The following is a 72,089-nucleotide window of genomic DNA, read 5'->3' as shown; positions in this document are numbered from 1 at the left end:
TCCTCTCCGACATCTGTTATTATTTGTACTTTTGATTATAGCTATTCTAACAGGTGTGAGAAAATATCTCATTGTGATTTTGATTTCCATTTCTCTAATAGCTAGCGATATTGAGCATCTTTTCATATATTTGTTGGCCATTTGTATGTCCTCTAGGGACAAGGGTCTGTTCAGGTCCTCTGCCCATTTTTTGATTGGATCATTTGTTTTTTGTTGTTACTGAGTCGTATGAGTTCTTCGTATATTTTGGATATTAGGCCCTTATCGAAGGCATTGCTTGCAGATGTATTTTCCCATTCAGATGGTTCTCTCTTTACCTTGTTGACGATTTCTTTTGTGGAGCAGAATTTTTTCAGTTTGATGTAGTCCAATTCATTTATTTTAACTTTACTTCCCTTGCTTCTGAGGCCAAATTTATAAAATCCTCTTTAACTCCAAGGTCTTGTAGTTTAGTTCCTATGTTTTCTTCTATGCATTTTATTGTTTCAGGTCTTAAATTTAGGTCTTTAATTGATTTTGAGTTAATTTTGGTGTGTGGTGATAGATAACAGTCTAGTTACATTCTTTTGCAGGCCTTTTAATTTTCCCAGTACCAATATTGAAGAGGATTTTCTTTCTCCACTGAATGTTTTGGGCTTTTTTAAACCAAGTTTTAGTATCAGGATAATATTTGCCTTATAAAATGAATTGGGAACTATTGCCTCCTCTTCAATTTTTTGGAAGAGTTTGAGGAGAATAGGCATTATATCTTCTTTGAATGTTTGGTAGAATTCACTGGTGAAGCCATCTGGTTTAGGACTTTTACTTTTTGATAGATTTTTGATGATTGTTTGATTTCCATACTGGTAACCAGTCTATTTAGATTTTCCAGATCTTGATTCAGTCTAAGAAGGCTGTATTTTTCTAAGTACTGATCCATTTCTTCTAAGTTATTAAATTTGATGTCATATACTTTTTCATAGTATTCTTATATGATACTTTGTATTTCTGTGATGTCAGTCATAATTTCCCCTCTTTCATTCCTGATTTTGTTTGTGTCCTTTCTATTTTTTCTTTAGTGAGTCTAGCCAGGGTTTTGTCAATTTTATTAACCTCCTCAAAGTACCATCTCTTTGTTGCATTTATTTTTTTCTATGGTTTGTTTGTTTTCATTTTCTTTTATTTCTGCTCTAATTTTGATTATTTCTTTCCTTCTGCTGACTTTAGGCCTCATTTGTTTTTCCTTTTCTAGTTTTTTAAGATGAAACATTAGGTTGTTTATTTGGGCTCGTTCTCATTTTTGGAGGTATGCCTGTAATGATATGAACTTTTCTCTTTTGACTGCTTTTGCCATGTCCCAAAAGTTTTGATATGTTGTGCTATCATTATCATTCATTTCTAGATATCTCTTGATCTCTCTTTTTATTTCTTCTGTAGCACAGTTATTCTTCAGTAGTATGTTGTTTAATCTCCGTGTATTTGGGATTTTTCCTGCTTTCTTTTTACAGCTGATCTCTAGTTTCAAAGCATTATGATCAGAGAGTATGGCTGGTATGATTTCAACCCTCTTACATTTGTTGAGGCTATCTCTGTGTTTAGTATGTAGTCGATTCATGAGAATGTTCCATATGCACTGGAGAAGAATGTATAAGCAGCTGTTTTGGGATAGATGGCTCTGTAAATTTCAATTATGTCCAGTTGGTCTAATGTTCCATTTAAGTATGCTATTTCTCTATTGATTTTCTGTTTGAATAATCTGTCCATATCCGACAGAGGTGTATTTAGGTCCCCTACTATGATAGTGATTAGGTCTGTTCCTCCCTTTAGTTCTGCTAGTAATCACTTTACATATTTTGGGGCTCCCTGATTGGGAACATAGATATTAATAAGTATTATGTCTTCTTGGTGCATGATTCCCTTTATCATTATGAAGTGTCCCTCTGTATCTTTCTTCATCTTTTTTTTTTTTTTTGAAGTCTGTTTCATCCTATATTAGTACTGCTACTCCTGCTTTTCTCTGAATGCCAATAGCTTAAAATACCATTTTCCACCCTTTCACTTTGAATCTATATTTGTCTTTGGAGCTGAGATGTGTATCCTGGAGGCAGTATATGGTTGGGTTTTGTTTTTTGATTCACTCTGCAAATCTGTGCCTTTTTATTGATGAGTTCATTCCATTTACATTTAGGGTGACTATTGAAATATGAGGTCTTCTTATAGCCATTTTATCTTTTGCTTTCCGGTAGCTTAGTGTTTCCATTGCTTCCTTGTCCTTGTGTCTGTTTTCTTTATTTCGGTTGGCTTTTTGTGGGTTCTCCTCTGGTCCTTCTTGTTTAATGTTATATACTTTGGTTCTGAATCTTTGCCCTGTGCTTACCATTATGAATATATAAAAGATAGTTATAATATATATATACTTTATCTCCATTTCCCTTTGCTAATTTTGATCTTTGAATCCTCCCCTTTTCAGTCATTGTCTCAATTTGCTGAACATTCATTACCATCTTGCTATAGCAAATCTCTTCTTATTTTAATCTTAGAACGTCCTGTCCCTAGTAAGGGTTGCACTCTTCTGCTTTTATCAGCCTGCTAGTCACCTTACTTCTAATTCTGTATTCTTTGTATTCTTTTTTTGTCATTTTTTTTTTTTTTTTTACGTGAGCTGACCCCTTTCAATATTTCCTGTAGTGCATGTCTTGTAGTGGAGAATTCTGTCAACTTTTTATGTCTGGAAAGGTCTTTATTTCTCCTTCATATCTACAGGAGAGCTTAGCTAGATACATTATTCTAGGCTGGTAGTTCTTTTCATTTTATAGATTAAATATTTGACTCCACTTCTTTCTGGCTTGTAAGGTTTGTGCTGAGAAGTCCGATGATAATCTAATAAGTTTTCCTTTATAGTTTACTGTTTTCTTCTCCCTGGCTGCTCTGAGAATTCTGCCTTTGTCATTGATTTTTCTTTTCTTTTCTTTTCTTTTCTTTTTTTCCTTTTCTTTTTTCTTTTTTAGATGAGGCAACCGTTGATTGACCTCACAGATTTCCAGGACCTTGTCTACTTACAAACTCTTATTATTTTTTATGCCTACAGCAGCTGGTCTTCCTAGGTGGTCTCTCATCCAAGTACTAACCAGGCCCGACCCCGCTTAGCTTCCAAGATCAGATGAGATCGGGGTTGCTCAAGGTGGCATGGCCATAGACGGTAGCTGATTTTTAATAATTTTAATACAATATGTCTTGGTGAAGACCTTTTTGGGTCGAGATTATTGGGTATTCTATTGACTTCTTGAATTCCAAGCTCCAGCTCATTCCTTAGATTTGGGAACTGCTCATCAACTGTCTAAAAATGCTTTCTAGTCCCTGTTCCTTTCCCTCGTGTTTGATAATGCCCATTATTCTTATGTTTCCTCTCCTGATGGTATCAGCTAGTTCTTGTATTTCTCTTTCATTCTTTTGCATTCATCGGTTTCTCTTTTCTTCTTTCTGGTTTATTTCTAGATTTCTGTCTTCAATATCACTGATCCTTTACTCCATTTTGTTCACTCTATTTCCCAAGCTTCCTGTTTTATTTATCAACTCTCGCAGTGTGTTCTTTATCTCCAGAAGATCTATTCAGTTCTTTTTGAGATTTTCAATCTCCTTGCTAAAGAACTCATTCTGCTCATCTAGTTGTTTTTCTCAATTCCTGAAATTGTTGATATGACTTATTTCTGAACTCACTGAGTTTTTTCAGAAGTACCATTCTGAATTCTCTGTCATTTAAGTTGCTTATATCTATGTCTGTAAGCTTATTTTCTGGAGATTTTTCTCTTTCTTTCTTGGTTGTTCATGGTGTTTAATGGACTATTTCTCCACCTGGACATTAATGTAAGTGTGCTTTTGCTTTTCTTTTTCCAGAAAGATTTATTATATAATGGTCCCTAGTCTGTTGCAAAGAAGGTGGGTTTGTTTTTTGTTTTTTGTTTTGGTTTCCATTGGTGGTATCTAAGCTGTTGGGTCTCTGCTTTATATAAAGTCTTAATAATGTCTATTTTTTTCTTGTAGATGTTTAATCATGCTCACTACCTTCAGTCTGTTTCCGTCAGTGTTAGTGACAGTTTCATTAGCATTTGCTCAGATTCCCCTGGGGCTCTGCAGTGATTGATCTCAGAGAGTATAGGGGAAGGGGGCCCTCTGGGTTGAGGTTTGGGGCTGCTCGGTTTTGCAACCTCGGCCAGTAAAAATCATCTGTTGTTTCTCTGTCATCCCCACTTTTCTGCTGTCTTCATTTCTCTGCCTTCTGCCCTGATAACTGGGCACTTCTGCTGGCCGCGTGGAGCTCACAGAACTCCCAAGCAGGGCTGTTAAGAGAAGTCACCACACCTTCTCCCTTCCCCCTCCTCCTATAGGGAGCTCTAGCTACAAGAGTCAACTGCTTTGTTTCTACAAGTCCACTGCCCCACACTCAAGGTTCTGACCTGTGGTAGCTCTTATGCGCAAATCCCACGCTCAGATGTACTGGTGTGCAGTTTCGGTGTTTATTGTTGAGTTTTACATGTTCGGCTTATTGTTGTTTCAAGGTGAGAGATCTGAGGACTTCTCTCACTCTGCCATGTTCAACTGAATCTTGAATTGGTCATATCATTCCTTCTCCTGACCTTGACAGAGTGCTGAAACCATTCCCAATACAGTGCAACAAGGGTAAATCTTATCAACATTCCTGCACTAGATGATTACACAAAACTGCACTGTGCCTGCAATCCTAAGTTCCAGAAAACTATTTTCTCATGTTGTTATTAACTGCTATTTATTTACCATTTTTTAATACTAAGGAATAAGATTTCATTGAGTAATGTTTAGCTTTGGAGGGCTACAATCCATTGCATAATATAATATATTCTTCAACCCAAGAAATATTTTTCCCCCTTTGAGAATATATGTTTAAAATGAAAGAAAATGAATTAAATAGACTTTAACATTATTGGAGGAGAAGGAGTGAGATTGGACATCACTTGTAAAATTCTTAATCTTTTAGCAGGAAATGAAATGGGACATCTCTTGCAGAGTTAATCTTTTAGTAAACCTAGTTAAGTTTTCTTCCCTCCTTTCTTTGGAGAAAGGCCCTGTCCCTCAAATCCTGATAATTGTCCTGGTGACTCAGATCCTCTGGCTATTGATAAAGGTCATCAACCATTGTTAAGCATAAATGGTGGTAAACCAGGCAGGGCCCTTAGAGTCTGATAAGGAGGGGACTTTAAGCCCAAAGCCTTTCCTTTTACTCTTTAAGAAATATATTAACCAAGCCTGTTTCCCTTTACTCACTTAATAGGCAAATCAATAATAAAAATTAATAGATGTATGATTTAAATAACAAGTTTATATTTTCTTTTCCTCGTCTAGGGACTAAGGTGGCACTTCAGCAGGAAACCCAAGACCCCACCCTGACTGAGGCAGAAAGGGAAAGAGCTCCATGAAACCCCTGTAGGCAGGAACTAAGGCCATTCTCAGTAGGAAGCAGATAGGGAAAAAGAGATATCCCTTCTCTCAACATCTACTAATAATAAGTAGGTTCATGGCTTTTAGAAAAAGAGGTAGGCAGGAAAGTTAGTTAGGTGGTTTCAGGTCTGCCTGCAAAGACATTGAGGTCATCCTATCTTAGAAAAGATCTTCCCTAATCCACCCACAATTAGGCAAGCCAGAAGGCATTTTTTTTAGCTCACACAAAGAAACCAGTAGGCAGAGATTTAGGTACCAGTTTAAGCCAGTCACTCGTACCTGCACAATGAAGATCCCAACAACTTTCAACTCACCTGAGTCTCATTATACTATCATTATAATATGATGCATATGCCCTGAAGTTCATTAATATCATTATAACAGACTGAATTCTAGGAACAAACATACGCAGAAAGCAAAATGATGAATCACTGAGTCCTGTCAATCTTAGTTGTCAATCAAGAAAGCCCACTTCTCTAAGAAAAGTAACCACCCACAGCAAAAAAAAAAAAAGGGATAAAAACTCTGAAGTCTTTGCTACCAGGCCTTTTGAGCCACGCTTCTCTTGCTCAGGCCTGATTTCACTTCTGGAAGTGTACTTTCCCTTCTAATAAAACTTTCCTTTTTTACTGTATTTAGGTGTCTTGCTCAATTCTTTGTTCAAGATATCAAGAACCTGGACAACGTGCTGGGAGAAGACGCCACTCTCCAGTAACAAGAGGACCCTAATGGATAACACTGGAGGTTGAAGTAGTTGGCTTCTGGTATCATCTCTGTCCTGTACTGGCTGTATGGTCTTAGAAGGAACCATGTCCCTTTTATTTCCACGTTTTGAAAAATACAAGAATAACAAAAACCTGATAGCTTGGAAAAATCATTTAATTTCGCCAGACTCAGTGTTCTTGAGTATAAGTTGAAAGAACTGGCATAGATCAGTTGCTCTCAATTCTGGCTACATTTTCCTGGAACATATAAAAGATATTTGTAAATGCTTGTCTATATCCCCAGACCAATTCCACCAGTCTCTGGAGGTTATGGCCCAGCCAGTGGTTCTCAAACTTTTGAATCACACTATTATTAAACACAGATTCCTGGGCCCCATTTCCAAAGTTTCTAATTCTGTAGGCCTAGGGTAGAATCTGTAACTGCTCCTTAAATTCATTAAAAACTTCAGGACTTCATCTTCTTTCTAGGATACTTGACATCCCAGTAACCTTGTCCTTTTGTTGCAACTATCCCAATATCCCAAAACCAGGATCAAACTAACCATCATTTTTCTATATTCTTACCTGGTTTTACTCAGCACACTTGGGAGTGATTTATATAATCATTCTAAAACAAAAATGTGGTCTCCAACATCCAATTGTCTTTCAAGTGCCATTTGAAAATCTTTTTGAATGGCACATTTTAAATGCCCATCTAATATTTGGAAAAATTTTAAAGTTTTAAAGTTTTTAAATTTGTATCCCTCTTTTCCTGGTCTTCTCTGCAACTGAACCACAGGTCTATGACCCAGGTATCCTCAGTTAGACTCATCTTTATAAAACCTTGACTTTGAAAGTTGACAATGTAAAAGAAGAGGTTCTTTGTGAGGCATCAATTTGATAGGCAAAGGCTATAGCAGAAGTTGGCAGTGGCTACGAGGCTGAAGGAACAGAAATTTCTTCCTCTATGGGCCAAGGTAGACACATGGGGGAAGTGGGAGAACATTTACCATATGGTATAACATTAAGTTCCTTGATTGCCCATGATTTGCCTTTACAACCTTCACCCTTATGTAGATGGCTAACAGTAGGTGCTTAATACATTTTTAGCATTGATAACTTGCCTAAGGTCACTCAATATGTAGAGAATCCAGATGTCAAATTAATTCTTCTGACTTTAAAGCCACTAATCTTTGACAGATATAGTTGACAGAGCTGTTTTCTGTGTTTGATTCCCACCATTAAGCCTGAGATAAATAGTGATAGTTGCTTACAATAAATTACTCACACACTCTGGCCTTCCTGCTTTTGTCTGGGCAGCAGATATGGTGGAACAGTTGCAGAGGTCATAATGCATTCCATATTTGCTAAAGGGAGTGATTTACTATGCCTTCTAAAAGATATAGTTGAGCTCTGTCCTTTTGAGACTCAGCCTTGAGGACACTAGGCACTGAGGGAAGCCTGAATGATGAGAAAGTGGCTTGGTGGCCTTTGAATGCCAGAGAAGCAAGTCAAAGAGAAAAACAAGTAACTTGACAGTGGAAGAACCTGGGAAAAACTACTTCAGTCAGGTAGGTGATCAAGGTAAACATCAATGATAACTGTTGAAAATATTTACACTCGATGTGCTATGATGTGATGTAATGTGATATGATAAGAAAGGCACTTCACCTCTGCAGTCTTCCTCCCAAAGACTGATAATTACAGGCTAACCATGAGAAAAATTTTAGACAAATCTAGTTTGGGTGGCATTCTACTCCTCAAATGTCATCAGAAAGAAAGTCTGAGAAATTGTCATAGCCAAGCTAGTCAGATTCTCCAGGAAAACACAATCAATATACCATGGTCTGAATGTGTGTGTTCTCCCCAAATTCATATGTTGAAACCCAAACCCATAAAAATGACAGCATTAGAGGTAGAGCCTTAGGAAAGTGCTTAGGTCATGTGGGTGTAACCCTGATAAATGGGATTAGTATTCTTATAAAAGACACTCCACAGAGATCTCTCACTATTTCCACAATGTGAGGACACAGCAAAAAGGCACCAGCTATGAACCAGGAAGAGAGCTCTCACCAGAACCCAACCACAAAACCATGCTGATGTCCTAATTTCAGACCTCCCAGCCTCCAGAACTGTAAGGAATAATATTCTGTTATTTATAAGTCAGCCAGTCCAGTCTGCATTATTTTGTTATAGCAGCCTAAATAGACACACACACACACACACACACACATATGTATATATATACACACACATATATATGTATATATACATATACACACACACATACATATAGACACATATGTGTGTGTGTGTGTGTGTGTGTGTGTGTGTGTGATTGATTTTGCAAAGCTGATGTATGTCCCAGTTCAAGTCTAAAGTCCAGCAGACTGGTGTAGAACAAGGAAGAGTTGATAGCTTAGTTCAAAGGCAAACAGGCAGGAAAAATTCTCTTTTACTTGAGAGAGGGTCAGCTTTTTGGTCTATTCAAGCCTTCAACTGATTGAATAAGGCCTACCCTCATTGTGGAGGCAATCTGCTTTACTTAGTCTAGTGATTTAAATATGAATTGCATTCAAAACCACACTCACAGAAACACTAAAATGTTTTTCCCCCCCTAAGTTTGAGGGTAAAAAATGAACTGTCACAGAATCTAAGGAGACATAAAGACCAAATGTAATGTGACATCCTAAATGGGATCATGGGTCAGAAAAGGACATTAGAGATTACTAAGAAATCTGAGTAAAGTATAAACTTTAGTTATAATATAACAGTATTGGTTTACTAATTGTGACAAGTGCACTATACTAATATAAATTGTTAATAATAGAGAGACTGGGTGAGGGTCATATGGGAACTCTCTGTACTATCTTAGCAACTTTTCTAGAAATACAAAACTAATCTAAAATTCAAAAAATATTTTTAAAAAGTGAAAGAATAATTTTTATCTATTGATGAATGTTGTCAAGAAAAGCATTATGAACAAGGTGGCTTCCAAAATATATATTTCAAATTCAGGTAAGCACAAAATTCAGGAGCCCCTTGAATATCAGACTAGCAAGGTTTTATGCCTGGGATTCTTAATCAGAACTCTAGATATTAGAAATTAGATCAGAGAGAGAGAGAAAGGGAAGGAAAGTCAAACAGAGAGCTGATAGCTGGGTTCCTGGGAAGGTAAAGAGTGATCCAATGCAGTGCCAGCATGGGAATAGAAATGAGCTAGTACATTTGGGAGACACAAAGGAACAAACTGACAGGACTTAGAAACTGGCTAGACATAAAAAAGAAGAATTCAAAGGATTTTAAAGGATTTTCAGGGTTTTGAGCTTGAGTGACTTGAAGGATGTTGGTGATCAAAATGAAGATAAGGCAGGAGCAAGAGAAGATTAAGAGAAGAATGAAATGTTAAATTTGCGTTATCCTCAAACTATTCTGGACAGAACATCTGGAAGACCTCATGAAACACACACATGGACTTGGGAAGATACCTCTGGCTAGAGATAAAGTTATTGGAGTTCTTGCCAGATTTGGGAAACAGCTAAGAGTCCTGGATGTAGAAGAGACTGTCCAAAGAATGAAGAAAGCAGAAGGCTAAGGATATAGTGCTGGAGGACACCAGCCTGTAAGAGGAGAGCATGTGGAATGAGGAGGTCAAGGGTAATTGGGAAACTATGATGTGACTACAGCTCAATATTACTTGTCTGTCCTTCTTGAAGAAACGAGCCAAAGAAAAGAAAGAGAAAAACAATAAACCCACAAGATACACTGTAACTAATAAATGTAAACCAAAAAGTCAGGGGAAAAAAGCAGTTACATCCATGGGAAGGACTTTACTGTTAAGTAAAAATGACCGTTGTTTGCAAAGGTAGAAAAATTATTTGCGGCAAAGGGGCAATTGTTGACATAAAGAAGAGAAGGTTGTAATAATAATCTAAAACAAGAAGTTACAAATAAAATGAAGAAAGATTGAATCATAGAATTAAAGGTACATCCATGTTAAAGAATCAGCAAAAGTTATTGTTTTATTCTGATATGTTTATTATCTACTGGATACCCTGAAAAGCAAATGGTTTTAAACTAATGGACTAAAACATGATTTCTAACCTCTGTATTTCTTTAAAAGAGAAAATAAAAGAAACATAGCTATGTAAGATAGAAAACAAATTATACAGCAAAGAAAAATAAAAAGCAGGAAAGATTAAAACATTAGAAACATAGCAAAATATACCAATTTGACTATAAGTGAGTCAATTAATCAAAACTATTAAAATGAAAGAATATCATATTAGGCTAAAATACCACTTTAAAGGAACACAAAATATTATGATGCAGAAAAGTTTAATAAACAGACAAAAATACACTAAATAAAATATAAAATTTATACACAAGTTTATTTGCCATGACATTATTAATAATGCCAAAAAAACATAAATGTCTAATGTCTGTCATTAGAATGCCATTTGGATGAACTGTGGTACAGCCACACAATAAAGTACTGCATGCCCTTGAGCCTTTAACAGAATGAGAATGATCTGTCCATTCTGCTTTGGAGATGTTTCCTAGACAAATTGCTGTAGTAGTCATTTAGGTAGTCTCTCTCTCCAGACAATGCCAGGAATGCACTTCTATGCCCACTTGAATTTTGCTTTTGCCAATAAGATATGTGTGGAACTGGTGTGCATCACCTATTCGTGGAGTTGTTAAGAGGCAGTGCATGATTCATTTTTCTTCCTTTTCTCTCTGCAGAGGCTACACAACGTTTCAAATAATGGCTGCTCCTTTAGCTTGAATCTCAAAGTCAGGATGACAGTGACATAAAAGAGAGCTCTTAGCTGACTGGCATGGAGCATGTAACATAAACAAGACATAGACCTTTGTTGTATAAAACTACAACAAACAGTTCATTTTGTTGCAGCAGTTTAACACAGTATGCTGACAGATACATAAACTTGAAACCAAAAGTTAAAAAAAAAAAAAGTGGTATTCTTTTAAGACCCTGCAGTAGATAGTTTAGAAACTGAGTAGAAGCTAGAAGAATGGTGATCCATACTATGTAGTGGTAAAACATTTAGTCACATTTGGTCAAAGACCATTATGGGAAGAGAAGGGTCTTCCAAAGGGTGGAGGCAAGAGTCATAAAAACAATAGCCTTTGTAGCACCTGCACAGAGCAGAGCAGTCCTAGTTAAGAAATATCCCCAGGGTAGAGTGTCTTCATAACAGCTGCCCATCGGGGGCTCATATTGTTACTGAGACTGCTGTGTTCTTCCCAATCCTCCACTTTCCAAATAGGAATTTCCACTGTGATGCTCTTACTCTGTCATTGTATGTAGGGTGTATGGGGAAGGAGTAGAAGGTCAGTAACTTGTCTTTTTGGTTCATAAGTGTCTAGATAAAGGAAAGCATGTTAGATGTAAGCAGATACAACCACTTCAGAAAACTATTTCATATCTAAATATGAATATAAATTACTGAAAACAAAATATATTCCTGTCCTATAACCCAGAAATTTCATTACTAGATAAAAATTTCAAGAGTGTATATAACCATCAAAAGACATGTACAAGGATGTTCACAGCATCATTATCCATGATAATTCAAAATAAGAAATAGGGCAATGTCCATCAAAAATATAATGAATAAATAAATTGTAGTATTTATATAATATAATAATACTCAACAGTATAAAGGAAAAAACTCTTACTACATAATAACATGGCTCACGAATCTCACAGATTACTATGTTGAATGAAACGTGAAAGATTGTGATTCTAGTTATATAAAGTTCAAGAACAGGCAAGCTAATCTATAGTAGAATAGTAGCTATCTCTGTGGTAGGGATATTGTCTGGGAATAGGCCCAAGGCAACCTTCTGGGGTGCTTAAAATATTCTGTTAAACCTTAAAAATTTTAAATAAATTAAAATATAAATGAAATGACAAAAGCCACATCTGGATCCAATGTAGAGATATACACCTGACCCCCCACCCTGCTGTAGTGGCTGCCACTCACCAGCCAAAGAGTCTAAACTTGAAGACTAAAGCCAGAAATGAGTTAGCATCCCTAGATTAGATTAGTATATTTTGTATGCAGGAAAGAATCAAACCAAATATTTAGCGCCAAGAAAAGTGGACCGTAATAGTTATTATTACTGTTCATATGTGCTGGCTTTCTTTCTTCACAAACATATAATAAAATTGCACTTCCTGTGGTGAGTCCCTTGAAAACCAGTTCAGGCTGCCACATCCTCTTTCTTCTGCCACTGTGTCTGGCAATGCACCAGGTATAGCTGCTCCCTTGACTCAAGACAGAAGAACAACAATGGCACAATAGAACATTGAGAAAAACATGGTCTGTGAGATAAAAAAATGGATTTTTTTGTTTCAAATCACTGAGATTTCAATATTGTTTTAACACAGGAAGACCCTAGCCTATCCTGACGATATAATTGTTAAGGAGAAAAGACAAGTGGAAGGAAAACTATATTTCTTATGCATTTTTACATGAAAGAAGATAAAATATGATTAGTTGTATGTATTTGGTTACATTTTCAAAAAGAAGCAATGGAAGAATAAAGCAATGACTAATTTTTAAAATTATCCATAATGGGAGGAAAGAAATAGAGTTGAGAGGATTATGGATGGCAGCCTGACTTCTCTGATGATATCTTAATATACAGTTCTCACTGTTGAATCATGTAATTATCTTCCACATTTAAAATATAAAAGTAAATCAAGAGAAAGGTCCTTGTAGTGATGAAACTGTTCAATATCTTGACTGTAATAAAATTATTTAGAGCTAAACACACACACACACACACACACACAAGTATAAATAAAACTGGGAGAATCTGAATGTGATCCTTGGATTGTATAAATGTTGATATTCTGATTATAACTTTATATGGGCTTACCAGTGGAGAAAGCTAAGTATATACATGATCTCTCTGTTATTATTTCTTATAACTAAATGCAGTCTATGAGTATTTTATTAAATTTTCAATTAAAAATCTACATAAATCATGAATAAAAAGCATTTTTTTAATCTTGAAAGCAAATTGAACTAAACGATTCAATTATATTTTGAGTTAATGACATAATTATATAAGCAACACAATAATTTCAAATAATTTTAGAATACAATGTTTTGATTGAACATCTTTAATGAAATATATTAAAAGGGCAATTGAAGCTATAAAGAAATCGTAAACTTCATACAGTATCTTACCATCATTAGCAACAATGGTATGATTTTGAAACTATTGTTTCTAAATTGTTAAGTTAAAGCAAATAACTAATTATTTGTTAAAATTGTTAGGAATCAAGATTTTCAGCTTACAACAACAAAGCTGCAAATATAAAATCAAAGAAGTAAAAGTCTAGTAACACTGTATTTAAATGAAAATAACAGTATAAACTCACTATTATCTACTTTTCAAAAACTACATACTTCTTAGTTTTTCCACTTAAAAATCTTAGAAGCAATGACAACCCAGAAACAATGAGAACCCTAAGAAAGCAAATCTTTAAATATTATTTACTCTGGTGATAGATTGTTCTCAATAATGGTCACAACAATTCTCCTAGAATTCACATGCTTATTTCCTTCATTCTCTGAGTCTATATTTGGCCATGTGACTTGCTTTGGCCAATGAAGCATTAGCAAATGTAATGTTAGCAGCAGCTTGAAAGCATTTTCTCCTTGAGACTTATTTTATTTTCTTGCTGTTCCTGGGAACTCTGTGATCACTACCATGTGAAGAAAGAAGCCCAGATTAACTGACTGGATAGTGAGAGAAACATAGCCCATTTGCTCTTGGTGCCTTCGCCAATAGCCTACCAAGGACCAGTCTATAGCAATACTAGCTATGTAAATGGTAGGGTTAGAGTAAAGTAAAATGTAGGGCCCCTTGCTCAAAAATATTAAGAATTCCAAATAGCAACAGCAGAGCACTAGAGCCAAGTGTGAGGTCCTTCAGAATGTGGGGCCCTGTGTAATTGAATAGGTCACAAACCTAGCCTACATATGAATAGGACCATCCTAACTCACCTGTATACCTGTATTGCATTTCACAGACATATCAGAGGATCCAGCAGAGGTGATATGAGCTGTTCTAGACAATACCCAGAATCATGAACTAAGAAAGGTTTTTTTGGCCACTATGTTTTATAATGGTTAATTGCACAGCAGAAGCTATCTGACATAAGCACTAAACAGAATCAATGCTCCTAGGAAGAATGGCTGGTTCCAGGTCTAGGGCAGGAAATATACAAGGTAAGACTGAGACATATTTTTTGCCAGAAAACAAGGAAGATTTCAAATACACATGTCTGAAGTATTATGAACTAATGTTTAAAGAACATAGGAAAAAGCTATAAATAAATATTAAAATCTAATTAATAATATCCACAATGAAGTATTGAAAGGGAAGTATACCAATGTCTGCAACATACTTCGAAAATGATCAGTAAAATAATAAGGATTAATGGATCAATATAAGAATTGTTAGACAGAAACATGTGACAAAGCAAGAACACTAAAATGTTAACAGTAGAATCTTGTAGGTGAATATACAGGTGTTCATTATAAAATTTTTCCAGATTGTCTTTATATTTAAAATTTTGCATAATAAAGTCTTGACTAAAAAAGGATATAGAAGCCAAAAATTGATTGAAACACATATTAGGTATATAAAAACCTATGTATTCATAATGATATTCAAAAAAAGATTTAAGACTAGCCACCATTTTTTATAACTTGGGCACCAAGTCCATATTCTGAAAACTGGCCAGTAAATAAAGGAATTCCAGATATATCTTGCCTTTCCTATATGACCAGTATTTACCCTAGTTGATAATGCAAAGTTTGTTTACAGGATAATCCAATTAATAAAATGAGTGAATGATAGAATTAGAAACTCATCATTTTTCAAATGATAAGGAAATAATTGATTCAGGCAGAGATAACTAATAGATGACACCCTTTGATAAAAAGTTAATGGGGAGCTTGACAATGGGTGAATCAGACTGTTACTACTTGAACCCACTGATCAGAATTGATATCACATTATGTGCCTTCTGATGTAATGTGTTAAGAAGGATACAGAACCACTTATGTATTTATTGTGCCAAATGCAGTTAATCTGAATCTAATCAAGCTTTGGGGTTAACTTTCTCTTTACATGAAGGAGGACAGAGGAACAAGCTAAATAACATCAAAAGTGAGTAAACATAAAAGTTCAGAATGTGAGATGCTCCACAAAAAATTGGTCAACAAACCAAGTCATGAAAAAGTTGGAGGTGAGCGCCACTTGAGATTAGCAACATGTAAGAGACCTAATGATCGGAAATGGATTATGTGGGCTTATTTGCTTCTTAACTCAAGAAACTCAAGAATAAAAAGATATTTTTAAGACAAGCAGAGAAATTTTAATTTGGATCAAGTATTTGAGGATAACAAAGAATTATATGTTTCATTAGATATGATGATAGCATTGTGGCTATTAATAAAAATATCTCTATTTGTAAGAGTAAATGATAAAATGTCTGCAATTTACCTGAAATAGTTTAAGAAAATAAAGAAAAATTTTAAAAAGTTGAAATAAATATAGCAAAATTTTTATGCATAGCATATAGGGGAGTTATTATTATACATTTTGTTTTTCACTTTTATGTATGTTTGAAAACCTTTTTCAAAATATAAATAGTAGTCCCTAGATATCTGTGTAAAAAGTAGTGTATCATCACAAGAAATTTTTAAATATTTAAATACAGGGGGAAACCAGATACTCCATTGTCTGGAAAACAGTATGGAGGTTCTCAAAAAACTAAGAATTGATCTACCATATGATCCAGCAATCCTTCTACTGGGTATTTATCCCAAAGATGTGAAAATTCATATCTGAAAAGATATTTGCACACAGATGTTCATAGTAGAATTATTCACAGTGGCCAAGATATAGAAGCAACCGAGGTGTTCTCTGATAGATGACTGGCTAAAGAATCTGTAGTGTGTGTATACACACACACACACACACATATCTATCTATCTATCTATCTATCTACCTATCTATCTATCTATCTATCTATCGATACACACACACACACACACACACACACACACACACACACACACACATATAATGGAATATCACTTAGCCATAAGAAGAGATGAAATACTGCCATTTGCCACAACATGGATGGACCATGAGATAATCATGCTAAGCAAAATAAACCAGACAGAAAAAGTTGAGAATCATATGATATCACCTATATGTGGGCTATAAACCTAAAAGCAACAAATGAACAGGACAAACAGGGACTCAAGGACATGGACAATGGACTAGTCTTTGCCAGAGGGTAGGGGGTGGGGCAGGAGGGCGGAGGTAGATGGGGTAAAGGGGGTCAAATATAGGGGGGTTGGGAGGGTGAAGTGGGTAAAGGAGATCAAATATATGGTAGCTGAAGGAAACTGGACTTTAGGTGGTAATCACACGATTAAATATATAGATGTCAAATGATAATGTACACCTAAAAATAATAAAGGTAAGACTCTGATTAATGAATTGGAAAATCAAAAGAGGGTAAAGTTTATAAATAAGCACAGAAATTTCTTCTTTTGATGAAAGCATAATAAAATAGAAACACATTTGTAAAATGTATTCGATGTTGGTGATGTCACAGCAAAATAGACTTTTACATATAAGTGTGGGGAATTGTAAATTAAGTTAATCATTTATTTAACTAATATTGTCTTATGTATAAAATAGATAAATACATAATGTTTTAACCCAAACATTTTGACACTATAGACATTTTAAAGATATTTGATAGAGTAGTGTTCAGAGTGAACTCCATTAATTCGATTTAATTCCTTGATCATTTTTCTATGGAGCAGTGTTTATTGTCAAACAGGCCTTTCTGAGACGATGGAAATATTCTATATCTTCACTATTCAATATGGTAGCTTCTAGCCATACATGGCTATTAAGAACTTGAAATGTGGCTATTGAGAATGAGAAAGTGAATTGTTAATACACTTTTATTTTGCTTTATTATTATTAATTTATTAATTATTAGCCATTATTAATTTACATTTAAATAGACACATGGCTTATAGCTACCGCATTAGACAGCAGTACTATAAAGCATAACCAAACCATTGCCAATTACTTGAATATTTATTTTTATTTTACCAAAATAATTTTAGTAGAAATTAATTATTTCCCATTAATACTTTAGATAAGTATTTGATTTATGTGTCTTTGTTTTTTCTAACAAATTTTACTCATTGTGTCTTCTGCCAGTATGCAGTATTTTTTTCCAATCATTCTTTTTATCAAGTCCATCTTTCCCCAATAAAAAAAGTTAAGATCTCTACTTTATCAAGAAGCCTTAATTCTTCAATTAATTTTTATTAAAAAACAAAATTTATTTTTATAGTTTCAATTGTCAGTTTTGTTTTACAGATAATATTTACAGTAAACGTAGTTATTATGAATCGAATAAAAGACTACTTACTTGTTATTATGTTTTAGACACTAAATTTGTGAAAATTTTTATGAGAAAGATACACATATAATAATGATATGGGAAATGTAAAGAAATCTAAGATGGCTACCCTTTCCTGGAGGAATTTTAACAACCTCCTCTCCCTAGAACACTACTTTTCCCAGGCACATGAAACAAAAGACCACCAAGTAAGTATGCGGAAGTAATCAATATATAAATCTACCTGCCTGTCTTTGTTCAGGGCTCAGACTCTGGAGCGTGACTCCTCTGAGCCTGCCAGTGTAAATAAACCTCCTTTGATTCTTAGTTCGCTGAGTGCCACTTGGTTCTTCTGGGTTCACAGACCTAAATCTGTAACACTTTTACAGTAAAAATTTTTTCATAAATAGAAGTACACTCTAAAATAATGATAAAAGTATGGTCAATATACAAACCACAAACATGTGAGTAATGCATTGTGCTGTGACATAGGATGGCTACAACATCACTAAATGATAGAAAATTTTCAGCTCCATTATAATCTTATGGAACCACAGTCATATATGTGGTCCGTTGTTGACTAAAATGTTGTTACAGGGCACATGACTATATATCAATGTTGATATATATAAACAGATATAGATATGTGATATAGATATATCTTTTGATATATATAGCACATAGGATATTTACCACAGACCATATAATAGACCATAACTAGGTTCATACATCAAGTCTCAATGAATTTTAAATTATTGAAATCATACATTATGCTCTTTCACCATTTTGAAATTAAATGAATACTCAATAAAAAAAGATAATAGAAACTTAAAAGCAACACACTTGGGAATATAACTAACAGAAATGAGTACAATGCCCTATAAAAGACATAAAACAATATTCATTACAACTTTAATTATAATAACCAAATATTGGAAACAAATCAAATTTCCATCAGTATTAGAATAAAAATCAATTTTTCCATACAGTAGAATTTTATAAAGGAAGAAAAGGTAATGAACTACCTACATGCACTGATATTAATGAATCTTCCAGACAAAATGTTTAGTAAAAAATTTAAAAACAAAAGAATACATAATGTACTACTTCATTTATAGTGAAAAAAGACAAGACTTATATATGTGCAGAGATCAGAATAATAGTTACTTCTGGGGGAACTGGTTCTAATTGAGAAGAATAATTAAATAAGCAATTGAAGATATTAAATAACATCTCATAAAACAGATAACAAGAAGGAAAGAACTGACAACATAATTAGTTTAAGAAATTGAGAAAAAGACAAAGCATCTCAGAAATATAGATTAAATTACTAGATGCCTACAGTAGAATAGAACAACTAAAAAGTATTACAAGAGACATCACAAATTAGAAAAGCCAAGAAATGAAAGCAGAGAAATGGAAACAATCTAACACAAATGTAATTAGAATACCCGAAGAAGAAAAATATAATAAAACTATAACTAACATATAAAACTATAATTCAAGAAAACTTTTCTGGAAAAAAGGTCTTGAATCTATATATGAAAAAGATATAGCACATATATTAAAAAAATAGACTCCAATATATATTCTAACAAGTTACTATAATTTATAGAAAATAGTCTTTAGAACTTCTAGGGAAAATGACCAAATCACTTACCAAGAGATGAAAATCAAGTTGGTATCAGATTTCTTGACAGGGATGTTTCCTCTAAGAACATTATGTAGGTGTTGTCAGAGAAATTTGGACCGTCAGACAACTTTGTTAGGGAAAGGAGAGTTTATTAAGCCGGAGGAGCACGTGAGGCAAAAGGCATGAGCTCGTTCTTGTTAGATTCCTTACAACTGATATACCCGGTAGTGTTTCATGCAAGGGCGCATATTCCTGTCTAAGGCTATACGTGCACTTCCTAACTCAGGATGGGAGGGGGAGTTTCAGGTTGGGGCTGCAAAGGGGAAGGAATTTCCAGACTCCCAGTCCTATCTATTTACAGATCCTTTCTCCTGTAGCTGGGACAAGTTTCCAGAAGGCCTTTCAGAGATCTATAGGATGTGGTTAACCTATAACCCACTGAGTTAGTCATTTCTGAAAGACCATTCCTTTGTATTTTTCAGATGCCTCCTCTCTAATAGGAACATCTATAAGAAAAAAAGAAAAGAAAGTGTGAAGTGAGGCAAGCTTCTTTTGCATATCAAAGCTACAGAAAAGCAGTTCTAAACATGCAAAAATTCAAGGTATATTGACCCATAAGCTCTTTTTGAGGAATCTGATTTCTGGGAAAACTGGTAAAAAAGAAAAATTAGCAGTGAGTATTTAATATATGTAACTGAAGATTTAAGACTAAAACAAAGATAGGGATAAGAGTGAAAGAAGGGTATGCAAACATTAAAATCTCTGACAAAGTAGAAACAACACAACTTAAAAAAGGAGAAAGGAAAACGAAAAAGAAAAGTATAATAAGTTTATCGATTTACTTCTAAGTAAGATGATATTATTCCTAGCTAAAACAATAAAATAAAATAACAAGAACAAAATTCTAGATGACCGCTATAGGATTTGACACCAACAGCAAAGGCAACAAAAGCAAATACAAAATAAACAAATGAGACTACAACAAACTAAATAGCTTCTGAAGGCAAAGAACACCATCAACAAAGTAAAAAGACAACCTAGTAAATAGGAGAAAATATTTGCAAATCATATATCTGACAAGGGGTTAATATCTAAAATATATAAAGAACTCATACAATTCAAAATCTTTTTTTTTTAAAAAAAGGTCAAATAGTCCAATTAAAAAATGTGCAGAGGAACTAAATAGATATTTTTCCAAAGAAGACATAAAAATGCTCAACAGGTACTTGAAAAAGTGTTCAGCATCACTAATCATTATGGAAATGCAAACCAAAACTAAGGTGAGATATCACCTCACACCTGTCAGGATGGCTATCATCAAAATGACAAAAGCTAACAAGCCAGGATATAGAAAAAAGAGAACACTTGTGAGCAGTTGGTGGGAAGGTAAATTGGTGCAGCCACTATGGAGAACAATATAGAGGGTCCTAAAAAAAATAATAATAATAGAACTACCATATGAATCAGTAATTTCATTTCTGGGAATATATCCAAAAGAAATGAAACAGAATTTCAAAGAGATACCTGCATCCCCATGTTTATTATAGCATTATACAGCCAAGATATGGAAACAACCTAAATGTTCATCAGTAGATGAATGGATAAAGATATGGTGTGTGTATGTATATATATATATATATATATATATACACACACACACACACACACACACACACACACACACACACACACATACACCATATCTTTATCCATTCATTTGGTTTGCATTCAATTGGTTTGCATTTCTATATATATACATACACACAGTGGAATAGTCTTCTATCCTGATAAAGAAGGAAATCCTACCACTTGCAACAACATGAATGGACCTTGAGGGCATTATGCGAAGTAAAATAAACCAGACAGAGAAAAACAAAAGACTTCATGGTATTACTTATATGTGGAATCTAAAATTTTTTTAAAAAGTCAAAGTCATGGAAAGAGAATAGATAAGTGGTTGCCAAGTGGTGGGGGAAATAGGGAAAGGTCATTAAAAGGATACAAACTTTAGCTATAAGATGAATAAGTTCTGAGGATCTAAAGTAAAACATGGTGACTACAGTCAATATAGTTGATACCACTATATTTGGAAACAATATTGTATAATTGAAATTTGCTAAAAAGATAAACATATGAGGTGACTAATGTGTTAAGTAGATGGGGGGGGAGCATTCTCACAATATACACATATAACAAATCACTACAATATGCACTTTAAATATATTTTAATTTTATAGGTCAATTATACTTCGATAAAGCTGAAAAAAGCCCAGTGTGGTATTGGTGGTTAAAAGTTAGACAAATACATCAGTGGAACAGAATAGAGAGCCCAGAATTAGCTTCTATAAATATAGTTAACTGATCCTTGACAAAGGAGCATAAGCAATCACAATAGAGCAGAAATAATGTTTTCAAAATGATACTAAAACAACTGGACGTGCAAAAAAGTGAATCTAGACACAGACCTAAATATATAATGTGAAACTATAAAACTCCTAGAAGATAATATAGGAGGAAACCTAGATGACCTTGGGTATGGCAATGACTTTTTAGATACAACACCAAAGGCACGACTTATGAAAGAAATAATTGGTAAGCTGGATTTCATAAAAATTAATAATATCTGTTCTGCAAAAAGCACTATCAAAAGAATTATAAAAAAAGGCATAGAAGAAAATATTTGCAAAAAAAATCTGATAAAAGGCTGTTATTCAAAATATACAAAGAATGATTAAAACTCAGCAATAAGAAAACAAATAAACCAATTTAAAAATGGGCCTAAAATCTTACAGACAAAAAAAGTATATGGATAGCAAGTGAAAACACACTCCACATCATGTCATCAGGGAAATGCAAGTTAAAACAATAAGATACCACTACACACCTATTAGAATGGCCAAAATCCAGAACACTGCTAACAACAAATACTAGTGAAAATGTGAAACAACAAAAACTCATACATTGCTGGTAGGAATGTAAAATGGGGCAATCACTTTGGAAGACAGTTTGGCAGTTTCTTATAAAACAAAACAAACTCTTACCATATAATACAGCAATCATGCTACTTAATGTTTACCTAAAATACTTGATAACCTACATCCACACACACAGAAGTGTATAGCAGCTCTGTTTATGCCAAAACTTGGAAGCAACCAAGATGTCCTTCAATTGCTAAATGAATAAATTGTGGTACATCCAGGCAAAGGAATATTTTTCAGTGCTAAAAATAAATGAGCTATCAAGCCATAAAAAGACATGGAAGAATCTTAAATTCATATTACTAAGTGAAAAAAACCTGGTCTGAAAAGGCTGGATCATTCTAACTACATAAAATCTGGAAAAGACAAAACGATGAAAGTAAAAAGATCAGTAGTTGCGAGGGAATGGGGGATGGAAGGGAGGGATGAATAGATGAGGCACACAAGATTTTGGGGGCAGTTAAAATAGTCTATGATACCATAAAGATGGATTCGTGTCATTATATATTTGTCCAAATCTATAATGTACACCCAGAGTGAACAGTATGTAAACTATGTACTTTGGGTGATATGATGTGTCAATGTAGGTAGAGTCATCAGATATACCACGTGGTAACAGATATGCCATGTTGGTGGGGGATGTTGATAATGGGGAGGCTATGTATGTAGGGGACAGAAAGTACACGGGAAATCTTTGTACTTTATTAATCTCTGTACTTTTATCCTCTCAACTTTGCTATGATAGTAAAACTACTCTAAAAAAATAATATCTTACCAAGAAATAATAAAATAAAATGAATTATAACAAAAAGTAAAATTGATTTGGGCACATTTGTATATACACTAATTCATGAGTATAATATGATATTCACAAAATAAAATCTTCCTCCAAAAATTTTATTGCTTTTAGAGACAAAGAATTAAGATATATCCTATTATTCCAGAAGAAACTGTATTTCAGAATAATCAAATGACCCTAACTCAGAGGGCCTTTTCCATTTCCTCTTCCTTGTAGAAGAATGATAGCTAATTAATGTGAAGAAAATTATAGAATTGGAAAAATTACCATTTTGTCACTTTTAATGAAATAATTCATGTCATAATCATCATGCATGCTAAAATCATTAGGTGCAAGAGCAATAGGGAAATAAATACTTACATTGGTGTAAAAGTATTTCATAGTTAATTTACTAGTCCCAAAGGAAAAATCATATAACTTTACAATGGAGTGCTCTTGTTCAGGGTACAATACTTAACATCACTAACAGTGGAACAACCAGCTATCACATGGCCGCTGGTGTACAGCAAAATGAACACAGTATCAACTACAAAATATTCTGGTTCCAAATGTTTAATTAGAATTGCAAGAAGTCCTGAGGGAAGCATGTCAGCCTTAAAGTTTACAAGATTCCCTTTATTTTCCATTATTCTCCATTCTTGCCCCTCACTTGAAAGTGATTCAGCTTGATTTAATTTATACTATCAGTTATATGTCCTGTTTGATGCCCAAAATTATATTGCTCTACTTTTTAATGGCAAAAATTATGAAGTTGTTGTTGACTACCTTCTAAATACATGCTTTTACTTTCCCCGCATCACTTCCAATTCCTAGTCATGATTTTTACATTAAATATCTCTTCATAATTTTTTGGACATTTGCTTTGCTTTAAAACTATATGATTCCTTCAACTTTTGAGTTTTTAATCAGTGTTTAACTGAACATTCTTTTCTCATTTTTTAATATTACTTCCCTCATTTTTTACCTTCATATTACATATGATCTTTTTTAATCAGCTAGAGCAGATCTTTGGTCATGTGTGCTTGTGCATATTTCTACAGAAGGCACTATTTCTTCACATTCCAGGATCGAGTGCCCCCCTATTTGTCCACATCTATTGTCTGCATTACTGATTGTTACAAATTGTAGTCACTGAAGTCTGGAAAAAGATAACAGTGGTTGGGGGACCACAGCTGTGGCCACGTCAGAAAAATTTCTTCAAAGAGTGCTATAGCTGTATGTGTTCTAGTTAGCGAAGATTCCAAGTTCTTAAGTAACAATTCATAGTAAGCAGAAATAGAAATCTAACTTTTTCCTGCTACTTCTTTAAAGCTCAGCCCTTCATATTGTCTGGCATAATATAGGCACTCAAAAAATGTGTAATGAATGAATATATATAACATCAATTCTGCCTTGAACGAATTCAGGTAAACCCATGACTTTACATTCCATTATCACTGCTCTAGCCAAGGCCATTCTTTTTAGTCCCATCTTTTCCTCAATTCTTTCACACTAGAGGTTTTTGCTGAGATCTTGTCATGGCCCACACTTGCCTAAAAATCGCCAATGGCTCTCTAATGCCAAACTCTTCAGAGAACTTCTACTTTTCAGCTTCATCTTCTGTTTTATAAACTGTCTATATGACTCTGAACAGCCCCTCATACTCACTTGTTTCCTTTTCTATCCCATTCACTCCCTGTACACACCTCGTAAAATCTCACACTAATAACCCTCAAATGTCACTTCCTCTCCAAATTCCTGATCCCATAGCAAGAATTATTACCTTACTGTATTTTAAACATTAGTATTTTAAACATAATTCTTTTAGATAATTTAGTACATTATACTTCAGTTGTTTACCTCCATTTCAGACTAAGAATTCTTTAGAGCAAAAATCAATTATTTACCTTTCATACCAAACTATTATAATGATGCTCAGTATAGTACTACGTACTTAATAGTATTTTAATAGCTGCTCCAAAAGGCCTAAGTGTAATTTCTAATGCTAGACAATTTAAGTTGCAAATGCAAGTTAAACATACCTCTCTACGTTAAATTGGAACCCAAATCACAACCTTCCCCCCTAGGAAATTGTTCTGAATAACAGAGTATCTCTGAATCACTTCATGAACCTAATTTTGCATTTAATTTCTAAATGTTCATGGACCCCAATAATCAAATTCTACCCTCCCATCAAACATTGTGGTCATAAATTGAGTTTCCCTTCTCACAAAATAGGAGTTGGCACAGTAGAAAAAGTTTGGGCCGTAAGGACACAAAATTTTCTTATACTGGCTCCTACACTCAGCTTAAGCTCTAAGGCTCAATTTCCCACTTTTTAAAATGTGGTGAATACATACCTATTCTGCTGTTTGGTTTGATACAAATTAATAAAGCACCTAGCACAATATAGACATAAAAATCTTTTTAATATAACTTGTCATTCAACAGGTATGGAATCTTCCTGTCTCTATTTCATAGGAGTGACACAATACTGATAAGTCAGTCGCCACTTGCAAAAAGAACAAGGCAGGCAAGATTCATAATTCAAATATTCGCGGTATGGGGACTGTAAAGTAAAATCTAAGTTCTTTTAAAATGTTTTATATAATTCTTTTCAGTTTGTTCAAAAATTTTACCTTAAATGTTCTAGGCTTGCAGTAGTGAGATTGTTGGCTATCCTCTTCACAAATGTGTATCAATAGGTCCATGGAACTTGCATGACTGTAATTCACTTTATTTTATTCTATATTAATGCACTCTTTGTAAACATACCCACAGACTGTACCTGACATATAGCAATCAGTTTCTTTTTGTTAATGGTCATAACTTTAGAATCTAAAATTATAAACTATTACCTCCCAGCCTCAACCCATTATCAATTGATATATCAACATAATAAAAAACAAGCTTCAGTTTTCTCCAGATATTTAATGCAAGATGCAGTGTAGCTATTTCTGTTCCATAAAATGCAATTACTAATAGGGGGGTTGTAGCCCTATTAAATCAAATAAAAGCATTGTGATACACAGATGTACTTCTGTTGATTGCTTTAATGTAGAATTTGATAAATAAGGTTGTCTTTTGTGCTTTTTCTACTTTAAGTAATAGACTTTACAGATGAGAAACATAAATCAACTATCCTGGTTTGAGTTCTAAGTTATTTTTACTATAGACCCTTTTTTCCATTTAAGATGGGAGGACCCAGCCTTTGGTATAAATAACTTATTTCCATGACAGTATTTAAAGGATATCATTAGTGTTCAGTGTTAATTGTGTACTCTTTTGGTAAGGGGGAGGCTAGAGCCTCTTTGCTTTCAGTAAGTGCTCTGGGCTGATGGATAAAAACACTAAATCTAACACCCTGGTTGTTGGCAGCTCTGACAAAACCACTATTGGCAGTCATTGTGATGGCTTTGAGGGTGTCTCCAGTCCCAAAAATTGTTAATGAGCGACTATTGATTTTTGAACTGGCCACTAGTCTCAAGGCACGCTCAGAAGGCTGGTCTGGTACCACATTAATTTGCTTAACTAGCATAGTGCCTCTCTCTCTCTCCCCAGGTCCTCCTAAAGTACCTAGAATTGACTGAAAATCCTTGACAGCAGATTCACAAGCAAATAGCTCCTTGTCCTTCATAAATGCCTCTAGCTGTGGTAGAACCTGTTCTTTCCTCTCCTGCTCTGCTTGTTCTGTGAGCACTTTTTCTTTAAAGATAAAGTGGCAACCACCATAACTAAGGGCAGATACATACGTGATTAAAGTAGTAATGTCCAGATTTACTCTTTTGCACACATCAACTTTAATATCTGTTGGAAACGCAACACTTGCTAGTATATTTTCTCGGTCTACTCTGGTCACCTGCAAAAGTTCAGGGCCCTCTTCATCTGATTCACTTTCACTAGGCTGGAGCTCTTCAGAATGATCTAACAGAGAGTTAACTGCTACTATGTCTCCTTTCACAGATATGCCCATTTCTTTCAGCTTCTCTGCCATGGGGCTGGAGACACTGTTGTAAAATGCAAAGATGATGTGAGGGTTGTTATACTGCACTGGCTGCTGGTGACTGGCCTGAAGGAAGTCTTCAGCTTGCTCAATGATGCTTTTGTCACCATACTGGCCCCTGCCCAGCCAAATATTATGCAGAGCTTCAGCCTTTCGGCCAATGGCTTTCACCCAAGTATGACCACCATTTGCAACAACATCCACCACAAGGGTCTGCTTTTCTCCCAAAGTATCTGTATAACCAAAAACATGAAGAACACTAACGACTTCTTTGAGGTTTTCTGCTGATTCCACTATGGCTCTTAGGTGTGTTAGATTAGTGCTCTGTAAATGAGATTCCTTAATAGCTACTTTTCCAGCTTCTACTTTCTGTAAGAATTTTAATTCAGCCTTCAATTTGCTGCACAGCTTTGCACCACCTTCAATGCCACCTTTTCTTGCTCTAGAAAGTGATTCTGCTCTTTTGATCAGTTCCTTGGCTATGGAGATTCGTTCACAGAGCATGGAGTGTGCAGACATGCTGAGAGCATTCTCTCTTTCCTGTGAAAAGAAACAAAGCAAACTGAAACAGTCCTCAAAAATTACGGCAATCAATTCCTAAGGATTACAAAATTTCAATCTAGCAACAAAACTTATGGAGTCCTTGTCTAGGAACCTGGGCTTCTGCATGCCTAATTTCGGAGTGACTCCCTCCTCTGATAGCTAAGGAAAGGATGACAGCTATACTTCTGATCCCCTTAGATGTGCTGGATTCTGACACACTTTGGACCTTCATTTTTTCAATTTCAAGATCATGGATTCACAGCATGACTCGGGGTCAGGGTTAAACACACTACTTCGGCAATATACTATGTAAGGAATTCCTTATTAGCAGCCTTACTCTTTGGTTGTAGAGAAATATTAATAAAAGCTCGGAAAGTCAAGATGAAATGCTTAGAATAAAAATATCCACAGACTAGCTGGTTAGCAAATTGTCCATAGCAAGACTTTCCACTAAACCGACATTAAAGCTTTCTAACCTTTTCCTCCTAGTGAGTCTCTTTTAATCGGTGATTACCCAGGGGAACATGGTACACTCGCCAAGGACTCAAGACTGTCTAGTTCCTGCATTTGACGTCAACCAGCACATTTTAAAGACCGAAGGAGCCTACTAATTTGGCTCCCATTCCCACACTGAAGGAAGAGCCCTAAGATCAACTAAACTCCACGGTGCAGTCCGTGGCAGCTCGGAGGTCGATGTGGCCTTCCCAGCCGGCGTTGGGCCTTCAGGCCCTGCGCGGTCTACCTGCACCGCTGAGCCCCACCAGGGAAGCTTGAGGCTTGAGGCTAGAGCTCAAATAGCTCCCAGGCCAGGGTGTGTAGGCGAGAGCTGGCAAAAAGAACCCGGCTGGCGCCAGCTAACCTCCCCGCTAGGCCGGCCCAGTCCTCTCCTGGCCTCAAAAGGGCGCCCAGCTCCCTCCTCCCCTCCCTTCCCAAGCTCCTCACCCGCAGCGACTAGGACCGCGAGCGCGAGCAGCGGGCACGTGCGCGCGCCAGGCTGGGACCCTCCGAGAAACCTCACGGAGCAGCCCCCACCCCACTCACGCCGCTGCGGAGGCTGCGCTGCTCCGCCTGCGCGAGCCCCACCGCCTTCGGCGCCTCCCGCATTACGTGCTCCCTCACCCGCGCCAGATGACAAGGAACCCGCGATTCCCATGCGACAGCGCGGGCCTGGGCCCTCCTCCAGCGCCGCTGACGTTAGTGCGACGGCCATGTTTGTTGATGGCGCCCAGCTCCAGCTGCATGATGAATCTGGAGGCCTGAAGCCGCCCAGTGCCAGAAAAGGCTCAGGGGAGGAGCTCACCGGGCTGTACCGCATTTCCACTGGGACGCCCACAGCTCCATCTTCTGGGTCCTAGGCAGGCTGACTCAACACCCTAGCACCTAATCAGCAGCTGGACCTTGCGTGGGTGGGAGGCAGTGCATTTTGGTAGAGAAAATTTCCGGACTGAGTCCGACTCTCTTACTCCAACCAGCTACACCTTTTTTGCTGTCAAGCTCAAACACATACCAAATGTCAGGCAATGGCTGTCTTAGAAAAATTTGAGGCTCATTTTGATTCAGGCCGGGGCAAATTTCTGGGGGGCAGGGGAGTACCAAGCCCTGCAGTGAGAGAGAAGACCGTTTTGTTTGTTTGTTTGTTTGGCAGGGAGTGTTAAATAATTAAAATGTGTGCCAAAGTTAGAATCGAAAATTTATTAGAAAAGAGGTAACACTCCAAAAACAGAGCCGTTGTCTCTTAGAGGCACCGAGATCCTGAGAGACTCAGAGACGTTACAGGCCATCGCTTGCAAAATTCTTAATGAACTTAGTTAAGTCTTTTCTTTCCTCCTTTCTTTGGAGAAAAACCCTCTCCCTCAAACTTAATTACCTTCAAACTGGTGACTCAGGTCTTCTGCCTATTGATAAGGATCATTGAAACTCAGCCTTTTCCTCGGCCTATTATAAGGCAGGAATGGCTTTCAGTCAAAAACAGGGCCCTTAGAGTCCAAAAAGGAAGATAACTTTTAACCTGTTTTTTTTTTCTTTTATGAAATGTATCAACAAAGCCTGTTTTCCTTTACCCACTTGATAGGCAAATCAATAATAGAAACATAACTAGATATATGATTTAATTAATGATTTTGTATCTTTGTTTTTCCTTGTTTGGGGACAGAGGCAGCACCTTGGTAGGATACCTAAGACCCTGTCCTGACTAAGGCAGCAAGGGAAAGCGCTCCATGAAACCCCGATAGGCAGGGACTACTATCCTCCTCAGCAGGAAGCAGATAAAGAAGAGCCCTCCTATCACGCAACATCCATTCTAATAAAAGGGGTTCATGGCTCTTAGAAAAGGGTTAGGCAGAAAAATTAGATAGGGGGTTTCGGTCTGCCTGTAAAGAAGTTGAGGTCATCTTATTCTAGAAAGGGTCTGCCCCAGTCTGCCCACAATTAAGCAAGCCAGAGGGAATTTGGGGGCTAAAAGTAACTCATATAAGGAAAAAAGTAAGCAGATAATTGGGTACTAGTTTCAGCCAGTCACAGGCACCTGCACAATAAAGACCCCAATGACCTTCAATTCACCTGAGCCTCATTATACAATCATTACAATATGATGCATATGCACAGAAGTTCATTAATATAACTAACCAACTTCTGGGAATGAACAATCTCAGAAAGCAAACGATGAGTCACTGAGTCCTGCCAATCTTAGTTGTCAATCGAGGAAGGCCACTCCTCTAAGAAAAGTAACCACCCACAGCAAATAGGGATAAAAACCCCAAAGGCACCATTACCAGACCTTTGAGCCACTCTTCTCTTGCTCAGGTCTGTTTCCATGTGTGGAAGTGTACTATCGCTTCTAATAAAACTGTTCTTATCTAGTGTACTTCGGTGACCTGCTTAATTCTTTGTTCGAGACATCAAAAGCCTGGACAATGCGTCGAGAGGGAACTCCACTCTCTGGTAACAGAGGGACAGAGAAAATAAAGATGATAGTCAGAGTAAAAGCACTGAGAGGGATGCCCAGAATTCAGTTTATCATTCTTTAGTACCTGCAAGTTAGAGTTTAACCATTTTCCTTTGCTATGGCTATACAGTGAGAAAGGACAAGAGTATATAGCATGAAAAATTAAGAATATGTAATGTAAAAGGCCTGTTGGCAGTTCCAGACTTTAAACCACGTTCCCCATGGTTTTAGCCACAGGGAATAAATGATTTTATCTCGTGTAGAGTGCCACTTAAAGACTGTTTCTCCTGTTTTCCCTTAAGGGTGTGGGGAAATGGGTTGTCAGCAACACCAGCAGAAATCTTCCCTTGTTCTGCAGGTTTCCTCGTGGCCTGGCTGCAGACCTGATCAGTACATTGCTGTCTCTGAATGTAGCTTAATTTAACATTTTAGTTCTCTTGCCTCTTTCCTACATTTTTAGCAGAAGAGGAAACAGGCTGAAGGGGCTTGTCAGAGGTTACACATCTGCTAAGTGCTGGAGCTGGGGTTTCTGACTCCAGACCAAAGCACTTTGCACTTCATCATCCTGGGCTCTCCATGAAGTGTGATATTGTAGATATGAGTTCCCTTCCTCAAAAGTACAAATGACTGGGTGGCTTCTAAGGGGCTGGGAAATTTATGTTAGCCTAGTAGACTGCCCGAAGTCACCCGGAAATGTTAAGGCTTTGATAAAGGCTACTTTTAAAAATTAATAGAACTTCAAGTTAAAATTAATCCTATATATGCCTGCTCCTTCCCCAAACATTACTTAAAAAAAAAAAAAAAAAACCAAAAAAACACCCCTCCAGAAACAAAAAGAACAAGAGATGACTGCATATGCTTCTTTCAGAAGATGGAATGTTACAGGATACTCGGACAGAGACAGGACACTGAGGCAATAAGCAGGAAGTCATGTTTATTGGTGCTGCACCAGCTCAGCGGGTTCACATTCAAAGGCTGAGCCCTGATCGCAGCAGGGATTCCCCTTTTATACACATCTTATACTTCCTCATATTCTTTCTATATAAGTAAAGTGTATTTTGATTGGTTGGTGGGCTGTAAGGGGAGTGACCAAACAGGGAAGGTGGCATGTCAGCTGTGACACTGAAAAGTCCCTTACCTATTATGGGAAGGGAGGTGAACAACCTTCAGCCTTTACAGGAAACAGCTCAGCCTCCGGTACCATAAAAGGGCAGAAGCAAATATTCAATGTTACTATATGGCAGGCATTGTTCTAAGTGCTTTCCACATATAAAATGATTCAATCTTAATAACCTAAACGGTAGATACATTTTACAGTTAAGTCCCTCGCAGAGAGGATATTTGTACCCAGGCAGCCTCTCTGCAGACTGTATCATTAGCAGAGTGGAGAAATCTATGAAATGATTCACAAAGCAAAACCCCGGAAAGGTTTTGCAACTGCAGAAAAGCCTGGAGGGCAGAAAGAAAGGGAGCAGTGAGGCAGGACTGAAAATGAGCATTGCTTAAAAGTTTGTATAAGGAACTAATAGAGGCAGCAAGAGAACTAGTGTTAAAACAAGCTACATTCAGAGACTGCAATATGCTGATGAGCAGCCAGGTCAGAACACCTGTAGAAGAAAGATTTCTGCTAGGATTGCTGACAACCCATTTCCCACACCTGTGAAGGGGAAACAGAAAAATGTCCAAGTGGCTACTCTATACAAAACACAATCATTCCTTCTCTATGGCTAAAACCATGGGGAACCTATGGATTAAAGGCTGGGAACTGCCAGCAGGCCTTTTCACACTACACACTCTTATCCTTCTCAGAGTTATGCCCATATCAAAGGAAATGATAGTCTTTAACTCAACATGAATTAAAGAATGATATATAAACTGAATTCCAGGAACACTCAGAGTCCTGCTCACTCTTTTCTGTGTTGTTTCTTTTAGGCTCACTCACTCTGTGCCTGAGACCATGCTCTGTCTCTGGAGTGTTAGTTACCCTTCTCTAACAATTTTTCCTTTTGGCATGTTTTAATTCTTTCTACACTCTCCACTAAGAACTCCTCTCTCAGTGCAGGGCTTGGTCTCTCCTGAACTTGGGGAAATTTGCCATCCTGCATCAGAGCAAACAACCAAGTCCTCTCTCCCATCCAGTGCAACTGAGCTGCTACCCATTCTTCCCCAGGCAGAGGACTAGAGTATAATGACAATGTGACACCCTAAGTCCTTGGTGATTCTCTAGGATGGAAATAGAGATCTCCACAAGTTCAAGCAAGCAGCAAAGGTTTATTAAGCTTGTGTAGAAGAGAACCAACACTGAGAAAGGTTAGGGTGGCTCCCCAAGAGAAGTTGGGGCAGGGTATTAAAGGGAGTAAATGGGGTAAAAGCTGTCTAGACATGTAGAGGTTTCTTGGTGCCTAAGCAGTGCAAGTACATGCTTCTTAAGAATGTGTGGCATGTCTCATGAGCATGGTAAATCTCCATCTGTGGGTATGATTTTTAGTATTTAAGTTAGGGAAAGATACACCTTAGGACACTCTTGTGCCTTACTGTATATGGCAGTAATAGGGTAAGTTTCTTGTTACTGGTCTGTGGATTTTTATGGTTTGCCTCCCAAAGCTCCATGATGCTGACTGATGGTACTTTAAGGCAGATATTCTTGTGAAATTTATCAGGTCCAGCAGCTGAACTTTCTAACAACAGGAAGTTGTCCTCCTCTCTGAAGGATAGAGAACCAGAGGGGTTCTAGACACATAAGAATGAAAGTTTTCCTACTGAATGGTAAAATGCTATGGGTCTCTTCTCTGCCCTTCTTCCCCTCCCAGAATGCTGGCACTCCTCTTGCACTCTCCCCACCAACTCTCCCTAAAATCCTAGTTTGTTCTGGAGAACTGAGAAAATCAAAGATCATAGAGAAATGCTTTATAGATACCGATATTCAGCTTTCTCCCATAAGTAGATTTGGGGGCTTACGCACAAAGAGCATTTCCAAACATTTTTCTGTTTAGAATTTGAAGTTAACAGAAAGCCGAACAAAATGATGTTCAAAAATATTCTTTAGCATCCTCGGATAAAAGGTATTTTATCTATGAATCAAGAGGATTTTTTAAAGGGGAGGTGACAATATAGGAAAAAGTTCTTCAAAATTTAATGATATCCCAAATCTTAAAACATCAATACGAGAGTAGGAAGAGTACGTAAAAATCTACTAGACAGTAGAATAAAAAGACAGGTGAAAAATATGGCAACAAAAGGGTCCAACAAAATTCTAATTAATAGGAATTTTAGAAACAAAAACGAAAAGAGAAAATTTCTCAATACTAGAAAGTTTACCAGAATTGAAAGATATATTTCTACAGTGAAAGGGCCTGCTGATTGTTCAGCACAAACAATGTTAAGAAACCCACACAAAAGCACATCACTGAAATTTCAGAACACTGTGAATAAGGGAAATGATCCTAAAAGCTGTAGAGGGGGAAAAAGGTATAACCGAGATCTGTCATGTCATCACACATATACGATAGCATCAGGCTTCTCTCATCAGTAACACTAGAATCTAGACAGGAGTAGAGTATGGCTTTCAAACTATGGAGATAATTATTTCTAAACTAGAATTTTAAAACCCAGCCAACCAATGGAAAGAGGAGAATATAGTTTCAAATGCACAACTAGCTTGGATTAGAGCAGAGGACAGAGAGTTCCGAGAAAGAAATTTCTTGGAATGGTGTTGGGGGTGTGGGTTTGGAGGTTGGGCTAGAATTGTCATATTACCTGAAAACTGATCAAGAGAAAAATAGTGTGGTTTTACAATCCCATTGGTAAAAATTAGTAAGAATTAGTGACAGCTACACAGAAAACAAAGTAAACAAAAAAGTGAGGCAGTTATCACCTCCATGAAAATTATTTAGGAAATGTTACTGTGTACTTACACAGTCATTATAAAAACCTCTTAAACATTGTGTTTTATTGGAAGCAGAAAAGGGAAGGAAGGGTGGTATAAGAGTTTTAAATTCTCATCTTGCAGAATAAAAGTTTATATAGTGGCTAAACTTAAGGACTGAGATTCAGCTATTTTGGTCCATGAATGGAAATTGAGCAAAAGATGAAAACTCTTTTGATCAATCCTTATCAACTAATTGGTGGCCAAACAGCACTCAATAATTGTAAAGATCATTATTAGTCTTCTTTCTTATTCCCCTTTTCCTTGTGAATTTTAAACATTTCTACGTGTCATTGCTAATAACTGTTTTACAAACTTAAAATTCATAGCTCAGTAAGGAACTGGAAAAGAGAATTAGGGAAGGCAATATTTATAAAATACAAACAGAATCAAAAATAGAGAGGGATTATGAACATTAAGAGTATTATGATATTTAAGTGATTAAAAGCTAGAATCCACATGCTAGAAATGATCAGAGTTTTGGGACATTTAGAGATGCATGAAATGGGTTGCAAGACCAAAGAACTGGGACACAAAAGAAAGGACTTATTTTTAAGGTCAATGAAAAGAATAAACTGGGAATATAGAAGAAGTGGTCCAAGAAGCTTTAGTTGAACTGGGCTTTGCATTTAATGGGGCAAGAGTCAGAGATTTGACTCTCAAAACAAATCTGCTTCTGATAATTTTCCTCCCTTTTTCTGTAAGCATCCAATAAGAAACTCCATGTGCTTTCCTTTTGTCCTAAATATAAATGCCTTTACTTTCACCCTTCTTGATTTGTAGAATTTTAGTATTCCTCTGGTTTTTTAATATTGGATATCAGAGAACAAATTCAAAGGTAGCTAAAACTTAAAGAGTACTTAACTATTAATCTTGCCAGGTCTTTCACTTGCATTATCAAGTTTAATCCTTAGAAAACCCTGAGATAATTAACTTGTGCAATCACTTAGCCAATAAGTAAGAGAGATGAGACCTGACTCCAAAAACCATTCCTTTCTAACCACTACTTCTTTGTTTAGTGAGCTGGATTCACGATATACCAAAAGCTCATAAGGAAAGATTAGATGAGGCTTTTAAAACAAACTTCTTGAAATAAAAAGTTGACATCTCCCATAACAATGCTTTTACCACCTATAATGAGATAAGGGTTTTCTAGTGATGGTAAGTAAAACTGAGAATCCTGGGGAAAAAAATGTTCTAAAATAAGGCTCTTTTCCTCTAAATGTGGTCAAATTTTAATCAAAATTCTTTTGAGCTACATTTAAATCACAGAAATGTCTATTCTCTCTTTGTTAATAAGAATGATATTCATAAACTCTCCTTATGTTCTGTGAGCCAGACCAATGACAATTTCTCTTATCCTAGGATGCCTTTAAAAAAAACAAACAAACAAAAACACTACATGATGACTTCACATAGAATGAAAACAGTTCAGATACAAACAATTTGCCTGCTTGAAAGGGGCTTAATTTGCAGTGGCAGCTCTGATTACTCTGAGATTACATGAGGGAGTCTTAAATCATAATTTTGACACTTAAGTATAGTATTTTATTCCAGCACTCATGTTCACCCTTGAGTCAAAAAGGTCTAATAGAATCTAGGAAGCTCTTTTTAAATACATTTACCTACTTGTAATGGAGAAACCAAGAGGAACAAGCATAACATTTATTATTTGCTTACATACCTCTTATAAGACTATTTGGCTTAGTACTCTTCAAAGATCCAGTGCTATCTCACAGAACTTCCTAGGGTTTCACTGATCTACACCTAAATGGTGCCAAAAAATATCTATGCTTCCTATATCATGAATCTATGAAAGTCTGCAGATTCTCTCAGCTCTAAAAGCAGTGCTTTTTATCAAAATCAGCATTTTGCTTTACTATAGTATAGACAACCTCTGGTAGTAGTAAAAAGGGTAAAAAAATTGTCTTACGCAAAATTGCATAAAGACTAACAAGTGATTTCACCATTCTGTTTTGTAATGCAGTTTTGAGAAATCAACTGTGATTAAAAAGCAGAAAACATTTTAAAATTTTACTAACCCCTAAGAAGCTGGAAGCTGAATTTAACAGTTTATTATGATTTATAAGTGTCATTTTAAAAACATCAGTCCATTAAACCATGTAGAAATAAGTATGCAAAAAGTCTGCAAAACATACTTTAAACATGTTTAAGTATAGAGATTATATGAAATTCCAAATTTTCCAGTCACTTCATTATTACGCTATGGCAGCTAAGTAATCCTTAACTTCAGTTGGAGTAAGCCTCCTAAATCCAGCTTCATTGCAGATTCCAACTTCTATGTTATCTTCCGTCATTTGCCCTTCAAAACTTTCCTATTGAAGAGGGAGGGATAAAGGTCAAATTTTCAAGCAGTTAATTACGAAATCATGAAAAATCCAATTGTCAGATATTGAACTAACCTTTAAGGTTAATATGGCTGTATGAATGGCATCTTCAAGTTCTAGATCTTCGTTATACCTAAAAATTTTTTGAAAGAAAATCAATTATGGCATTATTTGCATTTATGATCATTTAAACACAATGATAACAGCTTGACTTTTAAAAAATTTAAAACACGAAAATGTGAAAAAATACTGCTACAGATTTTTCAGTCGCCCCATTGAGACAGCTGTCCATAGAGAAGAAATTGACATTTAGCGTGCATACCCAACATTATGAAGAGTATAACCTTAACGAGTTTTAGAAAACTTCTTAAATATAGTTTAATAAAATCAGAAGGTAGTGGCAATGTCATAGTAATTTTTAAAATAAAGTGAAGAAAACAGACCTTTGCTAAAATTTCTTATGTTTGTTTTTGTAACTTATAACTCCATATGAAATGTTCTGAAGACTAATAACATGTAAAAAGAAAAGTAAATTGCTTTAAGATACTAAAATTAAATTTACCAATTAATCCTAGATCTAAGATTTTTAATTATCTTAACATTAATATTATGTGGAAATGTACTGGGAAGTTCCATCTGTTGGCTAAAGTCAATTACAAACTATTCCTTCCCATTCAAAATGTAGGTGTTTTGGTGGACTATAATAATGTTGAGTCTAGCATAAAGCTGGAAATAAATAAGTTTGTTGTGGTAGTAGTGATAGATTTTTATGTAGTGCTCCATGTTTTATCAAGTACGTATGTTATATATTTAATATACCATTAATATCAAGTATATGGCTTCACAATTTCTTTTGTTAATAGTCATAATGTAAAATGTCACCACTTAAATTATTTAAAAATTTTCCTCCCTAATGTTTTCTCCAAATCCAATTATCTTTTTTTTTTTGATAGGAAACATGAAGTAAAAAATAAAAACATTTAGGAAACAACCATAAGAATGTAGAAAGAGAAGTTCTTAAGAATATTATCGCTTAATATATTGAAGGCTAGGGAACCAGCATGGAGTCTTTGTTTTACCTGTAACTAGGCTCGAATTAACAGCATAATACAAATTTGTCTGGATTCATGATATTATTTCAAAAGCTGAAAACCATAAAGTAAGTTTGCTAACAAATCTAGTTATGGTGAGTCTACCTTTTCTCAAGGAAAGTTTTCCCATTCACATAGTTCTTTCCCATTGCTGTGGCTTTCCAGGCAAAGTAAGCTCCCTAATCAGGAAGGAAAGAGGAAAAATCGTATTTTAAATTGTTAATATAATTAATTATATCACCCTGTGATTTTTAAGCTCTATAATTTGTTTCTGATTTCTAAGGTCTCGAAAAAAGATTTAAAAAAAAAGGTTAAAGGAATAATTAACAAAAAGGCACATAGAAACTTGAAAAGTATGGAGAAGTTCAGTATCTTGATTGTGGTGATGCTTTTCTAGGGTATTTACACACATTAAAACTCATCAAGCTGTTTACTTTAAATATACGCAATTTATTGTACACAATTTATGTAAAAAAGCCAGTTAAAGAAAACTGAGGTTAACTTAAAGTAAATAATTAAGACTAATATTTTAGCTTACTAGGATTAAGGGGCTCTAAAAAACTATGATAAATATTTGAGAAGTGGTGCTCATTCATCATTATTGGTGAATAAATTAAAAAGTGATAGCTTTGCATTAACAATATTAAAAGGTTTTGATATTCTGCAACTTAATGGCAAATGAAAGCAGCAGCAATGTCATGACTTCATCTGCTGAAAAAATATACATGTATGTAATACACATACACACAAAAATACCAACACATATTTTAAAAGAAACAACTGCCTTTTAGATACAAAAGAAAAAAAGGCAAAGGTGAAATATGAATTCTAGTGATGGTGGCTTCTGCTGCTCGCTGGAAAAGAAGGTAAGAGGGTTTGTCACCTAGCATCAGAAACTCAGAGATGTGGTAAATTTCCCCAAATACTTAATTTTTGTTTTAAGTAACAAAACAACCAAAATATTTTTCTTTTGCCTTTTCAGATTACAAGGTTAGATAGTAAGATTTGAACTGAGTGAAACTGCAATTACCTAAGATCAGTTCCTAATCTTGATTTTCTTCTGGTTCTCCTCACAGAAATGTAAGAGTGGAGTAACGGCATCCTTTATGAACACTTTCTAACTCGGGGAATATTCTTTTGCTTTATAGCAGACAATTCATCCATTTTGCAAAACACTGAATTCAAGACAGTTACATCAATGTTTGCCTAGAATCGGTCACTCAAGTCAGCCCCGAGAGTAAACAGATGGCAAAGAGTACAACACTGCCCTCTAGATCTATATGTTTCACTAAAATATTTCTCAAAGTAACAGAATTCCAGATTGAAAGAGATTTGATAACTATTTCAATGAACCATTCGATTAAGTTAATGAATGAGAGAGGGCAGAACTAATGTAGCTTCCTCAATAGATGAGTGAATTACCAACACTTAAAATGTTCAAATAAATACACTACTTCATACTTTCTAATGTCCAAGTGAAAAAAAAATACTGCTAAATTTTAAACTTTTTGTGGTTACTGTTTTTATGAGAGCAATTTAACAAATCCCTCAAATACATCTAATAATACTTACAGATGGATCTGACTGAAATAAATATGGTCGTCCTTCATTCCAACCACAAATTAGTAGAGAAACTCCAAATGGACGAACACCACTGAAGAAAGGAAAAAGAAAATTACTAGCATCTTAACGGTGTTAAAGTAAGAATTTATTAATACTCTCAAGTAAAGCAAATTATCAGGCAAACCAAATTAGGCTTTTCAGTTCTTTAAAAAATATTTAACACCTTTCTGAACAAATTAATTCAAAATGAATTCTCTTTGTAGTATCAAGAACAGTAATCAAACCATTTTGGTAAATGAAGTGACACAAATATTGAGGTTACTAAATGCAGTAACACTTAATATCCTAACAAAATGACAACTTTTAACAAATGCAACTTTTCCACTAGCTTTCCATATCAGCAACTACCTTTACATTACCTCATCCATGTTCACACCAAAACTGGAGAATTAAAATGAACATGGATGTGTGAAATAACTATTGCTTTCACCATGTCCTTATGATCATTTACGATTGAGAATGTAAATTTGGAAGCAGCAAGGACTGTTTGCCTATAAAAGTGTTTTAATCACTGGAAAAACAACTTTATTTAATACTTTCTGCTTTATTATATGACCAGCAAGAAAACATTCAAAATTTTTCCTTAAGAAAATAGTCTAGCACTAGTTAAGATGAAAATTATTCATCTTAGTGATTTTCTCCACTTGTTAAACAAATACAAGGATAGTAAGTCCTTTTTTTTTTATGAACCTACTCTTCCAAAATGAATTTTTTCTAATTCATGACACATTTGAAGTAATGAAATCAACTTACCCTGACTGGGTATATTCTTGCATCACAGAAGCTACTCTCTGAACCAGCTGAGCTGTGGGAATGGGTTCTTGGTAAACAAGATAGTACTGCTGAGCTAGTTTTCGAGCTCTGTGCACAAGCACTCTAGCAAACAAACAGATAAGATTTAATTAAAATTAAGACACTCTACTAACTAAAGTCCCATTCTCCTTCTAAAGGGATATACCTACAGCACAAGTTTTACTCTTTAATAGCGGCTGTCAACTTAAAGCCAGTCTTGCTCTTACATGATTCCAGTTAATTTTCAAGAAAATATCGGAGCATCACAGAGGAGCCAAGCCATTAGAGAGGGATAAAGAAAAGACAAAAATGAAAAAAAATTAGGGACTAGGGTTACTAGTTGGCTTAGTAGTAATAGATTTAGTGTACATAGTGAGAGCTTTATCTCTTATGGCTTCTGGGTTGTGCCTCTTATCCCAAAATAAAGCACTCAAGTTGCTGTTTTATATCTTAGTCCAGCACACACACCCTTACACACATGAATATACACACAATTTCAGGCATTTTTTTCTCTCTGCCTCAATCTTTTCCAGACAACATTTTTAAGAGTGCCCTTCGGAGATTAAGAAATGGCAAAAGACTACTTATTTAAAAAGTGCAAAATTTATCAAAGGAATATACTATACAACAAACAAACATATTAGCAAGACAAATAGGATGTAACTTCATCTGCTCATGTATTACTGATATGAACCATGCACATTATCCCCCTACACGATACTCAGGTCTTGTTCCTCTCAGCTTGTCAGTGGTAGTACACTGTATCACCCCTTCTATCCAGCAGTAACAGGGGTGAAGCCTGTAGTGAAGCCTGCTTGCATCCCAGTAACACTGTTTTTTTTTGAACTTATTAAAGTGAAATTATGGCTTTACCTATCTTGTTCCATACAAAATCAAGAATAAAGTAATAATATTCCTTTCACTTGTTAAATGACAAACACAGAAAGATGTCAATCTCTTTCAACTTACTGGTACCTTGACATAAAAGGTTACTCTCTCTCTCCCTGTGAAATTTAAAAAGAATGAAAAGATGAGCATCTGGATCTTGAATGGCTGCCACATTCAGCAACTTTCAGTGGCCTTTGAGAATTCTGTCTCTTTACTAAAAACAGAATGAGGTTAACTCTGGACAGTAAGGTTTTCTTTTGCTAAGTGAAGACTTTTGAAAAACAGTTTATTATACCTATTATAACATATTTCTTTTATTGCTTTTAAAATGCATTAGAGAACAGCAAAGCCCTTTTGAAGGCCAGCCCCTGGATGGCAGAAGGATTGCAGTCAGAAGGGTAAAACCGCTAAATAGAAGTACTGTATATCTAGCTCCTCTTTTACAACTAACTGGCACTCTATAGCTTCCTTAAAGTAACCCTCAGTCTTTTGTGTACAGGGCAAAGTAAATTCTGCTGGAGATTAAAAAACATTTCTTGATTTTCTTCCTCAGATATAGATTATGAGCAACTCATAAGATGGTGAGAAAAATAACAGTATAATGTACCTGTAATCTGGGCCCATGCCACTGTACACCAAGCCTATATGTTTGGTAATTGGTTCTACTTTGTGTACACTTCGTTCATCATACAGAATGGATTTCTGTTTCTTCTCGGTTGCTAATACCACACCATTTGCAGCTTAAAAAAAAAAAGAGAGAGACCTAAATGTTTAATCATTTAAAGACTAATTCAACAGTTTTCTAATTATGGCTACATTTCCCCCATTTCTTCTTACTTATAAAACTTTTTCTTCTGGATTTCTATGTTAAAATCACTTAAGGAACAGTAAATCAATTTTCCCCTTTATTGGTCACCCATATGTACTAAAAAATCCCTATAGCTAAAGGTATTACACAACTTTTCTTAATGTACTCCAGGATACCTAAAAGTCCATGTTTTAAAATAATGAAATTCTGCCTATTTGGCCTACTGTTCTTGTAAAAGAAAAAAATAAAACTGTTATCTGAATGCAAGTCTAATTATAGATTATCACAACTAATAAAGGTACTATATTTATTTTGAAAAAAATTTATTCACCTTCTTAGTCTTTTACTTTCTTTAAACTTCATAATACTGTACATTAACATGAAGAACTATTAAAAATTATGCTGTCATAGCTATTCATTTATAATTACTAATTAATACTATTAACAGGCACTGCAAATGAATGAAACATTTAATTACCTTTAATTCCCACTGAAGGGGCTCCTCCAGCTACAGCAGCCAAAGCATATTCAATCTGGACAAGTTTACCAGATGGGCTTAAAAAGAAATGAATATATTTGCTAAATTCACACATTCTCAAATATTTCTTATAGGCACATCTCTGAGAAAGGGCAGCTATATAGGTCAAATCCATTAATCAAAAACCAAGAAAGAGCTTGACTTTGAAAGTTATCGTGAAGTTGTACAGAAACTAAGTTTACCAGGCGATCCGAATATATTCATTGTGAAGCACTAATCTCTTTCCTTTGGTTGTTTTTTTTTTTTTGTCTGCCACTTAAAGCAGTATCATTACTGTTGTCCTTCACCCCTTACCTAAACCTTGTGACTGTGGGCAAATTATTTAACCTGTTTCTTAGTTTTCTCATCTGTGAAATGGGGATAATAGTACTGTGGTGGTTAACCTATTTCAAAGATTATGAAGATTTTGTTCCCCGCACAAAATTAGCAGTAAATAAACACCATAAAAATGATGTTATTAAGAACAGGTATGTGTCTGTTAAAATCAAAATATTACTTAAAGTGGGTGGAGTTATACAATTTAGAAAGTAGACATGGCTTAAAACGTAAGACCTAGATATCAGTCACAACCAAGTATTTTCTATATAGTATAAAACAATTTCTAGAAATCATGAGCTGGTTATACTAAATGCATCTGGTTCCATGGGTTTGGTAGCCAAATACTAGCTCGAAGACTGATAGGGGATGAAGAGGCAGGTATGCTTTTAGTAAAGCAGCTGGCTTATGAGAACGCTAATTCAGCATGTGAGGCTGCTCTCAGGCCATACAGAAAGAAAGGAGATATGGCAGACTATATCCAGTTGTGTTCTGATATTGGGCTGTCATATACACAGGATCTGGCCATGGCCGCAGCATTGCAGGGAAAAACAATTAAAGCCTACTCTGTGTCAAAAATTTGTAGCTCAAGCGGTAAGTAAAACCAGGCAAGCATATCCTCAGGTGTACATCATCCATTATACGGATGACATTCTTTTGGCAGAAATAGAGGAAGGACTGCTTCTAGCAGCTTATGCTCACCTTCAAAAAGCTCTTAAGAAACAAGGATTAGTTATTGCTCCAGAAAAGGTGCAGACATAGCCTCCTTATTCTTATTTAGGACATAGATTATACCCAAAGACTATATTGCCTCAGAAAATTCAGTTGAGAAAGGACCAGCTATTAACTTTAAATGATTTTCAGAAACTCTTGGGTGATATTAATTGGCTTAGGCCGTATTTAAAAATTTCCACAGGTAAATTAAAACCTCTGTTTGACATTCTCAAGGGGGACCCTGCTCCTATATCTGAAAGAGAATTAACAGAAAATGGTCAACTCGCTTTACAAAAGGTAGAACAGGCCATAGAGCAACAACAGGTGAAATGTGTAGACTACTTCCAGGGATGGGCCGCTTATGTACTAGCTACCGCACACACGCCCACTGCGGTGTTGCGGCAGAGCGGTCCTCTGCTTTGGTTGCATTTGCCTGTGTCACCAGCTAGGGTGTTAACTCCTTATTTTGAATCTGTTGCTTGCTTAGTACAACTGGCTAGTGAAGAGTCTCGTAAATATTTTGGAGTAGAGCCTTCTTTAATTGGCGTTCCTTTTACTAAACAACAAATAGACTGGTTATTTCGCAATGATGATGCACGGGCTATTATTGCCTTTGCCCATTACCCCGGAGTTATAGATAATCATTTTCCAAGAGACAAATTGTTGCAATTTGTAAATAACCATGCTTTAGTTTTTCCTAGGATTATGAAGCAAACTCCTATAAAGGATACTTAGGTAATTTTTACTGATGGGTCTTCTAATGGCACTGCTGCTTATGTGATTCAAGGTCAGCCACATATACTACATACACCTCCTGCCTCCGCTCAAATTGTAGAGCTGAGAGCAGTGGCTGCCGTATTTACACTTATGGCTCATTGTTCTTTTAACCTATACACAGACAGTCATTACATTGCTAGAGCTTTACAGGTATTAGAAACAGTAGCTTACATTGACAATGCAAATAATCAAGTACAGGAACTTTTTTCTCAAGTGCAAAGATGTTTGCATGCACGAGCCCATCCATATTATGTGGGTCACATTCAAGCACATTCAGGACTCCCACGACCTTTATCAGAGGGAAATGCTCTTGCTGATCAAGTTACTCAGGTAATCGGTCTCACTCAGTTGGAGCTTGCCCAACAGTCACATGCATTGCATCATCAAAATAGTCAAAGTTTAAAAAGGCAGTTCAATATTCCCAGGGAGGCTGCTTGTCAAATTGTTAGGCAGTGCTCTACATGCCCAGAGCATCAAACTGTACCCCATTATAGCGTCAACCCGTGAGGCTTGAAGCCTAACCAGTTATGGCAAATGGATGTTACACATATTCCAGAATTTAGAAAGCTAAGGTATGTGCATGTAACGGTTGACACATACTCTGGGTTTATTGTAGCTACAGCTCAAACTGGAGAGGCTACTAAACATGTCATTTCTCACTGCCTCAGATGCTTTGCTATGATAGGCCAACCCTCTGTGATTAAGACTGATAATGGCTCAGGATACACTAGTCAGGCATTCCAGTGTTTTTGCTCACAACTCTCTATCAGGCATTCCTTATAATCCTCAAGGTCAAGGAATAGTGGAACGGGCTCACGGTGCTCTCAAAAATCAATTAAATAAAATAAAAAAGGGAGAGCTATACCCTGTCTCTCCACAAAACAGTTTAAATCATGCTCTTTTTATCTTGAATTTTTTAACTGTGGATGCTCAAGGATTTTCTGTAGCAGAGCGTTTTTGGCACCCAAAAACTCAGACCACATACGCGCAGGTGAGGTGGAAGGATCCTCTCACAGGCGCATGGAATGGCCCTGATCAGGTACTAATATGGGGACGAGGGCATGTTTGTGTTTTTCCACAGATGCTGAAAATGCCAGATGGTTGCCAGAAAGATTGGTCCGGTTCGCGGGGACCTCTCCCCCTCTAGAGATTACTCCTGATGATGGTGATGATGTTGAGTCCTCTGGTTAAAGGAGAATTGTATTGGGCCTACGTACCTGATCCACCCATTCTACATCCTTCTATCTGGGAAGGTCCGGAAATTATGGTAAAGGTGAATGACACGCGATTGCTAGACCAACCAGCAACGGGCCGAGGAGATAAAAGAGAAGAAAGGAGATTCAACTACACAGGACCGGGGATTGGTTTGCCTATCTGCTTTTCAAAAAGCTGGTCAGCTACTACTGGATGCCTACCAGTGTACGGTTCCAGTTTAATTAGAAATGATAGGGAAAAAAGGCCTCTGCTTTTTGGATTTAATTACCCAAGGGGGCACAAGTGAACTCGCCTCCACCTTCTCCCCAGTCTTTTTCTCCTTGCGGGGAGGAGGAGCTTTCCGGTACGGCCATTCACTGGAAAAGATGCTATGTCCCTGCTCCCGCCAGGTATAATGTGACTGGAACAGATCGATACATCTTGGACTGGTCTGGGGGAGAATGGGGAAATATAGGAGGACATGGAGCGCGTACCAGCTGGACAGTGGGACTAGGGTGGACAGATACAGAATTTCCTCAAACTTATATTTGGAAGTTGGGTGCAGCCATTGGAGAACTGCGCCCTGTGGGATGGATCCTTCAGATAGTGGACACAAACATAACTGCATGTGTAACCCCACCGCATGTATTGATGATTGGTGGAATTAATGTAACAATGAGAGGTAGAAATTTCTGTCACATGTAATGATTGCATTTTAACTAACTGTATTTCTTTTGTTCCTTTTGCTCCGGGAGGAACTATTGTAATGGTCTTTCATTAACCCTCTTTTGTAATGTTACCTGTTAACACATCGGGACCTTGGTATGCAGATCGAGGTTTACAGGTATTAGAAGAAATCAATAAGGCTTTAAGTAGACAGAAAAGAGTAATAGGATTGATTATTGCTGGAATTACCGCTCTCATGTTGCTTATAGCTACTACTGCTACTGCTGCTGTCACTTTATCTCAAACTGTTCGAACTGCTCATTATGGTAATAATTTGTCTAAAAATGTTACAATAGCTTTAGGGACCCAGGAAAATATTGATAACAAGTTAGAACAGAAGCTTGATGCTTTATACAGTTTAGTTATGTATTTAGGAGATGAAATACAAGGTTTAACAGTGAGATTTCATTTAGAATGCCATGCAGCATATCAGTAAATTTGTGTCACCTCAAAAATTTATAATGAGAGTCAACATAGATGGGATCGCGTGCACTCTCATCTCCAAGGTGTCTAGCACGATGCTAACACATCCCTAGATTTAATATAGCTGCATAGAGAAATTCAGGGGCTGCAGGATGCGAGACCCCTCCTTCAGTTTGATGCAGCTGAAGAGGCTTCAAAATTCTTACAACACCTGAAAAGTTTTCTACCATCCTGGTCTCCTTTGGGTCATTTGCTTATCTCGGCTTGAGCCTTGGGCCTTTGCATAATTATAGGCCTATGTTTGCTTCCACCTTTGATGAAATACTTCTTCAATTCTCTGCTGAAGATTCGTGCAGAGATGCATGGTCTCAGGCTCCAGGCCCAGGTCTGAGCTATAAAATAATTATACATCTCCCATTTGCAGAGGCTGGTAGTCAAAGACGGGTAAGAATCCTTCAGGGCTGGGACCAACCTAAGACAGGGCATGATTGCAAGACTTTCATGTACCAATGACGGGTAAGGCCCAGGCCTGTGAAGGGTCGCCTAAGACAGGCACAGTCTATCTGTGCCATAGCTGAGAAAGCTTTGGCATTTTAAATAATAAAAAAGGGGGAGATGTTGGGAGCCATTTTGAGAAGCCATTATGAGGCACTGAAGAAGTCAGGTAGCTAAAAGCCATGGTATGGCTGATGAGTTTAAAACAATGGTCACCTTGGTAAGCCTCATAAAGTCACCTTTTAAGGTAATGGAATGTTATACTACCGTGGAAACAAGAACGGGTAGGATCTTATGTAATCGACAAGCATTGTTTTAGATATGTATGGTGTGCTTTGCTATGGTAACATGGTGATTGATCATGGTATTAAAAAATCACATAAAAAGGCTATGCTAAATAAACTCAGGGCTGCAGCTCTGACTGTATGCCCTCCCGGAAGGATCTTTTCTGTCTTCTCTTTTTTCCCTTAGGCCTCACCCCCCTCTTTCAGGTACTGATAAGCTGGCTCGGCAGGAATGCATTTCACCAGGTGAACTGTTTCCTAGTCACCCTTCAATCCTTAGCAGAAATGCTATGTCAGGGAAGCTGCTCTGACCACCCAGACTAGGCTAAATCCCATATACTCATGCCTATGGTGTCCTGTACTTCCTCTTTGGCTAAGATTCATCCTACTTGAATTATTTTTTACAATATTTGTCTTCCTCAACAAAGTGTAAGTTCTGTTCACTCAATATTCCAACACAAAACCTACTGCCAGGAATTAATAATCATCTGGCTGTCAGAGACATATCCAGACCTATTAAGAAATAAGCCTAGGGGTAGTAGTTTAAACTTCTACATGACAAAATTAGCTGGCTTGAGCAGAGTTAACAAAAGGCATTTAAATTAAAAAATTAGGCTGTGCTTGTTTTCCTTTAATGGTCGCTATTTCATTAATCATGTCATGACATTCTGGGTCTATAAAGCTTTCAATTATTATTCAATACCTAGGTCATATACCTATCGGGAAAATGTTAAAAGGTCAGGTTAACTTAAGTAACCACAAAGTTACTTTTTCTCTTGTTCCTACAATCATCTGTATAAACATTTATCATTACATCTTTCTGTATAAAAACTCACTAAACAATAATTTTTGCATATTATGCCACTAACCCATTCCAAAACAGCAGTATCTCTACCTGGGATAACTGAAATAGCCTTCTAACGAGTTTTCCTCTCTCCCACCCTTACTTCCACACCCTTAGCCAGTGTTACCTTTGTACCAGATCACCCCGACTTAAATTCTGTAATAACTTCTTGGTTCACTTATAATAAAAAACTCCTTACTCTGGCGTAAGGACCCTACAAAATTAGACCTGACCAAAGCTTACTCTTTGCTCACTATACTCTAGCCACTAGTATTATATTTATTCCTTTAAGAGTCAAAGCTCTTTCTCAACTTTAGGACTTTCATACATGTTTCCCCTGTCTACAACTCTCTCTACCCCTGAAATCTTCAAATAGTTGGCTCCTTTTCATCTTCCAATCTCAAAAATCACCAAGCACTGGCCTTTCTTCACTCTGATTACCCAATCTAAAGTTATGTTCCTTCTTTCACCCTCTTTTTATGAAAATGCCTGAGTAAGGGTAAAACATTTTTCAGAATGCAATTGTAGGCACCAATTTGTTTACTCATTCAATATCCCTAAATGAATGTAATATACAAGAAAACCTTTTTGTCCTATAGTACAGGCTCCTGTCACTTCCACCATTAATAATTCTAATTACAACAGGCTAGAAACAATTTTTTTTTAATCTACACAACAGAGTTGAACCATCACGTTAAAAAAATGTTTATTTAAATAAATTTATTATAAAAAGATTCAGACTCTGATACATGGTTTTGTGTTTCAGCTCCACTAGGATTACATTTTTCTTAAAGATCAAAGACCAGGTTTGCTTTGTTCACAGATAAGAACGGTGACTTTTTGGCAAATATTGTTTGTTCTCTATTACTGTACATGATGAAATCCTTCATTACTGAATTAATTTCAAAGGTTACAAAAATACACATCCTCGTTTAATTAAAATAAAAACTCCTTACTTTAAAATTGAACACTGTCAAGAGCAAGGAAGGTTATTTTAGTATTTCGAGAAAATATATGGTAATAAAAGGTATTCGTTTTGTCATCAGAAAGAACCTAGTCTGAATGTTAACTCAGCTATTCTTCTTTGACCTTGGAAAGTATGTTATTTGCCCAAGCTGTAGTTAGCTCATCTGTAAAATGCTGAGATAACGTCTATCACACAAAGTAATGGAAAGAGATGAAGGAGGTTAAGTTGCACCCACATAGAAATACTCAACAAGTTAGACCCTGCCTGCCTTCAACCGAAAGATAGGAATGCATTTTAACTAAATGGGGCCGTAAGAAAATGGTCGAACTGAATCCTTCCTCGCTTGATTAAATCTTTCGGTGATTGTTTTCTTACACTGGTATGATGGTTCGTCTCAACTGCATTTTGAAAAATATACTATTTTAATTCCTCGTTCTAAAATAGAAAAATCTACAACCCTTTTAAAAGTAAAAATATCCCTTTACCCCCAAAATGGCCCAAATACAAATGTAGCCTAGTAGTTTGGAGCTGACGAACACCAGGTGATTGAAAGCTTAGCGCTTTCATTTTTAAGTCTTAAACTTCTAATAAGGGCATCGATAAAACCGAAAGCAGATTTTCAAATGGAGACTAAGAATCTGGCCAAATTGTAAAATTGAGGCTTTCCCAGACAAAGGGATCCACATATCTGACCAAGATTCCGAGCTCCGAAAGCTCCCGAGTTAGGCCTACAAGGGTCAGGAAGGAAATCCTGAGTTCTGAACAGGGCACGGACACAATTAGTGTAAAGCTGTCTTTTCCTCTTGTCTCTAGAGCGAAAGCAAATCCCTAGCTGAGGACCGTACCCTCCCCACATTACTAGGTCGCCCCGGATCCCGCAAACTACGTTCCCACGGCCTCCCGGGACCGTTGCTCCCCAGGCCGGGCGGGCCCAGAAAATGACTTTGCAAAGTCGCAGTTCCACTCCCATTCCCAACTGGGCCCTCTAAGAGCACGAATACAGAGACCAGGACGTAAAAAAAAAAAAGAAGAAAAGAAAAAAAGGTCGGCGAATCTCCTGCAACCTCAGCTACGCGAAAGACCTCGGGCGCTCCTTCCATACCTGAATGTAGTGAGCGAAAAGCTGTAACCGCGCTCCGCCATCTTTACCCGGAGAGTCAAAGGACATCCACACTCCTGCGCACTGCGGCCGGCTTCTTTTCATTTTCCTCCCCGCGCCTTCCTTTCTTTCTCTCTGATTGGAGGAAACTCAGAGCCGCTCCAGGGGTGTGCTGGGCGTTGTAGTTCCAAGAGCTGGGCTTGCCCGATTCTGCATCTGTGCGCATGCTCGGGGCAGGGGCGGTCTTAGAGTGAGGAATATGGCGGCGGTTAAGCTGGTGGTGATGGTTCATCTGTGGCCAACAGCCCGGGGGCTCTTCCGGAACTGTTGGGAGCTTCTGCAGCAGAAAGTTAAGCAGAGTGGGCCAGGCTCTTTCAGTCTTCCATGGGGTACGTAAAGAAGGCCTCCGTGGCGAGGGGGTGGGTGAGGGAACCCCAGGCAGCGTAGTGGACAGTCCTTCCTCGTTCCAATGCGCGATATTTACTTAGAAGAGACAGCTGATCTTTCTGCCCTTCTCCGCAAAGGAAAAAAAAAAAAAAAAAGATAAATAAAAATAAGATGAAAAATGCTCTGTCACATTAGTACACAGAATGTTACTGAAGCTCTTTAGCTTCTGGCGCCTCTTATCTTTTTCTTTCCAGGACACTACCCCTTAAAGGAGTTTGCCCTCTTTTGTGGTGTTTGATTTCTGCGCAGTTGAATCCTGATCCCTCTTTTTCTTTTGGAACTAATTTTAATTGGAATTGCCTTGGATCTTAAAATTGGCGATAATACTAAGGCACTCTGAACAGAGAGCCCACTATGTGCCAAAGCCTGCATGTGCTTCCTGAGATAACCTCCATAACAATCCCATTAGGTTTCTCCACTTTTTCAACTGAAGTCTAAGGCCTGAGGCATTCCAGAGCCTGTATTGTTAACCAGTGGGCTATGCTTAGAAATACTTTTAGGTGTATTGAAAAGGAATACTAGTCGTTAAGTGTTACACAGCTTTGTGTGTATATATATATATATATTTTTAAAGAGTTGCTAGTATCAAAAGCAGTAGTGTAAGTCTGAGAAATAGCAAGGACAAGGTAAGGGAGCTCTGATTTTATAAACAATTTGGAAAAACAAAAGTGAAACGCTGATGGTCACATAAATTAATAATGTTGATGATCTCAGGTGGATTTTCTGCTGCCTCCGGAATGCAATCCAGACAGGTTGATCAAGAAAACGTTCTGTAGTCTTAAGTTTCCCTGTTCTCTGGAGATGCAATTTTTACCCAGCTGTGGTGGATTCACGGAGTAATACCTGTAACTTTAATGGCAGTGAGAGTTGCTAATATGACAATGTGAGAGCCTATCTTTCTTCTCCTACTAAAAGGGATGGGCCTAATTCCCTAGAAGCATGGGGGCTCTTTCTAAAGTTTATTTTTTAAATAAGAATTATATTACAATAGTTAGGAAAATAAACCAATTATGATGTGTCTTCTGACTATGACTCCAAATTTATTACAAATACCTGTGTATAAACCTTTTTCAAAAAGTTAATTCAGATCCTAACACAGAACTTACTAAATTTCTTTCTCTACTTACTGTGTTGTAGCCGCCAGCCCCTGATAGTCACACGGACCACCAGAAATCAGTGAGTTATACAGAACACACACTTTATTCAGCTAGCTGAGTCTGCCAGAGGTACGCATCCCAAATTAAGCAGCCCCGAAATGTAGAGGTACAGGGGTTTTAAGCCCCAAACCCCTATTCTTCATCTTATTTGAACACACAAGTCTATTTTTCTTCTTTTTACTAACTGTCAATTCACAGGTCGGTTGTGCAGGCAGGAGGTACAAAAGCAGAAAGCGTATTGTTAGAGCCTTATGTTCCTATGGGTGAAAGCCAAACAGTAATTTTTCCAGCCAGCACATTTCCCCACTGGCCTTAGTGGAAAATCAAATCCGTGATTCTTCATGCAGAATTTGCTCATAGCCTCTATTTTGTATTACTAAAAGTTTAATAGAATTAATTCTCTTATATATGCAAACAAGAAATTGAAGAAACATGGGCCAAAAGTTAGCAAGAAGAGGAGGAGGAGGATTAAAGGTCCAGCTACAGCAGATAGAAGGGTTGTTAGCCATGGCGACCAATTGAGTACCCTATGAAGACAATTATTTGATTCTAGTCTTTGTTTTTCCCTGGCATCTAAATTTCTCTGTACTAGTAGTAAGCTTTCTCTAATTATTCCAGAGTTACTGGCATAGAAGCAACAGGTTTCACCTATAGTCATACATAATCCGTCTTGTTGTAAGAATAATAAATCTAAACCTTTTCTATTTTGGAGGACTACTTCTGCTAGTGAATCAATTTGAAGCTCTAGCTTGCTAAGCTCAGTTAAGTTTAGGGGAGTTCCTACCCCGACATAGTAAGGGGGTTTTGGGTTTCGGCACAACCAGCAAACTTGTCCTGTGTCTGGGGTGGTCTTATTTAAGACCTTGTGTATTGTCATTAGCATAGTTGTTAATGCTCCTGGTTCTTGTGGCTGGTCTAATGCTGGGGTTTAATAGCTGTTAGGCTACTACTTGGAGGGGCTAGAGCTGGAGTTGGAGTTGCTCCGGAAACAAGTTTTCTTAGGTGTAAGACTGGGGTAGTCTCAGAACTAGAAGTCGTTTGTTGGGTCCTATAGAGTTAACCTTCCTGGAGGGTTCTTAACCTGTATAGTAAAATATAATCCTGAATCATACCCAGTTTTATATTATCTGATACCCAGTGTCTGTCCTGTGAGCCAATAGTGTTGTCCCCCAAGGCTAAAAGTTTTGATGGTCATTATAATAGGATTGCAAGACCCAAGAGAGCATGTGGAGGGGCTTGGTCTTCTATGATCATCATTTTGTTTTTTATAATTATCTATAGTAGAGATAGTCTCACAACCCCAGTTAGCACAAGAAAATTGGCCTTGGCCCTCACATCCAAGTCCCATATTACCCATGCAGCTAGAGATCCCCGGGTAATGTCCTTGAGGACAAATATAGAATCTTATCCCTAAGAGGCTTTTCTCAGCTGATAATATGCCACAGCCGAGTCCCCCCTTGTAACATAAATACGCTCCTGTGCCTAAGAAGGATCCCAATCCAAGGTGGTGTCTGGCCGTTGGAATGGTGAGGGGATCTCTGGAGTACCGTGGCTGGGGATGTTTTGGGCAGTGATTTCACCGGTCTCAGTTACTATAAGCTCCTATACTCTAGGCCGGTGTATGTTTCTGTATGCCTGAGCTAAAGAGGAAAAAAGGAAGAAACAGGGTTAGACATATGTACGCTTGAATCTTAGTCTTAAGGGTCTGTCTTCCTGAGCTGTCCACTCTTGTGCTGCCTTCACATGAGAGTGATGAATCCATGATGGGATGCCGTCTACTTTAACTGCAGTGGGTGTTGTCAAGTAGACAGCGAAAAGTCCTTTCCACATTTGGGTTCTAGTCCCTTGGAAGTGAACTTCCAGATTCACACAGAGTCCCCAGGCTGAAACTGATGGGGAAATCTGTCCTCTGGGGCTGAGTGAGCAGCACGAACCCGGGACCAAATCTCCTTCTGTACACTTTGAAGGGCCTGCAAAGACTTAAATAAGACAAGATTACATAGTTCTGCCTTTTTCTCAGCTTCTGTTCTAGGTACTAAAGGTGTGGGTTTTCCAAAGAAAATTTCAAATGGGGCAAACCCATTAATATATGGAGTACACCTGGCTCAGAGAAGCGCGAAGGGGAGACGTTCTACCCAGGTCCCACCAATTTCTAAACCTAACTTGACTAATGTCTCTTTTAGAGTCTGATTCATTCGCTCTCCTTGGCCCGAACTTTGGGGCTAGTAGGCGCAGTGAAGTTTCCATTGCAGATTTAGGTAGCTAGCTAATTGTTGTAATACCTTTACTATGAAGGCTGGCCCGTTATCCAAGCCTAAAGTTCCGGGGAGACCAAATCGAGGGAGGTTCTTACAGTAGTTTCTTAGTAACTACTAATGCGGTCTCTTTCCTGGTGGGGATGGCCTCTATCCATCCTGAAAAGGTGTCTAAAAACAAGTAAATATTTGTAGCCCCCCTACAGTCGGGGTTACCTCAGTGAAATCTACTTCCCAGTGGTCCCCTGGATAAGTTCCTCTTTCCCTATGCCTAGGTTCTTCATTCTTCCCTTTTTTGGATTAACTTGGTTACAAGCTGGGTATCATGAGGCAATCTCTTCTGCAGTTCTTCTCCCTTCTAACAAGTGAAAGTAGGAGTCTAAAGCTTGGAGCATCTTGGTTTGCCTTAGCTGTGTGGTCTGGTGTAGCTGGTGCAAGAGAGTCCTTCCAAGGGCCTGTGAGAGCCCAATTTTTCTCTCTAGGGTCATCCACCACCCCTCTTGGTTCCTAGTGGCTCCCTTATCTTGAAAATATATGTTCTCTTTGGCCGTATAGGTTGGAGACGGAGGCAATTCTGGGTAAGGGACAACAGACAGTAGATGTGCTGGGGGCCCCACTGGCCTTGTGGCCACTGTTCTTGCCTCTGCATCGGCTTGTCGGATTCCCTCAGCCTCAGGACTATTCTCTTTTTGATGCCCTTTACAATGAACAATAGCAAGAGCCCTTGGCATCTATATGGCTTCAAGTAAGGCTAAGAGCTCCTCCTTGCTCCTCCCAGCTGAAGTCAGAAGCCCTCTTTCCTTGCAGATGGCTCTTTGTACATGTGCAGTGGCAAAGGTGTATCAGCTGTCAGTGTATATTGTGACTGCCTTATCCTTTCCCGATCTTAGTGCCTCAGTGAGGGCGATGACTTTGGCCTTTTGAGCAGAAGTCCCATGGGGAAGAGCTTGTGACCAGATGGTGCCAGTTAGAGTTACAACCCCTGCCCCAGCATACCTCCTTCCTTCCTACATGAAGTTGCTCCTGTCTGTAAACAGAACTTCATCAGCCTCAGGCAGAGGGGAGTCTTTGAGGTCTGGCCGTGATGAACACACAGCATCAGTGAAATCTATGCAGTCATGAACGGGGGTTTTGGGGTCTGGGTCTGGCAACAGATAGGCTGGGTTGTTGATAGTAGCTTTGGATTTTAGCCATACGTTTGGGGTCATCCAGTACTTCTTGTTGAATACCTACTAGGCTATCTCGACAATTTGGGACAGGTTCATCCCTGCAAAGCCTTCTAATTTTTGTAATTTACACCAGATATCGGGCTGCCTGAGTAGCAAAGGCTATATTAATTGCCCGCTGGTTTTCGGGGGCCTCACGATCAATGGGGGTGTATACTCGGTACGCCTCCTGTAGTCGTTCAAGAAACGCTCCGGGGGATTCCTGAGGTCCCTGTATAACTTCAGTTACCTTAGAAAGGTTAGTTGGCTGACGAGAAGCCATCCTAATTCCATCAATTAGAATCTGGTGGTACTGATCTAGTGCCGTTCTCCCTGCCTGAGAATTGCGTCCCCAGTCTGAGTGGGTGGAGGGAAATTCCTCCTCGATCTGTTCTCCTGCTTCTTCAACTTTCCTCCCTCCCACAGCTATCTTTCGTGTTTCAGTCCAAATGCGTCCATGTTCTTCTGAGGTCAAGGGGGTAAATAAAAGCTGTTGGCAATGGTCCCAGGTGGCGGCAGTGAGTCTGAAAGACACTTTCTAATTCTAAGAGTCCTATTAATGCCTGGGGTTTCTCAGAGAAAGATGGATTTTCTGCCTTCCAGTTGTACAGGTCACTAGTCGAGAAAGGCAAGTAAACCATAAAGGGCCTGTCAGTGTGATGCCCCTGGGGTGATGCTTCTCACAAGGGGAGGATGGCCCGAGTGGTGGTATCGACTGGTGCCTCGCCTGGAGCGGGAGCAGGAGATCCATAGGGGTTACCTGCCTATGTCCGAGGAGGTGAGGTGGTGCTATTTAGCCTCTGTTCTGGATTATAGGGTGGGGGAAGGTCACTGTCCTCTGGTGGATATTGGAGGACTGAGGGACTGGGCCGTCTTGGAGATTTGGTTGCCGTATGTTTCAGGGTGCCCACAACTAACACTCGTGCCCCTAGAGAAAAGGCACACTGGCAGAGCCAAGGAGGGGGGTTCTGAACAAGGTGTAACAATTGATCGATGTGAGGAAACTGATTGGGATGTCCTGGGTCTTCTGTGACAACTTTCTAAACATTCCTCACTAAACCCCTGTCAAAAGAACTCTCCAGAGGCCAGTTTACACCAAAAGACTGCCACTCAACTTCACACAGTGTTCTTAGTCTGCCTGGAGAAAACTTTATGCCATAGTCAGCTCACTCTACAAACCCTTCTTTGAAATGTCGCAGGAGACACCTCAAGGGTGTCTTCTGTGAACCCGGGCCTCCCCCCCATCGCTTGCACAGAAAACACAAGACAGACACTCAGACGAGAACAATTACGGGAGTGTAGGTGGACCCAGAGAGGTCCGCCACCTACAACCCAGACAAGACCAGAGGCAATAGACAGAACTCGATGACAGGGCACAGGCGGCAGCATCCCGTGGCCTGGCCATGGTCCGGGAGTTATGACTATTTCCAGAATCTCCACGGACCCCCAACGGCTGGTCAACAGAAACAGAAAGGTACATTTTTATCTAGACGTCGAGGCCTCAGAGATTCCCATCGGGATCAGAAACAAAGAGTGTGTCCCTAAAGCTTGCATCCTTGACAATTGCATTAACCCCATAACAGCATTGAAGGGCCCTGAAATGTCTCAGGGTGGCCACCACTTTGAGTCCATAACAGGGACAGCAACTGCTTCGGAGGCCGATCTGATCTTTGATCTCAGGGCCACTTCCTGAGATCTCGCTGGGGCCTCCAAATGTAGCCTCCAGCCCCCAGTAGACACGTGAACCACCAGAAAATCAGTGAGTTATAGGAAAACATACTCATTATTCAGCCAGCTGGGTCTTCCAGGCTATGCAGACCCCAAATCAAGCAGCCTTGAAATGTAGAGGTACAGCATTTTTAAGCCCTAAACCCCTATTTATCCTGTTTGAGCACACAAGTCTATTTTTCTTCTTTTTACTGTCAACCCATAGGTTGGTTGTGCAGGTGGGGAGTGGGGATACAGAAGCAGAAAGCTTATTGTTAGTGCATTATGTTCCCATGGGTGATAGCCAAACAGTAATTTTTCAGCCAGCACAATAACATAGAGCCTTGAGCTCATTCTTTTTATTAGAGAACAGACAGGACTCAAAGTTAAATATTATGGAGAACTAAATGACAAACTGCCTGCCAGGTTTTATGACAAAGCAGCTATTTCACTATGAACATAATAAAAACTGCCAGTAGTTAGTTATCTCATTATAGGTGAGAAGTGCATTGGGATATCTCAAGATTAGATTTACTTGTAAAGTAATTAGGTATACTGCCCACCAACTGGATGTGGAGAGTTCAGTGGGTTGGTTTGTTTGTTTTGTTTAAATTAGGTGCCCCTCAGACTTTTATTCATGTTTACTACTAAACCCCTGAGTTCTGTTTTCCATAAGGTGAGAAACTCTTGGTAGAGTTTCACTGATTTATTTCAGCAGGTGTCTCTAAGAAAAAATTCTATGTGTCTTCTTTAAAATTGCTTTATATATAAGCTTTAGTATATTTTAATAGCTAAGGTTTCCCATTAAATGTCTATTAAATGTAATCTAAATTATAAAGATGTCTTCATATCATTGATTGTTAAGGAGACTATTTGTAAAGTCATTTAGAAGTTAGAAACTGATTCTGAATCTCCATACTTTATTTTGCAGGACCAGCATTAACAGTCCAAGGTCCAGCTATTTTTACAGAACCAGCAAATGATTCTAATGGAAGTAAGGAGACATCCAGCCTTTTGGATAGTATCTTTTGGATGGCAGCTCCCAAAAACAGACGCAGTATTGAAGTTAACCGGTGTAGGAGAAGAAACCCTCAGAAGCTTATTAAAGTTAAGGTAACATGTTGATTTTTGTGGGTGTGTTTTTCTCATGACTACCACTGCATATTCTCTTAGTATATTCACGTAACCTTTGGGTAAACTATTCTCAGATCTTATATGTCTTCTTTCTTTTGGTCTAAATAAAATACAATATTCTCGGTATGTATGTATGTGTATGAATGTATGTATGTATGTCTGCTGTCCTATAGCCCAAATAGTAGGGACACAGTCAAGTATGAAGTTTGGTGTTTATACGGAGGACTGGGTTGTGAAGAGCCTATCTGACTTTATTTGTGAGTTGTGCCAGTCCTGTGCTGTGTGATTTTAAACCATATATGGGTAAAATCTTAATTGTGACAGAACCTAAAATTAAAGTTAGAAGCAGTAGGTATATTGGATCTTGGGTTTTACTGACATTTACATATTTACTTTATTATTCATTGTGAAGGAAAATTCTTAGATAAAAAATAGCTAATATCAAGTGCCGATGATGTATCTAAGTACTTTATGTGAATTACCTCATCAAAACAGCCCTCCAAAGTAAACATTGCTTTGTTCAGTTTTAGGATGAAGAAACTGAGGCAAAAGAATTTGGCTGTGGTCACAAACTATTAAATCGTAGAACCTGAATTTGAGCCCTGGCAGTCTAATTCTTGAGCTCAATTTTTCCCTTGAAACTTTTTTTGTATGTTCTTATCATCATACAATTCCATATATCTGTTCTCTGCATTGGATGCATGGATACACTCTCTTCATTGATTTAGTAAGAAAAAATATAGTGTTTATTGCCTTCGATCTTTTAATTTATAGCTTTAATAGCTGTTATTTGAACTTCTGGTTACTCCATAGCATTCCACGGTAGCAGTGCAGTGCTCATGAAACTCCAGAAAAAAAAACTTACTGTGATAAGCTTCTACCTTCGTTATTAAACTAAATCCTGAACTTAAATCAAGAAGTATTACTGTCATAGTTGGGACCAGGCTTAATATCTTGACCTGAAAAATACTTCATTAAATAAAACAACAATAATTCATACATACAGTTAGATGAGATAATTTAAGATTTTAGGAATGATCTTTTACAGGTCTATTATGTGATCTCCCTGACTGCGTTGATTCTGAGGGGAAAGAATAGCTCTTATCCTGTGCATTCACTTTCTTTATTGAATTTTCTGCTACATATAGTATAATATGTTGGGTGCTTTGTCAGGAAAAGAGTACCTACTGACTATGGGTATCTTTTCTATTCCTCCACTTGGGCATGCAATCTAGTTTCCAGTGTAGCAGAGTAAAATGAAAAATTGGTTAAGCAAGTAATTTGCAAGGTTCTTTGTTCTTTTTGGACAATGAAATTGTTTTTCTCGTTTGCTTCATAAATATATGTATATTAATCTTATGAAGTATTTCAGTTTCTTTGATGCTACTATTTACTATTTCTTTATGAGTTTTTTAAGTTTCATTAAATTTATCAGGGTGACTGATTAATAAGATTATATAAGTTTCAACTGTACAATCCATAGTACATCATCTTTATATTGCATTGTGCGTTCACAACTCAAAAGTCAGGTTTCCTTCCATCGCCATATATTTGGCCCCCTTTATCCTCCTCTACTTCCCCTCACCCCCTTCCCAGTTGGTAATAACCATATTGTTGTCTGTCTCTAAGTTTTTTTGTTTGTTTGTTTGTTTTTGTTCGTTCATTTGTTACTTTCTGTTTTATATCCTACATATGATTGAAATCATATGGTTCTTGTCTTTTTCTGGCTGATTTTGCTTAGCATGATATTCTCAAGATCTACAGATATTATTGCAAATGGCAATATTTCATCTTTTCTTAAGGCCAAGTAGTATTCCATTTTGTGAGTATGTGTGTCTGTATTCACACATCTTTATCTAGTCATCCGTCAAAGGACATTTAGGTTGTTTCCATATGTTGGCCACTGTGAATAATTCTGCAGTAAATAAAGGGGTACATATATCTTCATGAATAAATGTTTTCAAAATTTTGGGGTAGATACCCAGAAGAGGGTCATATGGTAGCTCTATTCTTAATTTTTTGAGGAACTTCCATACTATTTTTCATACTGGCTATACCAATTTACATAACCACCACCAGTGTATGAGGGTTCCTTTTTCTCCACCTCTCTCAGCACTTGTTATTTCTTGTCTTATTGATGATAGCCATTCTAATGGGTGTGAGGTGCAATCTTATTATAGTCTTATTTGTAGTTCTAACAACTAATGAAGTTGAGTGTCTTTTCATATATCTGTTGGCCATTTGTATGTCTTAGAAGTCTGTTGAGGTCCTCTGCCCATTTCTTAATTGGATTGTTTGTTTTGTTGTTTAGTTGTATGACTTTGGGTTTTTAAAAAAATATTTTAGATATTCCCTCATTGAAGGTATTGTTTGCAAATATCTTCTCCCATTCACTTGGTTGTCTTTTTGTTTTGTTGATGGTTTCTTTTGCTGTGCAAAAGAAGCTTTTTAGTTTGATATAGTCCCATTCATTTCTTTTTGCTTTTACTTCCCTTGTTTCTGAGGTCAAATTCATAAAATCCCCTCTGAGACCAAGGTCCATAAGTTTAGTGCCTATGTTATTTTTTCTCGTTTTTGTTTTTTTTTTTTTAATGTATTTTATTGTTTCAGGTCTTATATTTAGGTCTCTGATCTATTTTGAATTAATTTTTTTAAATGGTGGCAAATAACAGTCTAGTTTCATTCTTTTGCTTGTGGCTTTCCAGTTTTCCCATCACCATTTATTGAGGAGGCTATCTTTTCTCAATTGTATGTTTTTGGCTCCTTTGTTGAAAATTAGTTGTCTATGTAACTGAACTCAGGTCCAGCTCCTTGCTGCTTATAAGCCAATACTCGAGAGATAAGAGGTTGGTAAAAGGAAAGTAGGTTTATTCAAGAGCCAGTACCCTGAGAAGACAGTGGACTGCTGTCACAAAGGCCATCTTGCCACCTCAGTGCAGGCAGGGGTTATTATAGGGAGAGGGCTGAATAAGGGGTGGGGAAATTTTAAGGCTGCAGGGAGAAGGTTGAGTAAGGGGTAAAGTTGAAATTCCAAGGCTGCATCTGGGAGGGAAGGGAGAAGGTCTCCTGGCCTTGGCTTGTTTCTCATGCCACCTAGTCAAATGAAAGTTTGGGGAGGATTTTGCAGTCAATCTTCTGGCTCCAAACAATATGGGAACCAAATGCCTTCCTTTGAAGTCTCTTCCTAGGGTTCCCAATCAAGCAAACTGTTACACATTAGTTAAGGCATTTATTATGTACATAAAATATGGGAGTGAGATTTTTAAGGAGAAAAAGGAAAAGGAAAAAATGATTACAATCATAAGACTACAGTAAAACCACAGCAATCACTGTTACATATGCATGTGGGATTATTTCTGGACTCTCAGTTCTGTTGCATTGGTCTATATGTCTGTTTTTCTGCCAACACCATACTGTTTTGATATTGTAGCTTTGTAGTATAATTTGAAATCAGGCAGTGTGATACCTTGAGCTTTTTTCTTTCCCTTTTATATTGCTGTTTGGACTCTTGTGGTTCATACAAATTTGATGATATTTTGTTCTATTTCTTCGAAAAATGCCATTGTGATTTTAATGGAGTTTGCGTTAAATCTGTATGTTACTTTGAGTAATACATCATTTTAACTATGTCAATTCTTCCAGTCTATTAACATGGAATAGCTTTCCATTTCTTTCTTTCTTCTTCAGTTTTTTTAAAACAATGTCTCGTAGTTTTCAGTGTATAGGTCCTTCACATGTTTCATTAAGTTTATTCCTAGGTATTTTTTTTGTGTGTTGAAATTGCAAATGCAATTTTTTTTCCTTTTATTTTTTTCCTGAAATTTCATTGTTAGTATTAGGAATACAGTGGATTTTTGAACATTGAGTTTATATGCTGCAATTTAATTGCATTCGTTTATTGTTTCTAATAGTTTTTTAGTGGCATCTTTAGGGTTTCCTTTATAAAAAATAATGTCATCTGCAAAAAGTTACAATTTTATTTCTTCATTCCCAATTTGGATGCCTTTTCATTCTTTCTCTTGTATTATTGCTCTTGCTAAGACTTCCAGTACTGTGTTGAATAACAGTGGTGCCAGTGGGCACACTTGTTTCCGATCTTAGAGGAAAAGCTCGGTTTTTCACCATCAAATATGACATTAGCTGAGAATTTGTCATACAGTATGTCTGATTATGTTGACAACTTTTCTTCTATATCCATTTTATTGAGTTTTAATCATAAATGGATATCTTGTCAAATATTTTCTCTGTGTCTATTAATGTGATCATATGATTTTTATCCTTTATTTTGCTAATGTGGTATATCACATTGATCTGTTTGCATATGTTGAACCATCCTTGTGCCCCTTGAATGAACCCCACTTGATCATGACATAATCTTTTTAATGTATTCAATTTGCTGGTATTTTGTTTAGGATTTTTGCATCTGTATTCATCAGAGTTAATTGTTCCGTAATTTTCTTTTTTGTGTTATTCTTTCTGGGTTTCAATATAAAAATAATGTTGGCTTCATAAAATAAGTTAGGAAGTATTGCCTCTTCAGGTTTTTGGAAGAGTTTGAGAAGGACGGGTATTAAATCAATTTTTAATATTTGGTAGAGTTCATTAGTGAAGCCATCTGGTCCTGGGCTGTTATATTTTTGATGATTATTTCATTTTCTTTATTGTTGATCATCTATTTAGGTTTTCCAGTTCTTCACAAAAAGCTTCTAGGAAGGTTATATATTTCTAGGAACTGTTATTGTATAGTCTATGCTATTCTCGTATAGTCGTTTGTTTTTCTATGGCGTCCTTTGTAACTGCACTTCTTTTATTTCTGATGTTTATTTTAGTTTTTTGTTTTTGTTTTTTTTCTTAGTCTAGCCAGAGGTTTGTCAATTTTATTAATATTTTCAAAGATCTTTGATGCATTAATTTTTTGCTGTTGTCTTTTTCTCTATTTTGTTTCATTTTGCTAATTTTTATCATTTTCTCCTTTCTACGGACCTTTAGGTTTTGTTTGTTCTTTTTCTAGTTCTTTTAGGTGAAATGTTAGGCCTTTTGTTTTAGATTTTTCTTGTTTCTCAAAGCAGGACTGTAATGCTATAAACTTCCCTCTTATTACCACTTTGTTGCATCACCCAAATTTCGATGTCATATTGTCTTTCTCATTAATATCTGTATATATTTTGATCTCTCCATTTATTTCTCCTTTGACCCAGTCATTCTTTAGTAGCATGTTGTTTAATCTCCATATATTTGTGATTTTTTTCCACTTTCTTTTTGCAGTTGATATCTAATTTCAAAGCATTGTGGTCAGAGATAATACTTGGCATTTCAATCTTAAATTTGTCGAGGCTAGTTTTATGTCCCAATATATGCTCTATTCTTGAGAATGTATAAACTGGTGTTCTGGGATGAAAAGCTCTGGAAATATCAATTATGTCCATTTGATCTAATGTGTCATTTAAAGCTGATATTTCCCTTTTTTTCTGTTTGGATGATTTATCCATAACTGTCAGTGGGTTATTTTAGTTCCCTATTATAAGTGTTTTTGTGGGTTTCTCCCTTTCGTTCAGTTAGTAATTGCTTTATGTATTTTGATGTTCCCTGATTGGGTACATATATATTAATAAGTGTTACGTGTTCTTGATTTTATGTCTTTCTTGTTACCTTTTTTATCTTGAAATCTCTTTTGTCTGATACAACTATGGCTAAGTTCGCTTTTCTCTGAATGTCATTTACTTGGAGTATCATTTTCCAACCCTTCACTTTGAATCTGTATTCGTCTTTGCAGCTGAGATGTGTCTCCTGAAAGTAGCATATGGTTGGGTTTTAGTTTTTAATCCATCCTGCTACTCTGTACCTTTCAATTGATGATTTCAGTCCATTTACATTTAAGGTGATTATTGATGTATGAGGATTTCTTGTAGCCATTTTATCTTTTGTTTTCTGATAGTTCTGTGTCTCCATTTTTTCTTTTCCCTTTTGTTTGTGTCTTAGTTTGGTGGTATTCTGTCCTTGCTCCCCCTACTCTTTCTTTTTTTTTTTATGTTATGTGTCTTAGTTCTAGATTTGTATGTGGTTATCATTAGATTTATGTTAAAGTTTTATATGTATAATAATCTTTTTTCTTTACATCATATCTCCATTTACCTGTACAAGCTCAGTCCTTTACTCCCTACCCATTTATATTTTGTTGTCACAAATCACCCTTTTTTCCTGTGTATGCATTTTCAAATTGCAGTAACTATCGTCTTTTTTTTTTTTAATGTTCGTATCTCCTTTAATCTTTATGTTATCTTTAAATGTTTAATACACTATTCTGAACAAGAGATGCAATTTCCTGCTTCTGTCTGTTAGTCATCTCATAGTTAGATATCCTTTTGTTTTTATGTCTTGTGGTCATAAAGTCCCTCAGCTTCTATATATCTGGAAAAGCTTTTATTTCTTTTTCATATCTAAAGGATAACTTGAGTGGTTATTTCTCTCTTTCAATATTTTGAATGTGATTTCACTCTCTCCTGGATTATAGAGTTTCTGCTAAAAAAATCCAACAATAATCTAATGAGGTTTCCTTTATAATTACCATCTTTTTCCTGACTGCCTTGAGAATTCTTTCATTGTCATTAATTTCTGTCAGCTTTAATATAATGTACCTTGTATGAGGCCTTTTTGGATTGAGATAATTAGGTATCTGTTAATTTCTTGGATTTGTGGATCCAATTTTTTTCCATAGGCTTAGGAAGTTCTGAATGATTATTTGTTTTAATAGACTCTCTGTTCCCTCCTCCCTCTCTTCTTTTGTTATACCCATTATTCTTATATTGCTCTTTCTAATAGGGTCACATAGTTCTTGTGGAGTTCTTTTATTTTTTTTTCAATTCTCTTTTCACAGCTGAGTCATTTCTAGATTTCTCTCTTCAGTATCGCTAATTCTTTCCTCTACCTGGTCTTTATTCCCTAGGCTCACTAGTTCATTCTTAATCTCACTGAGTTCTTCAGCTCCAGAATTTACATTTGGTTCTTTTTTATAGTTTCAGTCTTTGATAAAGTACTCCTTTTGTTTTTCGATTTTACTTATGTGTTAATTAAACTGCCTTTATGAGTTTTCTTGTATCTCATTGATTTTTTTCAGATATGCAATCTTGAATTCTCTGTCATTTAAATTACACATTTCCATGTCTTTAAGTTTATTTTCTGGAGGTTTTTAATTTTTTTCTGAGCTACCTCATTACCTTGGTTATTTGTGGCAATTGATGGATTATTTCTCTTCCTTGTCATTAGTGGTAATGAAATCTGTTTGTTTGTTTTTAAGTTTTTGACACTTTACTATTTAGTAGGTTGATAAGTAGAGGTCCAACTTTTTGTTTTTCAGTAGGTGGCTCTGAAATGCAAGTCTTTATTTTCTCTTATTTGCACTGCTGGGGCTTCTGGGATCTCCTTCTGGCAGTTTTTCCTCCTCCATAGACTATGTCCTGTATTCCCTGGGGATGTGGGTTTCTTCTCTCTGACCAGGTTACCTCAGTCTCAGGGCACCCTCTCCATGGGGGAATATGATGGATTTGGGGGCTTCAGGCCTGTGAGATTCCTGTGTCATCCTGTGTCATCTCCTGTAACTAAATACTGCCAGCAGTGTTGTGCTGTCTCAAGTGTCCCTGATGCCTCAACTAGTATCCACTGCCTTGGATAGGGGCCAAATGTGGTGAGGCACAGCGGCCGGCCCAGTGTCTATGGGAACGCCGCTCCACCATGAGCTCCCCAGTCAAGGTGCCCCTCAAAGTCCAGGAGGCAGATGAAGCCAAGCTCCGACAAACAGAAGCAGAGCTCAGGAAAGTGGACGAGGCTATCACTCTTTTTCAGAAGATGCTATGATACACCAGCTCTAACCCACAGTGGTCTACCATAGGGGTGGCAGCAATAAATATTTTGCCACAAAACAAAACAAAACGGGAGACTGGTAAGTACGTTTGTGGCCTTGTTTTCCTTCCAGTAATGGCAGTTCACAGACCTCAGCTGCCACACTTCTGTATCTCCAGTCTGGTCACTAGGTAGAGCTACAGTGTGTACCTGTCCTTCAGGGAGAAATGTTCTTGCCTGTCCAGTTCTCAGGGCTGTGGGAAGAGTGTGCCCTGTAACCTGATACCTCCACTGCTACATCTCTGCTGGGGGCACTGTGAGCTCCAGCTCCAGGAAGATGAAGGGAAGTGACTGTGCATCTGTGGCTTTGTTTTCTGTCTGGTAATGAATGGTTGCTGCTAGATCACAGCTATTATACCTTTGTGTTCTATCTCTACTTCTGAGGTTAGTTAGCTACACTGTGTGCTGGCCACTCAGGCAGGAATGTTGATTTTATCCCCCTGTTCCTTAAGGCTGCAGAGTGTCCTCTCTGTACCCTGACACTTCCACTGCTACCAAGTTTGTTGGGGCCATAGTGAGCTCTGGGCTACATCTGTGGCACCAGTTTCTGTTTGTCCTTCTTTCCTCTTCCCCCGTTCACTCAGATACACCCACCTTTAGAAGTTTCAATTAGAGGATCTCTCAGATGTGTTTGTGTATTGAGAAGGGAATCCTTTATTGAATTATAGCTGTCCAACTTGTAACTTCAAGGGGAGAGACCTGGAGGTCCCCTTATGCCACCATGCTGCTGACATCATTCCTGTTTTTATATTTCAAGTCTTTTTTTAAACACATCAGAAAGACTTTCTTTAAAGGATGTAATTCTCATTATAGTTGGAAAGATGTATAAAAACTTATCAAAATATCCTCAAGTTGTAACAAAACAGGTAAGTTTTAGATTAAGGAATAATCAGTGTTCTTATATAAAAAGAAAAATTACAGTATCCACCAACTATACTTCATATATAGGAATTTGAATTACACTGTGATAAATCAGGGGGAGCCAACTTGTAATGTATTTAAAGTAAAGTTGAACTAGATGGTATATGACCTCATACAGCATGATTATTCCAAGAAAATTCAAATATAAGCTCTTGTCAGTAATTATTTGTTCATTATTTTGCCTCTTGTTAATTTTTTTTTTCTTTTTTTAAAGAACAACATAGACGTTTGTCCTGAATGTGGTCACCTGAAACAGAAACATGTCCTTTGTGCCTATTGCTATGAGAAGGTGTGTAAAGAGACTGCCGAAATCAGAAGACAGATAGGGAAACAAGAAGGGGGCCCTTTTAAGGCTCCTACCATAGAGACCATGGTGCTGTACACGGGAGAGACACCATCTGAACAAGATCAAGGCAAGAGGATCATTAAACGAGACCGGAAGCGACCTTCCTGGTTCACCTGGAATTGACACCAGAGATGTTTAAATAGGGTAACTTAACATAAAACATTTCTCCTGAAAGAAAGGAAGATTCTTTGTTTTTAATGTTTTGTGCTTGTTTTAAAATCAGTATAGCTTGAAACATCTTTATGAGCAGTTTTAGTGTGGATAATTTAAAGAATATGTTAGGAGTAAAGTCTGAAAATGTTTGTTCATGCAGAGGCTCGGTGGATTTATATGTCCGTTTCTATTATAAGGTTTTAAGTATATGTTAGGTTTTCAGGACAGAACAATAAAACAGTTTTAAATTCACATCAAGAGTTGTGTGTTTGGCTGTGATTTTGTTTGTTTGCCACTTTTTTCTTACATAAGAATACTTACAGAAGTACATTTGTTTAAGTAATACCTGGAAATAGGTTATTATTTGAATTCTGGGTAATGTTTTTAAGTTGGTGGTTGTTGCAGTAAGAAAAGATTTGTTCTGTTTTTTCTTTCGTTGTTTCAGCAAACTAAAATTACCTTTGGTGAAATTTATGTGGGACATATGTTAATTAACGTGGTAGTACAAATATAGTTCTTGACATTTTACATTAAATCAAAACGACATTCAGAATTCCTTAAATGGCTCATGAAATTTATAATTTATTGTTTTGGAAGAGAGATTTATAAAAGGAAATGTGAGTAAATTCAGTAGTACACAGAAAATGTGCTAAGGATGTTGCCTTTGCTTGCATTTTCTAAATATCCTTTAACTTTATTTTACATCTTATCATTTTCCCTTTATAGCAATGGCCTTTTTAACTTAAAGCAATTCATTTCATATTTCTTTCTTCCCCCATTCCTCTGTCTACCTTGAGCAGAAGGTTTGCTATTTTGTTTCCTGCCTCATTCAAAAATAAATAAAGGTGAGATAGGTTTTAAAACACACAGAGATAAGAGAATTATGGTTAAATGGAAAAATCAGTGCACAAAATAAGATAATACCCAGAATAATGCATGACAGAATACTTACTAGAATTAGACAGCAAATTGAATACTGAACTTTCTTTTCCTTGGAAAGAACTTGCACGGCTAAACAAGGTAAGACAAAAATCCAAAATGTACCACTATCTTGGTACCAAGACCTCGGGACATTTCTTCTGGGGAACTTCATAAGGAGGATTTTGTGATGGGATAATCCATGTTATCCCTACAAGTAAAGTGACTGGTTTCATGAGGTACAGTATAGACTGAAAATATGTTGAAATGCAATTCAATAAAGGCAAATTCTTAAAAATTCTAAAGTGCTGGAATCCCAGTAAATAGCTCTTTCAAGGATTGACTTGAGCTATGCATAGAATTGAGTTTCTAGAGCAATTGATTATCTGAATATTCTTATTAAGGTAACTCTTTGGATAATTATTTCTTAGTCTCTGACAAGCCTTAGAAATTCTATGTGTCACACTTAAAGTAGGTATTGGATGAGTAGAATCAGTGATTCAAGAAAACTCAGGCTAAACAGGTACATACCTAATCTACTCCACTGTGTGCTCAGCATCTCAGTGGCCAAAATAAGTGTATTTCTAGGTTTGTCATCTTCGTACTTTGATTATGAGAAGGCTCTGTATGTGGGTAGATGGAAGAATATGCGGGCAGGGTCACTTTTCATGGACAGATGAACATTATAAAATGGATCTCCAAATTAGTAAAAAACATGTTTAGTCATATCAGAAAACCATATCATAAAGGAGAGTGCCTACTACTTTTTTGAAGAGGTTGTTCTCCAAAGTTATATGATACATTTTATCACTTCGGACCTTCCAGTTTTACTATTAAAAAAATAAAAAATCAAGAGTTTGAATTAAATCACTTATGCAACTGCTTCTAACTCATCATCTAATCTAAACCAGGAAGAGGACCTGTTCCCAGATTAACAAAATAATTTTTCTATGATTTGATTTTTTACATGCAATTCTTTAATCCATCTGGAATTAATTTCGTTATGTGATAAATGGACAGAATCTAACATGGTTTCAGTTCCTCAAGTACAGCACTAATTTCCTTAATAATATTTAACATTTACATACATTTGCATTATACTTACATATGCTAGGATCTGCCTCAGGCTGTACTTTCCCATTATCTGTCTTTGTTCATGAACCAGTACAATCCTTTTTTGTTTTTAAAGTTTATTGGGATAACGATCCTATTTTATTGCAACATTATAATGCATTTTACTACATGGCAAAGGAAGTATCTCATTACTCTTCTTTCTGTGTCAAAAAATGTAGCCCTAAATTTATTTTTTATAATGAACTTTAGAATCACTTTGGTCCAGTTCCATATTCATTGGGATTTGGGTTGGGACATTGTTAACCTTAAAACTTAATTCATTTAGCATATTTACTCTTGTTACATAGGTAGAAACAGTAGTTTTTCTATATTCCATCCATTCTTATGTCCTAGCTTTAAGTAATTTCTTTGGTTTTTCTAACATAGGACCCTTACATCATTGCAAGGATCAACCCAATGCCCTTGACCCAAACTTCTGTCAGTAGAGAGGAGATTGTCCTCTTAGTGGTTTCTACCTCCATCAAACACATCCTATTTACTAAAGAAGCACTAGAAGCCAATGGATATCTGAGAAGTCTGCTTTATTTCCTTACTTTTAAGGAATATGCCTAGAAACCTGTGTCTCTGAATTTGCCCCACAGCAGCCCAATCTATGATTTTGCTTTTTCTGCTTTCCTGCCATTAGATTTAGACAAAGCAAATAATTCCATTTGATCCAATGTATTGATGATTTAATATTGTGTGTTTTAAACACTTAGTGGTTATTTTTTGTTTATAAAATCTAGAATATGAAAGTCAGGGACATCTAAGTGTTGTCATTTGAGTTACTATAAGATGTGGTTTATAGGTGGTACAAATGAGCAATTGGAAAGAAATTCTCAAAGCTTTTTAAAAAATTCTTTTCAGTCACCTTCTTCATTCAAAATCAATTAATTAGTCTTTAGTCTCCAAAGCATTTTTCAATACAATAAATGGCACTTATTCAACACCTATTATACATCAAATATTTTGTATGTTATAATCTTCAAAATAACATTGTAGAGCAATATTAATAATTGCAGCTATTTGTTCAGTGTGTATTGCATGAAGTACAATGCTGTTTTACATAGATTGCTTATTAAATGTTTATATGGTATTGTTGATTTAATTGATATTTCTTTCTGTGATATTTTCTTGTGCCTTTTGGCCTTCATCTGATTCAGAGTGCCAGAGCATTTTATTTAGATGCTCAAGAAAGAGAACAGATTAAAAAGGAAAGCCATTAAAAATTCTGGCTTTTAGGGAAAAAAGCAAAGTCATGGAAAAATGGGGAAGGAACACATTTATTTAGTAAATAGGATTCCCTGTCCCAAGGATTAGGTAAAAATGCTCCTGGCCAGAGGAGAGAGAGTGTTACCAGAGAGTGGGGTCCTCTCCCGGTATTTTGTCCAGGTTCTTGATGACTTGAAGAAAGAATTGAGCAAGACACTGAAATACAGTAGAAAAGAAAAGTTTTATTAGAAGGGAAAGTACACTTCCAAATGTGGAAGCAGGCCTGAGCAAGAGAAGCTTGGCTCAAAAGGCCTGGTAACAAAGACCAGAGTTTTTATTCCTTTTTGCTATGGGTGGTGATTTTGGCTTCCTTGATTGACAACTAAGATTGACAGGACTCAGTGATTCATCATTTTGCTTTCTATGCATGTTTGTTCCCAGAATTCAGTCTGTTATAATGACATTAATGAGCCAGGCATATGCATCATATAATGATGGTATAATGAGACTCAGGTGAGTTGAAAGTTGTTCTGGTCTTCGTTGTGCAGGTGCAAATGACTGGCTTAAACTGGTACCTAAATCTCTGCCTACTGGTTTCTTTGAGTTAAAAAATGCCTTCTGGCTTGCTTAATTGTGGGCAGATTAGGGCAGACTCCTTCTAAGATAGGATGACCTCAGTGTTTTTGCAGGCAGACCCGAAATCCCCTAACTAACTTTCCTTCCTACTTCTTTTCTAAGAGCCATGAACCCCCTTCTTATTAGTATGGTTGTTGAGGGACAGGAGGTTTCTTCCCTATCTGCTTCCTGCTGAGAGTGGCCTTAGGTCCTGCCTAAAGGGGTTTCATGGAGCTCTTTTCCTTTCTGCCTCAGTCAGGGTGGGGTCTTGGGTTTCCTGCTGAAGTGCCACCTCTGTCCCTAGATAAGGAAAAGAAAATATGAACTCATTTGAATAATCTATTAATTTCTATTATTGATTTGCCTATTAAGTGAGTAATGGGAAACAACAGGGTTGGTTAATATATTTCGTAGAGTAAAAAGAAAGACCTTTGGCTTAAAGTACACCCATCCTCCCACCCCGCCCCCACCTACCAGACTCTAAGGTCCCTGTCTGGCTTAACACCATTTCTTTTTAACAATGGGCTGATGATCCTTGTTAATAGCCAGAGGATGTGAGTCCCCAGGGCAGTTATTAGGATTTGAGGGAGGGGGCCTTTTTCCCAAAGAAAGGAGGGAAGAAAACTAGGTTTACTAA

At 37.0% G+C, this 72,089-nt stretch overlaps 3 protein-coding genes and 1 pseudogene across 5 annotated transcripts; 1 reads left to right on the top strand and 3 right to left on the bottom strand.

Moving 5' to 3' along the window:
- Positions 1 to 3,058: 3,058 nt before the first annotated feature.
- On the bottom strand, positions 3,059 to 3,177 carry LOC118611019 (annotated as a pseudogene).
- Positions 3,178 to 23,312: 20,135 nt separating this feature from the next.
- On the bottom strand, positions 23,313 to 28,863 carry CUNH7orf25 (chromosome unknown C7orf25 homolog). 3 transcript variants are annotated; one of them, XM_016118951.2, is made up of 2 exons: positions 28,698 to 28,863; positions 23,313 to 27,575 (listed from the first exon to the last, which is right to left on the bottom strand). In XM_016118951.2, exon 2 carries the CDS (start codon positions 27,552 to 27,554, stop codon positions 26,289 to 26,291), a length of 1,266 nt encoding a protein of 421 aa, XP_015974437.1. In that variant the 5' UTR covers positions 27,555 to 27,575; positions 28,698 to 28,863; the 3' UTR covers positions 23,313 to 26,288. The 3 variants fall into 3 exon arrangements, with proteins under 3 accessions (XP_015974437.1, XP_015974435.1, XP_015974436.1); XM_016118949.2 differs by lacking the exon at positions 28,698 to 28,863 and adding an exon at positions 28,620 to 28,686; XM_016118950.2 differs by lacking the exon at positions 28,698 to 28,863 and adding an exon at positions 28,521 to 28,685.
- Positions 28,864 to 35,659: 6,796 nt separating this feature from the next.
- Positions 35,660 to 50,502, bottom strand: PSMA2 (proteasome 20S subunit alpha 2). Its single transcript, XM_016118952.2, has 8 exons — positions 50,377 to 50,502; positions 42,476 to 42,552; positions 41,797 to 41,929; positions 40,263 to 40,385; positions 39,459 to 39,540; positions 37,992 to 38,065; positions 36,871 to 36,928; positions 35,660 to 36,783 (listed from the first exon to the last, which is right to left on the bottom strand). The coding sequence occupies exons 1-8, from the start codon at positions 50,415 to 50,417 to the stop codon at positions 36,667 to 36,669; spliced, it is 705 nt and encodes a 234-aa protein (XP_015974438.1). The 5' UTR covers positions 50,418 to 50,502; the 3' UTR covers positions 35,660 to 36,666.
- Positions 50,503 to 50,608: 106 nt separating this feature from the next.
- MRPL32 (mitochondrial ribosomal protein L32) lies at positions 50,609 to 67,852 on the top strand. Its single transcript, XM_036231047.1, has 3 exons — positions 50,609 to 50,762; positions 58,076 to 58,257; positions 67,310 to 67,852. The coding sequence occupies exons 1-3, from the start codon at positions 50,633 to 50,635 to the stop codon at positions 67,562 to 67,564; spliced, it is 567 nt and encodes a 188-aa protein (XP_036086940.1). The 5' UTR covers positions 50,609 to 50,632; the 3' UTR covers positions 67,565 to 67,852.
- The last annotated feature ends 4,237 nt before the right edge of the window (positions 67,853 to 72,089 follow it).

This window comes from Rousettus aegyptiacus, unplaced genomic scaffold, assembly GCF_014176215.1.
Source record: "Rousettus aegyptiacus isolate mRouAeg1 unplaced genomic scaffold, mRouAeg1.p scaffold_m13_p_13, whole genome shotgun sequence".
Classification (NCBI taxonomy): domain Eukaryota; kingdom Metazoa; phylum Chordata; class Mammalia; order Chiroptera; family Pteropodidae; genus Rousettus; species Rousettus aegyptiacus.
This window is presented reverse-complemented; position numbering and strand designations above follow the sequence as displayed.

Excerpts from the sequence above, each read along its gene's own strand:
- PSMA2 (XM_016118952.2), bottom strand. The coding sequence starts at position 50,417 with ATGGCGGAGCGCGGTTACAGCTTTTCGCTCACTACATTCAG. Across the intron at positions 39,541-40,262 it reads CAAGAATATACCCAGTCAGG|TGGTGTTCGTCCATTTGGAG; the intron begins GTAAGTTGATTT and ends TCCTTTCTTCAG. Across the intron at positions 36,784-36,870 it reads CAGCCATATTAACCTTAAAG|GAAAGTTTTGAAGGGCAAAT; the intron begins GTTAGTTCAATA and ends CCTCTTCAATAG.
- CUNH7orf25 (XM_016118949.2), bottom strand. The coding sequence starts at position 28,682 with ATGCGGGAGGCGCCGAAGGCGGTGGGGCTCGCGCAGGCGGAGCAGCGC. Across the intron at positions 27,576-28,619 it reads AGCGCAGCCTCCGCAGCGGC|GAAAGAGAGAATGCTCTCAG; the intron begins GTGAGTGGGGTG and ends TTCTTTTCACAG.
- MRPL32 (XM_036231047.1), top strand. The coding sequence starts at position 50,633 with ATGGCGGCGGTTAAGCTGGTGGTGATGGTTCATCTGTGGCCAACAGCC. Across the intron at positions 50,763-58,075 it reads CTCTTTCAGTCTTCCATGGG|GACCAGCATTAACAGTCCAA; the intron begins GTACGTAAAGAA and ends TTTATTTTGCAG. Across the intron at positions 58,258-67,309 it reads AGAAGCTTATTAAAGTTAAG|AACAACATAGACGTTTGTCC; the intron begins GTAACATGTTGA and ends CTTTTTTTAAAG.